This window comes from Mercurialis annua, linkage group LG6, assembly GCF_937616625.2.
Source record: "Mercurialis annua linkage group LG6, ddMerAnnu1.2, whole genome shotgun sequence".
Taxonomy (NCBI): Eukaryota; Viridiplantae; Streptophyta; class Magnoliopsida; order Malpighiales; family Euphorbiaceae; genus Mercurialis; species Mercurialis annua.
The window spans coordinates 34977788-35049876 of NC_065575.1; the positions used below are offsets into that span (position 1 = coordinate 34977788).

The 72089-nt window shown below is 31.6% G+C and overlaps 8 protein-coding genes across 10 annotated transcripts; 3 read left to right on the forward strand and 5 right to left on the reverse strand.

The window, feature by feature from the left end:
* The first annotated feature begins 2418 nt into the window (after nt 1-2418).
* Nucleotides 2419-7674, forward strand: LOC126687409 (uncharacterized). Of its 2 annotated transcripts, none has more exons than XM_050381968.2 (9): nt 2419-2762; nt 3590-3754; nt 4446-4601; nt 4745-4850; nt 5271-5453; nt 5950-6115; nt 6533-6846; nt 7172-7261; nt 7362-7674. In XM_050381968.2, the coding sequence occupies exons 2-9, from the start codon at nt 3740-3742 to the stop codon at nt 7430-7432; spliced, it is 1101 nt and encodes a 366-aa protein (XP_050237925.1). In that variant the 5' UTR covers nt 2419-2762; nt 3590-3739; the 3' UTR covers nt 7433-7674. The 2 variants fall into 2 exon arrangements, with proteins under 2 accessions (XP_050237925.1, XP_050237926.1); XM_050381969.2 differs by having other exon boundaries at nt 2420-2762; nt 7365-7674.
* Nucleotides 7675-20430: 12756 nt separating this feature from the next.
* LOC126688119 (cyclic nucleotide-gated ion channel 1-like) lies at nt 20431-24016 on the forward strand. The gene is made up of 7 exons (XM_050382711.1): nt 20431-20723; nt 20868-20960; nt 21062-21662; nt 21850-22062; nt 22153-22569; nt 22730-23361; nt 23464-24016. The coding sequence occupies exons 2-7, from the start codon at nt 20938-20940 to the stop codon at nt 23762-23764; spliced, it is 2187 nt and encodes a 728-aa protein (XP_050238668.1). The 5' UTR covers nt 20431-20723; nt 20868-20937; the 3' UTR covers nt 23765-24016.
* A 204-nt stretch (nt 24017-24220) lies between these two features.
* On the reverse strand, nt 24221-24921 carry LOC126688120 (non-specific lipid-transfer protein 3-like). The gene is made up of 2 exons (XM_050382713.2): nt 24509-24921; nt 24221-24414 (listed from the first exon to the last, which is right to left on the reverse strand). Exons 1-2 carry the CDS (start codon nt 24883-24885, stop codon nt 24405-24407), a joined length of 387 nt encoding a protein of 128 aa, XP_050238670.1. The 5' UTR covers nt 24886-24921; the 3' UTR covers nt 24221-24404.
* Nucleotides 24922-29915: 4994 nt separating this feature from the next.
* On the reverse strand, nt 29916-30635 carry LOC126686270 (non-specific lipid-transfer protein A-like). Its single transcript, XM_050380311.2, has 2 exons — nt 30214-30635; nt 29916-30084 (listed from the first exon to the last, which is right to left on the reverse strand). Exons 1-2 carry the CDS (start codon nt 30573-30575, stop codon nt 30078-30080), a joined length of 369 nt encoding a protein of 122 aa, XP_050236268.1. The 5' UTR covers nt 30576-30635; the 3' UTR covers nt 29916-30077.
* A 1806-nt stretch (nt 30636-32441) lies between these two features.
* On the reverse strand, nt 32442-36543 carry LOC126653459 (beclin-1-like protein). 2 transcript variants are annotated; one of them, XM_050347356.2, is made up of 10 exons: nt 36327-36543; nt 35730-36076; nt 35460-35630; nt 34936-35060; nt 34693-34741; nt 34332-34490; nt 33861-33943; nt 33521-33592; nt 33093-33242; nt 32442-32888 (listed from the first exon to the last, which is right to left on the reverse strand). In XM_050347356.2, the coding sequence occupies exons 1-10, from the start codon at nt 36481-36483 to the stop codon at nt 32627-32629; spliced, it is 1575 nt and encodes a 524-aa protein (XP_050203313.1). In that variant the 5' UTR covers nt 36484-36543; the 3' UTR covers nt 32442-32626. The 2 variants fall into 2 exon arrangements, with proteins under 2 accessions (XP_050203313.1, XP_050203314.1); XM_050347357.2 differs by having other exon boundaries at nt 35730-36068; nt 36327-36417.
* Nucleotides 36544-47650: 11107 nt separating this feature from the next.
* LOC126687190 (uncharacterized) lies at nt 47651-50129 on the forward strand. Its single transcript, XM_050381627.2, has 3 exons — nt 47651-48361; nt 48938-49475; nt 49836-50129. Exons 1-3 carry the CDS (start codon nt 47739-47741, stop codon nt 49980-49982), a joined length of 1308 nt encoding a protein of 435 aa, XP_050237584.1. The 5' UTR covers nt 47651-47738; the 3' UTR covers nt 49983-50129.
* Nucleotides 50130-50427: 298 nt separating this feature from the next.
* Nucleotides 50428-52313, reverse strand: LOC126687191 (putative RING-H2 finger protein ATL21A). Its single transcript, XM_050381628.2, has 2 exons — nt 51559-52313; nt 50428-50992 (listed from the first exon to the last, which is right to left on the reverse strand). The coding sequence occupies exons 1-2, from the start codon at nt 52226-52228 to the stop codon at nt 50535-50537; spliced, it is 1128 nt and encodes a 375-aa protein (XP_050237585.1). The 5' UTR covers nt 52229-52313; the 3' UTR covers nt 50428-50534.
* A 96-nt stretch (nt 52314-52409) lies between these two features.
* On the reverse strand, nt 52410-55800 carry LOC126687192 (probable F-box protein At3g61730). Its single transcript, XM_050381630.2, has 8 exons — nt 55630-55800; nt 54700-54899; nt 54397-54441; nt 53806-53970; nt 53628-53675; nt 53240-53410; nt 52943-53050; nt 52410-52739 (listed from the first exon to the last, which is right to left on the reverse strand). The coding sequence occupies exons 1-8, from the start codon at nt 55719-55721 to the stop codon at nt 52657-52659; spliced, it is 912 nt and encodes a 303-aa protein (XP_050237587.1). The 5' UTR covers nt 55722-55800; the 3' UTR covers nt 52410-52656.
* Nucleotides 55801-72089: the final 16289 nt, after the last annotated feature.

Below are 72089 nucleotides of genomic sequence, written 5' to 3' on the forward strand. Positions count from 1 at the left end.
ATACATCAAAATACAATAATAGCCTAATATCTTAATTGAAAACAACAAGTTTAGCCATCAATTTGACTATTATTGTTACAAAAAATGCAATTTGAATATTATTGCAACAAAAAAAATACAATTTAGATATTATTGTAAAAATTAAAAAAATTGGCTATAATTTCAATAAATCGTAAAGGTTTGGATTTTTTTTACTATTACGCCATATTAAAAATAGTTTTAGCAATAAAATATTAGTATTAATAGGCAATCATGAAGGTGCTATGGAGAGCTAGAGTGTGGGAAGGAGAGGGAAACAACAATGAACAAGTTGATTCGTATTTGTTGTTATTTTTGTCATTTTTCTCTTGAAAATGAACAAGTGTTTGGAGCGTGAGAAAGCCGCACGTATTATTAGAAACTCTTTTTTGTAACAAGTGCATAATGCAATTGGTGCAGATGGCTCCTGTATTTTGGAGTCCAATGGATTTCTCCATCTCTAATTCCTTCAATATGAATGTCAAGACTTGTCAGCGGATTTCTCTATAACAAAAAAGCTTTCACAGCTTAATTTTCAGTTCCAAAAGCCAGTAGACTTTGAGTATTGTAGACTAAACTTTTTACCAGTAATGCCATATATAAAAATTACTACACATATTACTGTGCCATATCATTCGTACACCAAATTAATAATGCGTTATTTATATAGAAAAATTAATAACTAAATTTTTTCGTATATATCTCATTTTAATTGGTAATTTTTTTAAATGTTTCATATTAATTGTCAATTTTCACTTATATTATGCACCTTCTGTTTTTCTTTGTAAATGTCATTTCAAATAAACTATATTAAAAAAGTCATACAAATTCATTTAACTGACAAAAATAATCTTACATAACTGTTCTAAAAATTTATATGTTAATACTATCTTTAATCCACTAACTAAAATAAATTGCAGCAATTACTTTGAAAAAATATTATTATTATTAAAATTTAAAATGAATAATTATTTTACTATGCAATTTTATTTTGATCTCATTTTTCTTCTATATTTTATTTTATCATTTTTAGTAATTTTATTTATAATAAATACTACATTATTTTCATCTTTTTGAATATTTATGATGGTAGAAAGGATTTCAATTCTTAAAGATAAATTCATATATTTCAATAACCAAAGTAAAGATATATAGTCAAAGATATTTTTAATTTTTCAATATTATTTTATTAATTAATTGTTTAAATACCGTAAACTTTAATAATATTTTCTTTATGAGAATTTATTTGTCCTCTTATAAAAAGTAAATTGTTTTTCTTCATACAAATTAAGACATATTATAATTTAATCAAAATCAAATTTATTTTGAAGACGATTCAAATAATAGTGAAAGCGATATATAATGAGAGGTCAGGGGTTTGACCCTGTCTCTCCCCAGACTGTGCTTTGCCTGTTTAATCTTTAAAAAATGCATACTAATTTTTTCTAATCCCCGCTAACAATTAACTTAAAGTAGGTATATTTCAGATAAAAAAAAATATATAATTAGAGAAATATCTTTTTGTCCATCGATACTAATTTTAAATAGAAAAATTTATTTTTATAATATAATAATGTATCTTTTGAGAAGACAAATAGATTTACTCGATGCTATATAAACTGCATTCCTTAATGGGTTATTAATAGAAAGTTTTAATTTTATTAAAAAAAATAAAAGTACAAGGGCAAAAACTACAAAAAAAATTATTGCACACAACCATTGCGCCATGTCATTCGTGCAACAAACCAATTGTGCGTTAACCATGTGGAAAATTAAATGATAAAAAAATAAGTAATAATTAAAAGATTCTCTATCGCAATTGCTCATTGGCTTGATGTAAAAATGACGTGGCGCAATGGTTGCATGGGATAAACACTCAAACTACAAACCCGGAATATATTTTTGAACATTTTGATGGTGTGCTAGTGTGATTTAGTCCAAATTGTTAAGTCCGATTTCAACTACTAACCAGTTTGTCAATTTTTGTTATAATGATGTGGCAAGCTAGAGCAGCTGATTTAGTGGCTTGGCTGGCTGATGTGGCTGATCACTAGACTTAAGCTTAGCCGGTTAGCATGGCTGGTTTTGGCTAGTCGTGGTCCTGATAGCGATGCTGACTGAGCTGGTCTTGGTTGACGCCGGCAGTCCGCAGTTAACAAATATCATAAATTTTCAAATATACATTTTTCAAAATTTCTAATTTTTTTAACCATTAAAATCTGTAAAATTCATTTTCTCCGTTTAAAAAATCACAGAAGCCCCGTGAGCTCCGTCAACACCGCAGGAAAAACTTGCTTAACATTTAACCGCGCCGTCAAGACAGAAGCCGTCCGAGACGCTACAAAACTGTGTCGGAATAATTCTATTTAAATTTCCACTAGAAATTAAAAACTATAAATACCAAAAATACCAAAAATTAATTTCTTAAATTTTTTCTTTTCTTCCTTCTTCTTCATCTTCTTCTCTCTGCAATGTCACAGTAACCCTTATTTCTCGGAACATATTTCCGTTAACTCACGCCGTTAATATCACTCACCTCCGTTTCTGTACATTCAAAATCCTCCTTCTTCTGATGTAAATTTCTGTGCATTCGTACTGGACAAGATTTGAACTCCGTGTTATTAATTTAGTGATTTTTCGTAGCTGAATTGAGCTCAGTTTTTTAATTAATTATATTTTTATATATATAAATCTTGGATCCCTAAATTCGTCGAAATTTAATTTCAGATTTCAGCTATTGCAAGGTAATTTTGATTTCTGTAGTGTAGATCTTACGCTTATTTGGATAATTTTGTTAAAGTCAAAGCTATTTATTCTGCTAGTGTTCACTGCTTATTTTATTAATTTGTTAATTAAGTAATAGTTTATGTGTTGGATGAAGTTCAGTGGCGTGCGTTTAAGCTATTTGTTTAATCTAATTAAGCTATTTGTTTAATCTAATTAGGCCTACCAACTGTATCACTTTTGTAAAGTTGTTAATTATATTTTAATTTTTTTAGGTCAGTTTAGAATACTTAATTACACTACAGATAGTGATTGAGATCTGTTTTTGTTTTCTTTTTCTATTTTTGGTAGCTTTTAAGTTGTTATTATTTTTGTTTTTATAATCTGTCGATTTGCTAGTGTGAAGATTTATTATGAAACAAATGAATTAATGTAGTTTCCAAATTAGAAGGAAAAATTAGCTTGGAAAAATGCAACCGTTAATTGATGTGGAATGTTGGCGAAGTTCTTGAACTGCGTAATCGACTAGTGTACTTAATTCAGTTTAATGAAACATTAATTTTGTGATTGCAAAATGTCGTCAATGGTTGACTTGTGGTCAATGAGTTTTGCTTGTTTCCAGTGAAAGTATGAGCTGAAATTGGTTGAGTAACGTGAAGACACTATGATTTGCTTCTGCGTCATGTTTCGGTTTTCACATGTGAATTTATGATTGTAATCATGATTTTCATTGCATGATTGCGAACTTAATTGTTTTGTTTTAACGTAATGCTGTCGTTGGTTGTCTGGTTTCCACTGAAAATCTGATCAGTCGTATCTTAAAGATTCTTTCTTATGTTTCCTGCAGGTAGTTCTCTTTCAAATAAAATCTGCCTCATTCTATGACTGAAATAGATGGCTATGCGTTTTTGTTTTTTGCTTTTGTGAAATACGTAAACATAGTAAAAGCCAGGAGTATCTGAGCTGAAGAGATGCCATCAGCTTCTTGTCAGCTGGAATGAAGACCTTGCAGGTGTGCTGTTTTTATGCTTGTGGGAGCATTCATACAGTGTTCCTTTATAAGATCACGCGAATCATTTCTTTCATTAACATTTTGACTTACCTACGTGTCTTTCTACTTTTCGCCTATACTGCTGCTATTCCTTCCCACCACACACCTTATTCAGCAAAAAGCGTTTGCTGTATTTGTTTCTGTGACCATTTGAATCCAAAACTTAATCTACGCTCTTCCTTTTAGCTGCATATTCAATAGTTGACCGAAAGACACTTCATTCTTGCTTAACTTCAATGTTTTTCCACATCTGTAAGTGGTACTCTGATGGCCTTATCAAAACTTCAACAAATTGTTTCAATCATTAGAAATTTTCTTGTGTGTCGTGCTCCACCTTTTTTTGTTGTGTTTGAGCTGACTCAGCCTCAGAGGCATCCAAGAGAGTGCACTCATTATTAAATTTGGGGACTTGTAAGTTCCATTTAGCCCTTCAAATTTTATGTTACTCCATCCAAAATAAAATAGCCATGTCAGGTAGTGTAACTTTTTAGTTGAGACTTGGATTTTAAGAAGTAACATATATATTCACGTGACTGTCATAGCCACAGGCATAACGGTCTTCAGTATGTTGTTTCTTTAAAATTTCAAAAGCTACCGCTTCTATTTTTTACTGCTTCTAGTAACTTGATAAGAATACTGTATTGGATTACAGAGCACCCAGGAAATACAGTCCTCGACCCAAGTTTCACAGGATTCCCAAATTGACCAACAGAACAATCACACAGCAGAAGCTCCTGGAGCTGATTCTGGTTCCGTTTCTGCTTCTAGCAATGATAACCGGAAAGTTTCACGCCAAGATATTGAACTTGTAAGCATGCTTTCCTTTTGAGTTTGTAGTTCTTTTGTTTTTGACATTTATTAGTTTGACTTTCTTTCCCCTTTCTTTTGTTAATTGATTCTGCTTGACCATGTTGTTCTGTAATGTTTGATCCCCACTAATGGCTCTTGCAGGTTCAGAATCTAATCGAACGGTGCTTGCAGTTGTACATGAATAGAGATGAGGTGGTCAAAACCCTCTTGACACGTGCAAGGATAGACCCTGGATTCACAACATTGGGTAATCTTCTTGAATTTCTTATCCACTGATCGTCTTTTTGGTGCCTTTGACCTCTCCTTTCAACCTGCACTGATTTATGTTTGCCATCTTCTATTCTGGGTTGAATTTCTTATCTAAACATCATCTTTTCGGCGCCCTTGAAACCTTTTCTTTCAATCCGTACAGCTGTACCGATCTATGTATTTCTATCTCCTATTCTGAATTGAAATGCTGTATGATTAGGCAGCTACGAAGTTTGATGTCATACCAGATCTTGATATCTAGTAACCACTAACTCTTACTTATTCTTGTGCCAGTCACTAGTTGTCTTATTTATTCAGCATATTACAAGAATTAAGAACACATTCTCTTATTTATTTGTTCGAAGTTCATGAAATTTCCTACTCTGGCATAACTCATGATTATTTATTATCTTTTTAGTATGGCAGAAATTGGAAGAAGAAAATGCTGATTTCTTCAGGGCCTATTACATTAGGCTGAAATTGAAGAAGCAAATTCTCTTATTTAATCACTTGCTCGAGCATCAATATCATCTAATGAAGTTTCCTGCACCTCCCAAGGTTCCTTTGGCCCCTATACAAAATGGGATTCATCCCATGTCCGGTAAGTTCCAACTTTCTAGTGAAACAGTTATAGAAGGTATAAATGATTCTAATATAGTACAAAATGATAGAATGGGTTCTCAAACAACGTTTGTTTATATTCAACTTTGTTTGAAGGTCGCTAAATTGGTATTCTAGAAAATTTCACATAACCTGATGTTACGTCTTAGATCTTTTTAGAAAGTTAAGTACACATTGGTTTTAGTACTTGCTTATGTTCTTTCAGATTTGACGTATAGTAAAAGCAACTTGTATTAAGTTTGCTTTTGTGGCTGTTGTTTCTTCCGGCACAATCCATTTGATCCAAGCTATCCATTATTTTGGAGCAAAATTTTCCTAAATATTGGGAAAACTGTTAACCCATGATTTTGTTCTGGTAGAGCTATCAACGGAATTTTTGGTAGCTGAAGGTTCTATGAGTTGGATGCCAGTTCTATTTTAATGCTGCAATTTTTGTTTTTGATACTTTTATTCAACATCACTTCTTTGCAGTGCAGTTAACCATTTGCCTATGGGATATCCTGTCCTACAACAACCTCCAATGCCAGTTCCAGGTCAACCTCATCTTGATTCGATGGGCTGCGGAATATCAAGCTGCCATGTTGTTAATGGAGTCCCTGCACCAGGAAACTTTCATCCTATTCGTATGAATTCTGGAAATAAGTGAGAAAAATACCACCCTCATCCATTTTTCTTGCATTGTCTGCTTCAAAATTGACACTTTTCTTGGTTCCACACACTTGGAGAAGAAATAGAAAACGAATTATTAGTTCAGAGATGCACTTGTCTATGTGCAAGTGTTTTATAGCAGACAGTTGATTTTTTAGTTTATGGGAAATCTAGTTGCTATTTCTGTACATATGACTATGAGCTTGGATTTTGTTTTCACAAGTGATTAGCAATCTAGTTGACGATCAATTTTCTTTGTTCTTTTTTCACTCTCTCAACATTTATGTGATGTAATAGCATAATTTTGGCTTGCCGATGGCCAAAAATTTGATATCTATGAATTACATATGTAGTGGTTTTTGTGCTGTTTCGTCGAGTAACAACTAATGGCCTCTGAATATATGCTTGTAGTATGGTGATGGAGAACAACACAGCTGATATGGCTCCTGTGGTTCCACATAGCAGTGGCATGTCATCCATATCTGAGATGCCTCTGAGTCCTACTTCAGTAGCATCCAGTGGTCATTTTCCCTTCTCGACATCTGACATGTCAGGCATGGGAGTGGACACATCAGCACTTGATACAGCATTTACATCTGATGTGGCAAGTTCTGTAGGATTGCAGCTTGGACCAGATGGTGTGGTTGGAACCTCCAGATCTTTAGATCAGATTCAATGGAATTTCAGCCTCTCCGACTTAACTGCAGATTTATCAAACTTAGGAGGTAAGTTGCAGTTAATCCCTTTCAAGCATATTAAACAGATTTTTCATACAAAAACGTCAGCTGTATTGCTCCGTGTAGCTGTGCTAGTAGCTTTTTAGAATAATCTGGTATGCTAACTAAGAATTTAATTGCATCTTTGGAAATGAAAACTGAGGACTCTTTGTCAGAAGTTCATATTTTACATGCTATTTCAGCAGTCTTGTGTATGAAGAATGTTATCTTCTTGTCGATGAGTTTTACAACCTTTCTTTTCCTAGCAACTGTAATTCAACGCATGATGCGGGATTTTGATAATGCCGTTCCCTTTTTACTTTTCGGTTTGCAGATTTAGGAGCCTTAGGAAACTATCCGGGTTCTCCATTTCAGCCGTCTGATTCAGAAATTTTTCTTGATTCTCCGGAGCACGATGACATAGGTACATTAATCCTCTCTCGACTTGTATGTAGTGTTTCCGTTTACTTGTCAGAGGTCCATAAAGAAGTTGGTCTATACAACTGATTTTTTTATTCTTGTAGCAGTTGAAGAATTTTTTGTTGATTCAGTCCCGGGGCCTCCATGCTCCCAGTCAGATGAAGAGAAAGCCTAGGTCAAGGTGGCGGCCCGTCCTTCTTCTCTTTGAAATTGTTAGGATAGGCTGAGTTAGATGAATAAAATTAAACATTTGTCCATCCATTTGCTTAGGAACTTTTTGATATTTTATAGAATCAAATATCCGTGATGCTGTAACGTAATTTTGATTTTGTATTAGCATCGTAATAGGAAGCAGTCGTCGGTTGTAGTTGTAGTTTCATTCCAGCAATAAAAAAGGTAAAATGCAAGCTTAGATTCCTTTCTTTCCCGTTATGTCGGCAATATATGAACTCTAAGAGGGAAGTACTTTTGGCTATGTTTAGGACGAATTGACCAATTATTATTGTCCTTGATTGCAATTTGTTTATGATTGGTGGATAACTTGGAAAGAATTAAAAAAGTTGAGGCTGATTATGAAAATATTTGTATGACATTTTCTTTTTATCAAATGGGCAATCCATTGATGTTTTTATTTCTTATTGCTGATGTATTAGGTGTTTGTTTTGCAATATTTGATGAATGTCGCTGACTTGTTTATAAGAAAATTAGGTAATACGTACTTAGAAATTAGATGGGAGGCTTGCATTGTTTATTATAGGATATGTTTGGTCATTGTTTTAACTTTTTAAAGCTCATTTGGGTTTTAATTAGACTTTAGAATTTACATCATGATGGCTGGAATTTGAAATTTATTTTTACTACTATTATCACCGCTACGTTCTATGTTAATTTTATTAAATTATTCAAACATTATACAACTAATATAGTCTATTGATTCTGCAAGTTATATATAAACATTTTATTGGATGAGTATATATTTGTGATAACTAGAATAAATAGAAAACTCTAGGTCGAGTTTTCTCTTGTTTTTCGCTTCGACTGCCGTTAATGGTGTATTTTTGCTGTTGGCGGTAGTCATTTTTTTATTGCTTTATTTACTTAAAAATAAAATAAATCCAATTTTTTCTTTATCTTTTTATTTGTTTTTGGTGGTTAAATTTATTGATGAAATACATCAATTTTAATATATATATATATAAAAAAAATCAAGAATCAAGACAAAACCTTTTAGGACTGAAGATGAAACTGTTTTGATTTTATATTAGTTTTGTTTTGATTTTTTTTTATTATGGCGACTGTCTTTTTTAATTTTGTTTGTCCTTTCTCTATAAAAAATTTGTTTGTCTTTTTTTTTATGAAGGCCTGACGAGTTTTCTGTTAGACAGTGAAAAATCAAGTTTAGAGCATTTTTATAATTTTAATTTTGTATTGCGATCTACGAATTTTTTTTCATCTTGTCCTATGTCAAGGTATTAGAGACGGTTATATTTTTTCAAAATTCTTACATTTGTAACTGCTTGATATAATAGAAAATTATTTTTTGTCAAAAAAATAATTAGTGATAACTAATTGGTTTAATCATCTAAAAAAATCCCATCTTTTAATTTTTTTCATTATGCCCTCACTTTTCAAAAAATTTAATTTTCAGTTTCAATTATAGTCATTTGTGCGAATTGAATTAGAAAAGGGTTCAAATATGTCATTAATATTGATTCATATTGTCTCAATTTGTATTTTTATTATAAAAAGTTGAGAAAATAACAAGAAAACCACAATAATGACTCACTATTTCACATAATACAATATTAAATAATATGTTTACTTTATTACAATTTTTCTTTCATAAAATACCAACTTCCATTATTACTTTTCAATCAACACCACCTTTCTCTTAAGCCAACATGTGTCCACCCTTACTATGTCATGCATCTGTTGCAATATTCATTCTTAGCGAATTTAAGGTGCACCATTTGGTGCACATGCTATAATGAATGACTCGCGCGGGTCATTTTTAACAAATATCAGGTGTATCTTTTGGTACACTTGATACAATTCTTTTGTTTTTTAATATAAATTATATATTTATATATTCATATATTTATTTAAATTGGATATAAAATTTATTTATTATATTTAAATTTTAAAAATATTAATTTAAATTTAAATTTAAAAAATACAAATATATTATTCTTTTTTTGTTTATATCTCCGATATATATTTTATACGTCTCTCATATACTGTATAAAGCGAATAAGTACGACTAATTTAGAAAGTGATGACATACTACTTTCAAATTTTAAAGTTCGCGTCATAATTGCAAATTAGATAAAGTTCATGATTTAATTTACAATTAACCCTAATATAAAAATTACATCTACTTTTGGTTGTTGGGTATTTTTCTGGTGACTAAAAATTTAAACTATAAAATCATACTGACCGAGTCTCATTTCCTGCTGAAAGCTAAGTCTTAATTAAGTTCATGACTTTTTATGATAGCTTACTTTTATTGCTAAGATACTGTTTTATGATTGTCTAGTGGTCTCCATAATTGTTACTTTTTAAAGTGAGTTATGATTTAATAAAGAGTTGTTGTTATGAGTCCGGGACGTGAAAAACTCGAACCAGATCAACAAATCAAATAAAACTAAATTAAAGTAGTAAGAATAGTTTGATCATTGAGAAAATATAATTCGATTTGGTTCGTATCTTATAAATATTTAGTTTTTGATTTTTAGTTCAGTTATAATAATTCAATAATTATATTTTGTTCATAAAATAAAATACACATAAATTGAAATAGCTAAAATATTTATTTTTTATTTTCTGGGAGGAATATTTAATAAAATGATAAAATAGCGATTTCATAAAATTAACCTAGAATAACTATTGTATATGGAATATATATATTTCAAACTTATTTTATGAACCAAATCAAAATAACGAGTAGCTGGTCTATTCTAAATCTATATTTGGTATATGAAATTCGTGTGGAATAAGATAATTATTTTGTAAAATAGCTATTCTCTATTTTGTTTATATAATTATTGTTCCATGAAATTATTATTTCATGATTTTGTCAAATGATAAAATATTTAATTTTTTCAAAATAACCATTTCCTTTTATGTTCGTCTTATAAAAATGAAAGTTGGTGTATTTTTATGAATTTTTTTTTAAAACGTGATTAAACTAAAAAAAATATAAAAGTAGTGAATTTTTATGACATTATCCATAGTTTAAATTCTCTTTCCAATAGCTGGATTGAGGTTGATAGATTATATCTGATAGGTTTACGGACAGGAACTTCCTATTCGTGGCTATTAAGCCTTTTTAGCTTTACCTCGTCTTTAAGCTTCAAATCCCATTCTTTTTAAAAGTTTCAAATAGGTCCCTCAATTATGTTAAAAATTATAATACGTGATCATTGCACTAGTGGGGTCATTTGCAGTAAGCATGCAGTATTTTTTAATAGATACGAACAATTTATGAAGACAGTCCAAGGTAAAATCTTAAACATGTAGATTACCTAGTGCATCGGATTTATAATGATGAACTCTCTCACTGGAGTTTAAGTGAATATTATTATTGTTTTAATTTATTACCGTTTTAATTTTATTTTTACATATACTTCTTCTTTCTCATTTTGTATATACGATATATTACGAAATCTAAAGAAAAACAGTTACACTGTAAAAGTACATTTTATTCTATAAACATGTTTGTTGAGCAATTACAAAAAAGTGTGATATATCAATTAATACAGTGCGATGTTCATTAAAATATGGCTTATGGTGAAAAAAGATAAACCCTTATGACTTGTTATAATTTAAACTAAATTTTTTAATTTTTATAATAATAGGCAAATTGTATTTATTTTAGAGAAAATAACAAGAAAACAAGAAAAAAGGCTTCACTTTTCACACAATACAATTTTATTAAATTTATTTACTTTATTACCAAATAAGTATGTTTTATTTCATCCAACACCACCTTTTTCAATTACTCTACACGTGTCCATACTAAACACTTTTTTAATGTTTTTCTATTAAAAAAAAGTCCCCTTTTCAGCAGACCTGACGCGCGCCTGACGCACCAGGCCTGCTGCATGTGAAACAGGTGCACCATGCACCTGTTATCACATTTTGTTTTGGAAAACATGTGCATGGTGCACCTGTTTCCCATATAACTCATAAAATGGGGACCTTTTTTTTTCAAAGGTCCCCATATTTTTTTATATCATATATTATATATTTATATACATATATTATTTATTTATTTATTTATATGTTAAATATTAATATTAAATATTTAAAAAAATTCAAATCATTAATTTATTTATCTATTTTATAAACATAATGTATCAAAATTTTAAATCGAGACCGACGTTATGATTTTTTTTAATAAAGCGGATACATATATGATACATCTCTAGTACATCTGCGATACATTTTTGATACATCTCTAATTTTATTTTTAGTGCATTGAGTTTAAATTTTTATTTTTTGAGTGCTATGTATTGCATTTCGAATATGTTATTGCTGCTAATATTGCTTATTGAATTCTAATCGACTACATTTAATTGTAATTTGAATATATTTTTGATACATCTCAGATACATAATTTATACATGATAGATACATATTCGATACATTAATTGAATTAACTGACTCATTCGATTGATTTGTTTTTATATTTAGAAAAACTTATAAACATATATATAATTTATATGTATGTGATACATCTCGTATACATATGTGATAGATTACTGATACATAAATTATACACGATGGATATATTTTTAAATGTATTTAAATAGATACCTCGTCAATACATAATTATATATATAACTACCTTTCTAGTACAGTTTTTAAATGTATGTAAATAGATCATCGTTAATACATAATTTAAATATTTGATTGATTGTAATTGAATCAACCGACTAATTTGGTTGGCCCGGTTTTATATTTATACATCTTTGATACATGATAGATACATATTTGATACATTAATTGAATTAACTGACTAATTCGATTGATTCGTTTTTATATTTAGAAAAACTTATAAACATATATATAATTTATATGTATGTGATACATCTAATATACATATGTGATACATCTCTGATACATAATTTATACACGATAGATATATTTTTAAATGTATTTAAATAAATACCTTTATACATGATAGGTACATTTTTGATACATTTTTCATATATTTATTATCAATGCGCATTTTATGCTATAAATAAATTATAGATACATTTTTTAGATCTACTTAATAGATACGGTGATACATAATTTATACATGATAGATATACTTTTAAAATTTATTCAAATGGATACATCGTTAATTTATAATTTATATATAATGGTTACATATTTACCAGGTAATTTATATGGAGAACATTACAAGAAAATTATAAAATTATATCATCTCTCTATTTTCATATTTTTATATTTACTAATTTTTTAAATTAAAATAAATTATTTTAATTTTTAAAAATTAAAAAAAAAAGAAGAATTAAGGACTGATCCGCGCGTGCGGATCAGTCCTTAAATGAGCAGGTGCTCCAAAGTGCACCTGCTCACTTGCTTGCGTGAGTAAGGTGCACTTTGGTGCACCTGCCTGCTTGTTTGTAAGAGCAGGTGCACTATGGTGCACCTGTTCACTCCCGTGTCAACAGGTGCATTAAATGCACCTGCTGACGCGCTGATGTCACACATGGTATTTTATGAAAACGTTTTATAAAAAGTGGCACTGATGAAATTTTTTTACTTTTATTGTAAAATGTGAAAATGGTCATCAATTTTGTGGTATTTTTGTTATCTTCTCTTTATTTTAATTGCAATAATAGCGAAATTTGGATTTTTTGTTGTTGTAAGTTTGACCATCAATTTGATTATTATTACAAAAAAAAATACAATTTGGCTATTATTATAAAAATTAAAAGTTTTGTTTTAAATTGCAACAAATCGTAAAGATTTGGTTTTTTTACCACTAGGCCTTAAAATATGGTTGTTTTATTATGCAGATAGCATAGTTGATAATCTGTTTACACCAAAAGAGTAAAACCGCAAAACGTTTTAAATAAATCGACCTAATCCATAATTTAGCCAATAATTTTATCCGGCAAACTCATTCTTTTCATATACTGTTTCAGCAGATATTATAAATTAAAGTAAAAAAAGTGAACTTTTTATAAACATAGGATGTATGTGCAAATGAGAGTGTGATGTGTATATTGTTTTCTACACAAAAAATTACATACAATTCCTACAATATATAATTCATTCTATTTTTTTTCTTCAGAAATTAGCAAATAAATTAAAAGAAAACTAGAGTTTACAGAGAACAAATAAAAGAAATTCCAAACTATAAATTACCAATTTCCTACAATGTATAATTCATTCAAATTACAATGCAGACACCTAAACAACAATATTTTAAATTTTTGCCTCATAGAACACATGATAAAAATTGCATTTTTGAATAAACTTATAATAAAATTTAAATTTAATATGCAAATAACCCAAATTATAATAACTGTGTCTGATTTTTTTTATAGTTTTATAGTTTTAATGTTTGATTTTTTTTAAAATTAATATTTAAGTTTTTAAAACCAGACTAGTACTAATAAGGGTTAAAATAAAATTTAAATTTAGTAATATGGTTTATCATTTAAATTTTGTATAATAAATATATCATTTGCACATATTATTATTTTTTAGTTAATATAATAGTAAAATTCTAGTAAATATGAGATTTATTTTGTCTTTTTAGCAAATTGGTTACGAAAAAGATAAAAAAACACTCTTTTTATATATTTTTAAGAAATTAAAATATTAATTTTTTAAAAATAAAAATTAAATGCTGAAAAAGTAAATTTAAAAATATCAAACACTAAATCTAATTTCCTTCAATTTGAAATCATTAAAAGTTTCAAAATCAGTAAGTGTAAGGTTTTGAAAAGAAAAAAAAATTGAGATAGAAACACATCAGAACCTTCGATAAAATAAAAAATAGGACTGGCCACTTGTAAAAGATAATGTGTTATGTATACATTTCAAAGGCCAATAAGAATCAAAGCAAAGCGCAAGAGAGGAAAAAAAGAAGAATCAGTCAATTCTACAAAATTGACAAAATTTGCTCTTTCAATTTCTAAACAATAGGCCATTAACATATATATTAATTTTGTTGGCAAATCGGTACACGTACTTGGTGATTATATGCAATTAGGCTATTTTGCCAAATTAATTTATAAATTAAGGGGACAAATTGCTAATTTAGAAAACAATTAACTTACAAATTGAGGGGGCAAATTGCTAAAATGAGACAAATTGTCTATAATCACCAAGTTCGTGTATTGATTTGCTCATAAAGTTTATTTATGTGTTAATTGCCTATTACTTACAAGTTGAGGGGACATATTGCTACTTAAGTCAAATTGACAAAAATGGCATCAACTTTCACTTCTTTACATATGAAAACTCTAATAACTTGATATTAGATACGAGTAGGGGTGAGCATCGGTCGGTTCGGTTCGGTTCGGTTGGAAATTTTTCGGTTTTTTCGGTTTTCGGTTTGGAAAATTTCCAAACCGAACCGAACCGAACTTTTAGTTTGGAGGTGAAAAAACCGAACCAAACCAAACCGAAAATTTCGGTTCGGTACGGTTCGGTTCGGTTAAAACCGAATTTCACCACTTTTTATTTTTTTAAAATTTTTTATATTAAAATTAATTGAAATATGAAATAATTAGAGTATAATAAACTTCCATATATGTTTAAATAATAATTATTAACTTATATATCAACAATAATTAAGATATAAATACAAAAAACATATAAATATAAGTATATATGTATATTATTTTTAAAAAATATATAGTTTTTATATTAAAGTTCGGTTAATTCGGTTTTTCGGTCGGTTCGGTTTTCAAAACACCCAAACCAAACCGAACACCGAACACCAAACTTTACCAAGAGTAGAAACCGAACCAAACCGTTTTCACCGAAAAACCGAACCAAACATCAAAATTCGGTTCGGTTCGGTTCGGTTTTTCGGTTTGGTTCGGTTCTTGCTCACCCCTAGATACGAGTGCATGCACCCATATATATAGAGATAAAAAAGAACTAATTTTTTTTTTTTATATAATTGGGAAGGGGGAGCGCTTGTGGGAGGATTTGAACCCACGACCTTGGCATTTGCTGCCCAGCGCTTATACCATTTAAGTTACAGCTCGTTGGTTAAAAAAGAACTAACTTAGGAGTATATATAATATACTTTTCTTCTTCAACCGTGCTTCATGTAATGAGGTGTTCTTTTATATTATAGGCGAAGCTGGCCTTTTTTGTTATTTTGGCGTGCCGAGCATTGGTAGTATGGTATGTGCATGTTCTCATGTTAGAAAATTTCCAGTGGTCCTCTTTGGCTATCGTGGCCTTCATTTCTTACTTTACAAGCAGGGACGGAATTAAAAAATTTAAAATAAGGGGCATAAAAAAATTATTGTAGAAAATATAACTAATTATAATAAAAATAAAAATATATATAAAAAATAATATATGATATATATAAAAAATAATATATGATATGTATATATATATATATATATATATATATATATATATATATATATATATATATATACTCAACTAAGTAGTTAAAATGTTGGTAAAATTTATAATAATATATTTAAAAAAAATTGAAGTATTGAAACTGATATTTTTTGAAAGTTTGCGAGGGCAGACGCCACTTATCTTTTCCTTAATCTCGGCAGTTCCCTTATAGACATTAGTCCGGGATGAGATATGAGGCAATCTTGGGAGAAGACTCATTTGGCCCGGAATTGAAATTCTCGTGAATCTATAGACTTGATTCACTATATTTTGCTAAAGTTGATAATATGTGTATTCTCAGAAGTTACCCCCTCCCTCCCTCATGCAGATATTCATGTCTAGGGTAGAAGTCTCTTTTTTTTATCTTTTGATATTTGAAGGTAAGGGATTCACTGAATTCGGTGTTTGACTGTATATTCCTCTTATCGGTGATTGATATTCTAAAGTTTTGGTAGCTTGAGTTAGAATATAGAAAAATTATTTTCTCTGTTTCTTCTTTGGGCTGTAAAATTTTATTGGGCTTTTGCAAAGAGTTGAAATTTTTTTTTGGGCTTTTTTTGTGTCTCCCAATCGAGTTGACACGCTTTCACTTCCTTAATTACCACTTTATGCGGTTGAATTTCATTTTATTTCAAATTGCTCATATTGTTTTTCTTATCTGTAATTGTTCGCCATAATTATTGTTTCCTTCTTAATGCATCACTTTAATTTACTTTCGACTGTTTTATATGCCCTTCCATTTTCTATTTAAATAGTTATCGATGTCTTTTCTCTTATTGTTTAATTCGTACTTACTTATTTCTTTTTACATTTTTTTTCTGAAATAGTTTTGAGTTCTTTTTTTTTTAAGTTGTTGTTACAAATAACATCTTATTGTTGCATCGAAACATATAAATATTGACTAATCTGACTAACATTGAACTTGGTAAAATAATATGGTTGAATAATTAAAAAATGAGATTATTCAGGAAATATTTTTCTTCTTTACTCTTTATCAAGTATTGATAATTCTTTTAGTACGATGATTATATTTTTTTGGTAGCCTGATGGATTGGTTGTTCGAAGATCATAATTTTTTCTAGAAAACTAATTCTTGTTGCTGTATTTCCAACTTTCTCTCTCAAAGATTCTATTTTCCTTATCACTACTCGACATGAGATTCTATCTCCCTTAGCACAACCCATCAGTCTTATGTCCTAATTCCTCTATTCCCTGATAAAAAAGGATAGTGTCGGGAGTTAGCCACTTTTCTCACTTAATGTGGCCGATGCTCCTGAACTGGATATTCCTGTAAGTCGTAGTTGGCGATCAACCACCTTGATGCCAAGAGTGGGATGAGAGTTATGTACTCTATGGGGTCTCCTATCCGAGATAAATCTTGTTAGGGCAATATACAGTGGAACATATCTGATGAGAATAATGGATGACTCTTGATACCGATTTAGAGTGAATTCTTCCATATATTTCCTCATCATAATCCTTATCCAATTCCACCATATCACCGAGAGATTTGTTCTCAATGGCAGAATTAAAATTTTTGACCGACGACGATTCATGCTAAGGAAAATAAATTCTCCTATAGAGCAATGTTAAGAAAAATATAATCTTCAAGAGAAAACATCGAACACACAACAACAAATATATATAGCCTTCTTGAAAAAGTTGCGATCTTTGAATAACCGATCCATGAAGTTGCCGAATAATTATAACCACCAGAGCATGAAATAGGAAAATATCCAATTAATACTCCCACAAAGAACTAGAAAATAGGGAGTAATATGTAACAACTGAGATTTGAATGAGTTAACTTACGATTACAAAGTCGAAACAATAATATGGAATAGAGGAACCCACCACTAATTTAAAAAGATATGCAGAAGATTGAGAAAAAAATTACTCATAAGAAATATACCAAGAAAAGATAAAACTAAAATAACAAATTTATATTGAAGATAATTGGAGGATGAAGGAGTCAAAAGAAAATTAAAGAGGTGCATTGAGAAGGAAATGTTAATTATGATGGACAATTATAGATAAGAACGTAATAAAGATGAATTTGAAATGAAAATTCAACTGCCGAACGCGAGAATTAAGGATAAATTAAGCATTTTAATCCTAGGTAAAGGCCTAGAAAGAAAGATGCGGCTGAAAAAGGAAGTTGGGTAAATCACTTTCCATTATTTAAGGTAGATGGTCAAAACGCAGCCTAGCACAACTCCAGTTGAGAGGATATACATTCCAACACCGGATTCAATGAATCCATACTTTAAAGAGAAAAAGAGAACCACAGCCCCAGACATGAATATCTTAAATAATAAAGGGGAGACTAGTGATAATCAAGTAGGGACGAGGTAATCTCTAAAAATATAGATATGACCAACTCTAGAAAAATATAATCATCAAGCCAATAGGCCCACAAAGATATCTATCTCGGCTGAAGACATTTTTAGTCGGGGATTGCCTCATGTTTCACCTCGTACAAAAGTCATCAATAGAACTGTTGGGATTGATGTATAAAGCATATTACTTGCAAAAAGGAGGTTAGGAAGGCCACATTATCAAGGAGACCATAGAAGATTCTCTGGCAAAAGAACATACACAAACGACACTCAACACACACACATCGTCTACAAAAATAACTGAAAAGGCCAGCTCAACCTATAAAATAAGGGGGCACCTCACAGGAAGGACGAGTGAATAAGAAGAAGTACACTTTTTGTCTTCTTACTTTACTCTTATTCTTCATCAAATACTTACATGAGTGTCAGAGTGAGCGTCCGAAAACCCCTTCCGACGTTCTTTCTAACCATGCACTCTATTTTCAAGTCCTGAAGCTTTCCTAGATCATTCCCCTGCTTTTAGTGATTTATCAGATACTACCTAAGATAGAACATAATTCTACCTTATTATTAGCAATATAAGACTCATATAGAATTGTTACGACTCAAAGTCACCAATTATGCAATTATAACATCATCACATTTCCATTTTTATCACTTTTACGATACATTTAGTTCTTATATCTCATTCATTTAAAATCAGTATACCATCTGCCTCATTATCACTTCGCGTTTAAGCATATGCACTTAATATCATACACACGTCTCAAGTCATAATACTACTGCAAAATCTAGAAATAAAACATCATTTACATATTTTACACAACATACTTATGAGAAATAAAACGTTTGGAAGTTTACTTCAAAATCAACTTCGCTCCCTAAAAAATAGAAAACATCTGAGGGTTAGTTAAAACTAAGTGAGTATGTATTAATTCTAATAAACATTAAGTAAAAACCAATTAATATGCATTCACATATGCAACCGAACACGAAACTAAATGAAACTATAATCCTCACTCTTATATGAAACTAGTATTATTAACGACCATTACTTTATCGACAATTGAAGAATTTAGATAGCTATGTCAACTAAACCGGTTCATTTGATATGATCCACGGTAGCCACGCTAACCAAGATTTTCCATATCAAACAAACGGACTCCACTCATTTGACACATACCTTATATCACATACCTTAGCCAATTATTATCGCTGCGTACAAAGTTCTATTTTCGTCCAATAGGTAGCTCTTTCCATCATATCCATATTAGTATTTAAAACAATTCAACTGTAGTGCACTTTTATAAAATCTTTTGTAATATTAAACAATGCAAGTTCTCAATATTTAAAAGTAATAATACAAACTCATAATCTTTTACGCTATTTCCAAAATTCTAATCATTGATGTTGTGATTCCGTATCTCTAAAACTTGTTCGACTAACTATTAAACACACATCAATATATTGACATATTTGAATAACGACCATCAACTATAGAACCAAACCAACATCAACATGCAATCACCAATGAACATGTCACTTATATTTCTCTCATAAACTTATACAGTTAGCCGATAATTGATTCTAGCTCTATTTTAAAAAAAAATATTCAAAATTACTTTAAAATTCAATATATATATCATTATAAAAACTCTTTTTTCATATTCAATTTCAGCCTGCTACTATTACTTATACAATTATCTATGAATAGATCCTTGAGATTTTTTTTCCATTATGATCAACCGGCTTCCTATCTTGATTTTTCACCTCAACTTCAACAAAATTCAGATCATTAATCAGAATATTAAATTTCTCGCAATCAATCATCTAAATAAGAACACTAAACGCCGCCTAACAAGTCCTGAGAGAGAAGATAGAGACAAAAATGTGATATCTCTCACTATATTTTTTTGAACATAAGAGAATGTTAACCTAGCTGAGATGCTCATATGCGTTTCATGATGTCTCGACTCAAAAATTTACTCAATTAAAGTTGACGATAGCATCTAACCTACATACTAATTGGATGGAGAATAAAAGAAAATGAGAAAAGGAAAGGAAAGACACAAAAATAGCTTTTCATAATGGACCCACAAATTTTAGAAATTAAAAATAAAAGCCCAAACATCACTATTGGTGGGCTTGACTTGACTAAAATATTTAAATAATAGTAATAATTTTATAAAGTCATTTACATTTTTTTTCCCTCTTCATTCTTCGGAAACGCAGACCAAACAAGAAATAACTGCCATTCTAGACTCTGTCTCCGAACTTTCTTCATATTTTCATCGCACCTCTCTTTTCTCCTTCTGAGTTAACCAACTTTCCTCTTCAAAATCACTAAACTTTTCGCTCCGTTCACCGTCTTCTTCATCATCATCACCATCTCTAACCACCCTTTTAAATAAAACACAGTGTCTTAAACATAAACAACAAATGATAAACTTCCTGTCGGAGATTTTGCTCGTTAATTAGTAATTAATAACACCCCCGTTTATGTTTCCGGTGAGAGTTTTTCCCTTACTTTGTTTTAAGAAAATTCATTATTAATTATTCTTGTCTCATTAGTAACGTACCGTTTACTTTTGTTTTGGTCAAATATGATATCTAAACTTATACTAAATTTTTTTATCACTAATTTATTTGCAGGTTTTTGTTCGTTTTTGTTGGATTCGTTAAGTACTAAGTAAAGAGTTCGAACTTGAAAATTTGTCTGAGTATGAAGGGAAATAAATTTGTCAGGTTTGTTTCCTTCTTTTACAATTCATGACTCTGTTTTTTTTTTATTTTTTGCTTTGTTTACTTAGTTTGACTCGTTCTTGTATATTTTTTGTATAATTAAGGTTTCAAGATTGGAGTTCGGACAAATCGTTTACTTCGGACAAGGGGTCGGTATATTCAAGTGATGATGGATTTTATGCAAGAAAAGTCAAGCCAACAATAAGCGCTGTTCGTGACAGTATTCACCGATCATGGGAGACAGGTTACGAGAGGATTAAAAGTATGAGAAGACCGTCGTCACTGATAAGAATCAGTAGTAATTTGCAGCAGCAGCAGCAACCGGAGAATCAAGAACCATGCAGTAAAAAGAAGATTCTTGATCCGCAGGGTCAATTTCTTCAGAAATGGAACAAAATCTTTGTTATTGCTTGTTTCATTGCGGTTTCATTAGACCCTTTGTTCTTTTATATTCCGGTCATTGATGGCGAAAAGAAATGCCTTGATTTGGATAAGAAACTGGAAATAATTGCCTGTGTTCTTCGGACTTTTATCGATTTGTTCTATTTGCTGCACATTATTTTTCAGTTCCGAACTGGGTTTATCGCCCCTTCGTCTCGTGTGTTTGGAAGGGGTGAGCTTGTTGAGGTTCCTTTTTTGGTGGCTAAAAGATATCTGACTTCCAACTTTTTCATTGATGTTCTTTCAATTCTGCCACTTCCTCAGGTATTTTTCTGTTCTTACTTTGTTGTTTATACGACTAATTGTGAGTAAAATACCTTTTTATTTTATAATTTGAAACGCAAACTTTCAATTGAAATTGCAAAACACGCTACATTTCATAATTTTATTTGCATTTAGCCGTGTTTATAGTATGAACTCATGTTGATCGAATGTATTTGGTATCAATCAGATAGTGGTTTTATTCATCATTCCAAGCTTGGACGGTCCAGTTTCGTTGGTGGCGAAAGACTTGTTGAAGATCATTATCTTATGCCAGTATGTGCCGAGAATTATCAGAATATTTCCTCTGCTCGGAGTAGTAACTAGAACTTCTGGTATTCTTGCTGAAACTACATGGGCTGGAGCTGTTTCCAATCTCTGCCTTTATATGCTTGCCAGTCATGTATGTTTGATTTGACATATGCTTGAACAGTAATTTTTCTTTGTTCATCTTCTTTCATTTTTCTGATCAACAATTCTGATGATTTGGCAGATAATTGGAGCATTTTGGTACCTGTTGTCGATAGAACGAAAACATACATGCTGGCGTAAATACTGTAAGGCTCCGATGTGTATCTCTGACGATTTGTACTGCGGAGCTCATAGAGATGTAGCTAATTCGACTTTGATCAATTTTTTGAATGAGTCATGCCCTATTATCTCACCGGATGATATTAAAAATTCAACTGTGTTTAACTTTGGGATATTCTACGATGCGTTAGAATCCGAAATTGTCGAATCGTGGAGTTTTCCAAATAAATTCATGTACTGCTTTTGGTGGGGTTTGCGTAATCTGAGTGCTCTTGGCCAGAACCTGAAAACAAGCACTTCTGGAGTGGAGATACTCTTCGCTATTGCTATTTGCATTGCTGGATTGGTTTTATTTTCACTTCTTATCGGCAATATGCAGGTAATTACATCATTCTTATTTCATTGATTGTAACCTACTGAAACGTAAGACTCGACAAGTTTAAGAAGTATTTTCAGAAATAGATACAAAATATTGAAACATAGGACTCGACAAGTTTTTGTGCAACTTGGGGCTAATGTTTTGTTTGACTCGTGTACAGAAATATTTGCAATCAACAACAGTTAGAGTAGAGGAAATGAGAGTGAAAAGACGCGATGCAGATCAATGGATGGCTCACCGAATGCTTCCTGAAAACCTGAGGGAGCGAATCAGGAAGTATGAGCAATACAAATGGCAAGAAACAAGAGGCGTGGAGGAGCAGACTCTGATCCGATCTCTTCCTAAAGATCTCAGGAGGGACATAAATCGACATCTTTGCTTCAATTTAATTCTGAGAGTACCAATGCTTGCGAAAATGGATGAACAAATTCTGGATGCAATTTGTGATCGTCTCAGGCCAACGCTTTACACGAAAAACAGTTACATTGTTCGCGAAGGTGATCCGGTGGATGAGATGCTATTTATAATGCGAGGTGATCTAATGAGTGTGACTACGAATGGCGGAAGAACTGGTTTTTTCAATGCTGTTTATCTGAAGGCCGGCGATTTCTGTGGGGAAGGGCTTCTGACATGGGCGTTGGATCCGCAATCAACTTCCAATCTTCCCATCTCAAGTAGAACTGTACAAGCTTTAACGGAAGTCGAAGCTTTTGCTTTAGTTGCTGAAGACTTAAAATCCGTTGCCTCTCAGTTCCGTCGTCTACACCACAAGGATATCCAGCATACTTTTAGGTAAGTGAACTATATCAACATGCTTAATGTTTTTATAAAAAAAAAAACTACATTTCGATACGATGATAATAGTCTTAATTTATGTTTCCATCTTTTTTTCAGGTTTTTCTCAGTGCAATGGAGGACGTGGGCGACGTGCTTTATACAAGCAGCTTGGCGGCGATACTGCAGGAGGAGGCAAGCGAAAAGCCTACGCGAAGTAGAAGAAAGGTTGCAAGATGCTTTGGCAAAAGATGCTGCAGCCTCGCCAAGCCTTGGTGCTACCATTTATGCATCACAATTTGCTGCCAATCTATTGAAAAATATGAGGCAAAACGCCGGACGACCGCCAAGAGTGCCGCAGAGACTAGCCCTGGTGCCTCAGAAACCTACGGATCCTGATTTTTCTGCTCACAATCACTAGTGTGCGAGTACATCACAACTTAAATTGTTTTGTATATAGTACGGTCATAATTATATCTTAAATTTATATGAATGTATTTTTTAATTGGTGATTTAATTTTAAGGAGGTGAATTTTGTGAATCTGAAGGTTATATAGTACTGGAGTTAAAAGGCTGGGTGGCACTAAAGTTTTGTCGTACATTTCAATTTTGTATATATAAATGTAAACTAGTAGCAAAATGATATTAAAAATTTAATTGTTATTTCAAGCAATTGGTAGTAGTTATTTGAGATAGCGCCGTAGTAGCAGCATATTCTTAAAATATATTGTCATCTACTGTTAAATTATTTTGATTCGAAAAACTTAAAATATTACAACTTGATATATAAATTAAACTTTTGATATCACTTAGAAACGAATTTTTTAGTTTGGGTACCGAATTAAAATATAAGATAAACATTTGATAACACTGGGGATTATTAACATTTTATTTTATTTGTTAATCAAGATAGAATTACAAGGAGGTAATTAATTATGCTAAATCGATACATGGATGGATACAATACGAGCATGAACTTGATGATATTTGCTTCATGTTCTGCAATTTATTATAAGCTAGTATTACGCGTTGCAGCAGAATTCTTCGTGCAACCCCGAGCCTTACGGAACCCTGCATTATGAAATTAAAAAAATTTAGTAATGTTTAATGAAATTAACTTGAAACAATAAACATAATTAAAGAAATGAAATTGAATAGAGATTACATCTTGCAGTCAATGTTAATGTTAACTCCATAACCAAAAGTATTGGTCATTCCACATTTCTTAGGAAGGTGAAGAAGGCGACTGACATCGATTTTCATATGTTCGACTTTTTTCTTGAGACATTCACAGGCAGCTTGACGATCAGCTTGATTTTTGCAATATGAAGCCAATTCTTTAATTCCGTCGCAGCATTTCTGCGAAGGTTTATTTTCTTTGTCGCGCACATAATCCAGGCATGGAATACCGTACTTCACCACTTTCGAACATTCAATTCCGCTTATAGGCTCGGTTATAGGCTCGGACTCAGCTGGAGTTGAAAATAGTAGGACTAGATTGAGCAACACGATTACTAGAGTCGCGATCATTGCCTTCGCCATGGCTTTAATTCGTATGCTGTATTTAATGATTATATTTGAATTATGTATATGGGGAATTTATAATATGTTGGTACCGTATGATTGTGAATTTGTTCTGCATTAATTTTGAGTTAATCAGTTGCTCTCTTCTTGTCATGAGGAGCTTGTGACTATACATGTTTTTTTTACTTCCATAATCCATTAAAACAAGAAACCTTGGTGATCACTTACAACAATTTTTGCCTACTGCTTGTGTACCGCGTTACTTTTTTTTTGGGTAGCCTATCCGGTTTCTAAGGCTTCACTTTGACTAATCCGGATTCGACACGCATTTTCATTGACAAGACTCGAACCCAAAACCTTATTTAAAGGATATCAAGCCGCTTATCACTTGGATCAAACCCCGTTGGTCGCATTATGTATTTAGTTGTTTTAAGATCATTTATTCTTGCACTCTCGTATTGCATTTAATATTTTAAATTAAAAAATAGTTATATTAATTAATTATTTGATTTGGTAGAGTTTTTATTTTAATAAATTTATATTTGTTCACGCTTTAAATTTAAACATTATTCGGGATTGGTTGCGTTAGATATAGATAAGTACTTATCTAAATTTTGGAATTGATTATTCACTCTTCTAAATCTGAATGTTATACTTTACAGAATATTAGGCATAATAAAACTATAATTAAATATTTACTACATTGCAAATTAAACTCTTCAGTTACTGCATTTCATAAGTTAGATTAATTAATAAAAGACTAAAGAGGGATGTAGGATTCCGTGTCATAATTTGTTGCAAAAAATAAATGAAAAAATATAAAAAAACTGGCAATTTAGAGATGTAAACCGGTCAGACTTATACCTAGCTCCAATTTGATTTCAAGTGTGTTATATAAGATCGAGTTCAAACTCGATTTCGAATAGTTTAATATTCTCAAATCGGCTTCAAATAATATCCGAGTACTACTCAAGTTCAAGCTCAACTCGAGTTATAAAAAAATAAAAACAATAATATTTGATGCATTTAAAAATAAATTAAGATCCATCAAAAATTCACATCAAATCCATCTCAACTTTAAATTGTTAATCTAATATGAATACAATATTATAAAATCTAGATCCACCTTAAAATTTTAGAAAATTTACTCTCTGTGTTTGTACTATAAAAAGATAAAATATTTACAAAAATCTACTCCCTCCGTCCTAACAGAGTACTTAATTTTTCTCTTTACAAATAATACAATTTTTTTATAAATAATTTTAAAAATATTATCTCTTCATTTTATTTTCCTACAAACCCTAATTTCTTTCTCTTCCTCCATTAATGTCCACCACCACCATCAACCTTCACATTATAAATTTTGTCGCCTCCCTTTGTCATTTATTCGCCGCCCTGCTGTTCCTCAGCTCCTCCAAGCTGCTCGTTGCTCCTCTACATTGTCGCCGCCCGCTACTCCTCCACGCCGCCGCCGCCGCCTGATCCTTCACGCCGTAGTCACCGCTCGCCATCTCTTTGCATTGCCGCCACTTGCCGGCCTCCACAGCGCCTCCGTGTGTCCGATTTGATATTCTTAGATCTAAATGTCCTTAAAAAAAGTATATAATTCGTATTATATATGGATTATATACAATAAAATTGTATATGTAAATTATCTGATATATATATACGAAATTTGTATTGAATGTATACGAAATTTGTACTGAATGTATACAACTTGAGTTAAAAGTTTTGAGTGAATCCCCCGAAACTCGTCCTTTTAATACCCACAGATGCGCCTTCTCGAGCCCTTTATTTTTGGGCAAATCGTACTTTTGAATACAAAAAGATAGAGTTTTTGTAAATATTTTTTAAAATATAGTATTGTTTGTAAAGAGAATTTTAAGATCATATTTTTGGAAATATTTTCTATATTTCCGGTATTTGTATAAAAACCCCTAAGTTTATATCGGTTCCACTACTTTTTAAATTGTTGATCTCATATAAATATGTGATATATCTACTTAAGTTCACCTATAATACACATTATATCCACTTCAACTTTGAAATATACCACAATATAAGATCGATCTATGTCCACCTAAAATTCACGCTAGGTCTACCTAAATTGTGAATTGTTGATCTAATATGAATATAATAAGCTCTACCTAAAATTCATGTCAGATTCATCTACATTTTGAATTATTTATCAACATGAAAACAAACAATATAAAATGTGGCATCCTTTAAAATGTACCACAATATACTTACATAGTAGTAATAACCACAATCATTCATCTCATATACAATTATGAAATAAACAAGGCTTAATTATTTAAAAACCACTCACCTTAAACTTTTTTTTCGTTTATACCCTGATCTAGGAAAAAATTCATTTATACCCTGACGTATGTATTTATGTTTCACCTCTACCCCGAGGCACTAAATTAACCTCTTTTTATTAAGAAAAAAGTTTAAAATAGTTCTTCATTTTTAACCTAAACTAATTAGAGTTTAATTAGAAATGAATTTTTCTCTAAATGAAGGACCATTTTAAACGTTTTTTTAAATGAAAAGAGGTTAATTTAGTGCCTCGGGGTAGAGGTGAAACATAAACATATACGTCAGGGTATAAATGAATTTTTTCCTAGATCATGGTATAAACAAAAAAAAAATTAAGGTGGGTGGTTTTTAAGTAATTAAGCCATTAAACAATAGTTTTTAACTTATAGCATATATACATTAAAATTGCCTTACATTTAAATCTTGTATAAAATTGTATGGTACTTATAATATAAACATTTATCCATCTTATAAACATAACGATACTATAAAATCATATCATTACAAGTGATACACGTGCAATCAACTTGCCATTAGGCCACTTAATATGTACTATATTGGATGCAAATATTTACTCAATACAACAGTTTGTATTTTGAAAAATAATTACAGAGAGGTGAGCCTGCAATTAAATAAGCAAATAGATAAAATTATAGTAAACATATACATTTACAAGCATTTTAAATAATAAAAATACAACTCAAGCAATTGCCTATGCAATATAAGCAATTAACCATCACACCATCCAATGGTCATTTCAAGATAAACATATACACATCAACAACAATCAAAATCAAAATTACAAATCGACATTTTATTATGCATGCAATTCACATGTTAGCTCATATCACCTTATAGGCAACCCTTATAGGCAACCAACATATTACTATTGGCCCAAATCACCTTTTACATAACCAATAACTCAATTCTCACATCGGTAGCCCAATTTGCTTAATAGTTAGCCAACGACTATTCTCTATTCTCATTGAATATCTAAATATAACCATATGATATGACTATCACAACCAATACGCAACTCACATCAACAATTCAGCGATAATTTACAAGTTACATCACAAACCAACATACATTTGGAGTTGTCAACAATCGCATATACAAAGTATAATAATGTCTTTTTACTTACTTAATTCATCGAGTCTTAAACCCGTGAAAGCCTTGGTTTATCTGTCGTATTTTTCTGGTCTAAAAGTACCTATTTTCATATTTAAAATTACAAATCATTTGCAAGATAAAACTATATTGTGATTTATATAGAGAAACAAACTAGTAACAACAATCCTTTGATTAGGCAAATTGCATGTGCTGACTTTAAATTGTCACTAATTGTACTAAAAACATTATATATGCTTAATGTTATTTTGAGATTGAGCAATAATAAATTTATTCACTTTTGTTAATCTAACGAGAACAATTTGCCTCAGTATAAAACTAGCAAATTTTAGATGACATCCTAATGATTTCAGACAATCAAATTTCATATCATTTAGACATGTATAACTCAATCATCAATTATATTAGACCTATACCAACGTAACGCCGAGCTACGAGCTTAAGACCTAAATATCAACGTAACACCGAGCTACGAGCTTAAAACCTAGATACCAACGTAACTCCGTGCTACGAGCTTCAGACCTAGATACCAACGTAACGCCAAGTTACGAGTTCAACGCCTAAATACAAGCTAACACCGAGCTACCGGCTTAACGCCTAGGTACTGGCTCAATACTTGAATATTGGCCTAACCTCAATAAATGCAACACGTAGATAAATATCTAATACACATATGGGGGACTACTGATAACGTATGGATAATCTACCATCATAGGGGTGAAGCAACCTCGACAAGGTGAGAGGACACTATGTTCAGCAAACAGAACTCCTGACTATGCTAGATCGACAACCGAGATACTATTGGATGAGATACAAACACATCTATTTTACAAAGATTCATGATATGCGAGACTTATGAATTACATGTGCCGAGCATCACTGCTACTATTCGGCGTTCACACTCAGGTTCCGAGATACAAATATCGGGATATAATCACACATGACCTACTTGAACAGAGGAAATGGGCCTACCAAACATGGTATGTAAAAATCACATTAGGAGGACACTCTGAGGTACTTCTTTCAATTCACTCTATCTTTTCTCTCTTTTTTTCTCCTACTAAAAAGTCTGACTTGAGCGTCGTAGCGAACGTCTGAAGACCCTCCTCCGGCGTTTTTCTTACCATTGTTTGTGGATTTTAGGTGATGCTTCATCTACCAAAGATTTTGGTGATTTATCACGGATTTTAGTGATTTATCAATACTTCATCTTCATTAATGAGAAAATATAGACTATGCTTTCAGCATCAACCTGTTATCCTCGGCAATTGCCATATACTCCTAGAACACTCTTCAACTCTAGAGCACGTGAAAAGGATAATTTAATCCTTGAATGAGAAGGAAAAATTTATAGTAGAAAATATTGAAACATGAGCTCATGTGCAGCAAGAATGTATGCGGATATGGGATAACTTACAGAATGTATTATGTAACCTTCGTACTTAGACCATTTTTTAATATACTCTTCAAATTGTTAATATACTCTTCAAATTAATTGATTTTAGTTTAAAATTTTGTGAATATAAAACTAGACACTAGTAATACAAACAGTATTTATATTATTAAATGTAATTAAGTTTACAATTTATTCGATCATTTCATGAACCACGGATTTATAAGAAAATTATTACAATATGAGGAACACATACATGCCTCGATATATTAATTACGCGATTTTACGGTTTACTGCTTCAGGCCTTCGATCAGCAGAGAAACTTTAATGGCTCATTCGTCAAGGAAGATAACCCGAGGTTTTATTAGACACTGCATCAAAGAAATTATTTAGTAATTTAATTGTTCAATGCAACTCATAAAAAAAATTAACGTAGTACCAGAAGGCGACGACATTAATTATTTTAAAATATAAATAAAATAGAGAGAGAAAAAAAATACTTGGCGCAATTAAATTTAGAAGAAACAGGAGGAATAGTAAAGCTGTAGTGACACTTCTTGGGAAGTGCAGAGATGCGATTGGGATCGTATGTGAGCTTTGATAAAGAAGCCTTAAGGCAATTGCAAGCTGCTTGCTTGTCGGCCTTGCTTTTGATACCTTCGTACGCTTTCTTTACTCCAGCACAACAATTCGCCGACGGTTCGTTTGACTTGCCGAGCACGTAATTCAGGCATGGAGCTACTGCCTTGACAATTTCAGAGCACGGCACGCCGGTAACTGTATCGGTTAGTGCGGGTTTCGAAAGTAGTAAGCATAGGCTTAGCAATGCAAGTAGGCGACTCACTGCTCCGGTATGCGACATGGCTTGAATTCAAAGGTTATGTTTTGGTTGAAATAATGAAATGGTTGGAAATTTAAGTGTTTATATAGACATAGTTTGTAGTTGTTGAGAAGTATGTTTGAGTCAGTTTTTTTTATTGTCACAAGATGCTTGTGAGCAGCTATTTTTGTTGATTCTCTTGCAGCTTACATGCCCTACTAACGCAAGTAACTTAATGCTGAACAAACTGTAGTTAGTTTGTTTGAATGAATTGCTGCATTTTGCATATGTTAATGCTACATAAAGTTGACTCAATTCGCGAGCTATTCGGAATTTACTCCAAAAAGAATCGAGTTAAGTTCGAATTCAAATACCAATATGCTCAACTCATGAACCTAACTGAGATTCAATTGATTTACTCTTTCTAATTTTATATACTTACAATAATATAGTAATAATTTTTAAACTAAAATTTAATTTTTAAATAAACATACAGATAATCAAGTCGAATGCCTAAAATAAGATTTCATCGAATTCCGAAGTTTGTATTACAATGAGGCTAATCTGAATCCTATAATACCAAAGTTGCCAGCTCATGAAATCTGTTATAACTAGAGTCTGTCTGCAAGCTGCAGCAGACCTCCACCGGCTCTTGGCAGCTCCAGAAATCACACCGAGCATTGGCAGCTCCGGAAATCATATCGAGCATTGACCCATACAACCGATATCTAACTGCCAAATTTCAACTCAAATGTTTCCTCAATATTGTTATTTTTTTCCTTCAAAGGAAATGAAGGAAAAGAAATAGGGAGAGGACAAAAAAGACCGATGAATGTATTTTTGATATATCCATGGTGTTGGTATTCTTATGCATTCATACATGCACATGTTTCTAATAAAATCAATCATACTCTTAGCTTGTTTTTTATACGTTGTCATGCAATCTAATTAATATATATATGACCAAAAAATTCACTTAGTTCATGTAATTAAGCTCTCTTTCAAACTATGTCTTGTTATGAATTTGGAATACTATAGAAACCGTGACATGATTAAAGTATGTTATAAACACTCTTAAATGTACTCTACACATTACACCTAGATTTCTTACACTCCTATGGTATGCATTTAGGCATTCTATTTACAACATTTCTAAGCAATCAGCATTGGCCAAGGCAGGTAGGAATATTTAGATTCATTCATAAAATTGCAGATGAGAACACAGTTCTAGCATTCAATCTACAGAACCAAACCGAGCATGCTTTCGAGTGAAGATGGAGAAAGTAAAAAAGCACGACGAGAAATGAAGCGGTTCACATGACGCCCACGTAGAGCATCATGTTCAATTAAATAATAGTTAAAAGAAATCGCTCAATATGCATAGGATGATCAATTACTTATTCAAGCAAACTATTGAAGTAGGAAATAGATGATAAAATGCTGAAAGAGGAACGCAAAACAATAACTATTATTTTCATTTGACAAATTAAGCATTCAAAACATTAAATGTTCAAAGTTAGAAGCACTTTAGATCATACCTTCGATGGATCAAAGCCAAAACCACTCAATTGCATCATGCATTGCAAAGTTAGCATGAACATAAGCACCGCTATGCAGTTCAAAAAGAAAACTCAAAACTGACCAATTTTTTTTTATCAATTAGTATAAATTTTTATTTAATAATTATTCTTAAAAATTAACTATTTAGGCAAATTGATAAGTTTAAGATACTAATTGATAAAAAATACTGATTAATTAATAATGAGTCAAATAAATGATACATAAAATTATAATAATAACTAAAAAAAATAGTATAATTATAAAATTAAATTTTAATTTTAATTTTAATGGGACTAAAAATTAGCTACACATAAACAAATTTATGGGGAATTTTAACGGGACTAAAAATTTAAGAAAATATAGTGTTCCTGAATAAAATAGATACTATTATGTAAGAAAGAAATGTAAAAAATATTATGATGTTCAATATTCCAAGCAACTGCTATCCCACAACTTTTCAGATAAAGATGTGATTTGGACGACCTGCTAAACCTATTTCTATTCACAGCTTTGTTATGTACATAATCCAAAGGTTAAGCACGGTTTGAAGGTCTGGATAGGTGTCGAGTTTCAGATTTGGAATCAGCAGCACGCTTTATATACAATGAACTTGCAGCTGGAACTTCAACCCGTGAAGCCGCGACAGCATTGAGAGGCTGAAAGTTTGTATTTCCAACAAACCAATAGAGAGCCCATTTCAAATTGCAGAGAGTATACTTTAGAGCTTTAGTCCAATTCTCCGGCTTATTGAAACTCTGGGTGATTGTGTGGTTTTCTACTTTGTCATTCTCAATCCTGCAACATTTACTTGCAATTGTTACATAAATATCAACTACAGTATTTGTATTGTTAGTTACGACACATTTATCATAAACTTGAATATTTTATACTCCGTTGAAACATATGCAACGCTCTGATATCACTTGAATGTTAATACATATTCAACACTCCAATCTCACTTTCTACAGAACTGCGTATATTTTAAGGAAAAAGGCTTACTTATATGGAAGTTTGAATCGCTTCTCAGGTGGAATATTATTTTCTTGATCCTTCAAATATGCAAACTCAGCAAAGTCCTTGAGGCATGTTAAGAACAATGTCATTGCCTTATCGTAGCGAGTGCTCCAGAACAAGTTCACTGGACCATATCTAAATAATAAATATATATAGGTTAGCTTCAAAAATCAAATAGGCAACTGAAACTTAGCTTAATGTGATGCAATTGACCTAGATAGCTGATGCAAGGTCCACTATGTCAATCTAACTTTTCTCACCGAAAAAAATACAAATAGTAACAATAAAAAAGGAAAACCAGATAACTTTAAACTGCCAGATACACTGATATCTATTGCACATATTAAATTTACTTTACCCTTAAAATCAACCAAGACAGGAAACAAACAATCAAGGGGGCAACTGATACTTACAGTTGATAAAGAACATTGTTTGCATCCTTTATTCGTGGATAGCTCCCCATAGGAACCATTTTTATTCGGTATCTGAAAATGTACAAATCAAGGACACAGCAAATTGGAAGTTTGACCTTGCATTATTTAACAATATAAAATTCCTGGCTGCTGAGAACCGCTTTCCTCACACGAAAGCTTATCTAAGGAAATAACTTCAATTTTACTGGGACAAAAGAATCTCAAGACTCAAAATTTTACCCTTGTGTTTGGAATGAACAATTACATGAAGTTTCAAGAAACCCAGTAAGATATACTTATTACAGAATATAATATAAGATGCCTTATCAGGAAAGGATACGGAAATTGGTTGAAATATTGACACATTGTGTGAAGGAGAAGACAAGCTTGGCCCCAGGCAGCATTTATCTCATCCCATTCAACCTGAAGTTCCACACCACATTAATATTTACTTTATTATGAAACATTACAAGAAAGAAAAATTTGAAATGAGGAAAGTGCAAGTCTACAACTGAAAGAACTAGGATGCTGCCATGTGACAGTCTACTTCAATCTAATAGCCTAAGTTCATCAGTCCGGAAGAAGAAATTTATGATGTAACTTTGTTAGGAACATAAACAAAAGTATATCATTATTTTGTGAAATTTACTTCAGTAAATTTGGAGCCTAGTTATGAGGCATATAATGCATCAATTGCACCAAACTTTCAGCTGTGTTTTTCACATAGGGAAGATGGAGAAAGGGTATTAATCATTACTACAAAACCATGAACAATTCATCAAATGCAGAGTATAAGCACTTGTTTCTTTACCGGAATTTTAGGGAGTCTTCCAAGACGGAAAGTATTTATTGTTCCGAATTCTCCATCATGATGAATGGGGAAGGCATCATTCAGTACATTAGTTTGCTTTAACAGCTCCAAATGTGCTTGTGAAACTTCAATCTTTGCGAGAATTGCATCTCTCTCTTCCTGTTGACCATGAGGTGTTTGCCAGTTGTGATAAAAATAGAGTAGAAGGGGGAGTAAGAGCACATATATATAACTGACAAAAATGCCACCATAAACTGTTCTAAATTTGTTCCTAAAAATGATGGATGATTCCTGCTCAAGAAAGACAATGTATTTTCATATGTACGGTTTAGGCAGTTAGTTTACAGTTGCAGAAACACACCTGATGTGATGTCATCTGAAACTGAAAGTTATTGAACTCCTGCCAATACCTGTGATGTATTGGTTCAGAAAAATATGAATAACTAACATCCAGCACCTGAAGGCTTATGAAAAAGTGCATAATCTACTGAAACGCATTAAACTGAATATGTGAATTTGCCAATGGCAAGTTCGGAAAAGAAAAATCTAGTCACAAACATGCAAGTTTGTGAATTGCAGAATAATGTGAAGAAAGAGAACTTACCGCTCCTCCAATTCCTCAAAGCGGATAGATTTCAGCTCCAGTTCTTTCAGTTCAGAGTTTACTTCTGCATTTTCTTTCTCTATTTCTTCAATTGCTGCTCCTAGTTTTCTTTCTTCTTCCTCGATCTTAAACAATTGAAGGAAGTTTCAAAAAAAAAAACAGTAGAAGGAAACATACACATAAAAAAATTTGACTCAAGATTGAAGAAAGTTGATTAATTTAGATACACGATGCATAGTTAGCATTAAGATGAATGTGTACGGTGTACCACTACTACCACCCAGTAATTCAATAAAGTTGCAAACTTTTACAGGATAGTTTCCTTGATATACTCATATTCCTATGGTGTATTTTACATATATTCTTCTTAACTTGCAACATCTTATGTCATAGATTCGTCAATCCTTGACTAGACCTCCCTCTAATTACTTGTGTGGGTGCAAGATAACTGCACTTGCGAAGCATATTCCAAGTTATTTTAATATTTCCATTGCATGTTTAAAGACAATAATCAAGTTATGCACCTTTAGCTTCTCCTTAAGAAAATCAGCCTCGCTAAGAACATCTCGGACCTCCCCCTCTAACCGCTGAAGGCAACCTTCATATGCTTCAATATCTCTGTTTACATCTTCAACCTCCTTCTCAAGTTTATCAGACAACACCCTCATGCACTCAAGGCATAAAGGCTGCTCAACCTGCACGTGCCAAAAACAAGCACAGGGATTATAATCTGAATATATCATAACAACCTTCAATCTCATTACGGTCCAATTAGGATAATAGCTCAATTATACCTGTGTCTGGGTTGTAGCAATCTCAAATACACGTTTGAGAACAGTTACAGTAGAGTGAAACCCAGTATTATTGGATTGCAAATGGCCATTATGTCCTCCGTCTAATGATGGTAAGTGTGTCACACCTCCATCAGAAGCAGACTCAGAATTATACACAACCACAAAAGATTCTTCCATGGCCTTTCCACCAGATTGTCCTGATTCAGATTGAACAGGAGCACCATGAGGGTGCGCAGCAACTCCTTGTGCCTGGGGCGGTCTTTGTTTGGGCAATACAACGAAAGAATTGTCCATCCGCATTGATCCTACAACACTATTAGCACCATGCACTGAAAACCCCTGCATAGCTACAAGTATTACAACATTACACGAATTATTCAGCCAGAGAACATATCGAAATCACGAGATACAAAACCCTACACCACACATATTAAATTGACTTAAATTTGGAAATCACACTTAAATTATAGCAACCAATATTCAATTTTAGGTAGTTCAATAACCACTTAAGTTACTATGACTAACTAAACCTCTATAATCAACAACTGATGATTAATTGCCCTAATTAGAAACAATTATTGAAAGGAAAAAACTAACCGGAGCGAGAAGAGGAATCGTTCAAGAACTTGTCGGCGTAGGAATCGACGCCGACGATACAAAGAGTATGTCGGCAGTTTTGGCAGAACCATCGGGGAAGATTCGGGACCACCGGAAAGGTCCGAGACCTATCGGCGATCATGTCCTCCTTGTTCATTGTGAATTCTGTATGTTTATTGTGTGCGTGTGATTTTGTTTCTATGATTCGATATATCTACATTGAATTATGTTTTTTCTTTATTTACGGAATCGCCCTTTAATTTTGAACATGAAATTGCTAATAAAAAAGTTCAGTTTGCCCCCTTAATTTAGTACAAAATATCAAGGCAAAACTTAAGAAGCACGGAAACTTCGACGAAGTTGCATGTCCCGTTTCGGAAACGTTTTAGAAACTGAAAACTTTCAGAAACTCCCGAAAACTCATAAGAAAATATTCTGGGCCGTTTCGTAAATAAAAAAAATTACATAGCTATATAAAAAACCTAAAACATTCTCAACTAATAATTTTTTTTAATCAATTACCTACAATTTTTATTATTTATTTTATATACAATAAAACTTATCTTCTTATTTTTATTGGAGTTTAATTATATTTGATTTATTTTATAAATTGACATAAATGTATAAATAAAATTTAATATATATAATATTTTATAATTTCTAATATTATTAATATATCCCTATATTTTTTATTATTTACACGTTTCTCCCACGTTTCGTGTCCTTCATTTTAAAAATTTGTCGTTTTCCCGTGTCTGTTTCATGTCGTTTCCGTGCTACCAAGCAAAACTCATCATGAGACTCATATATATTATACTATTTTTATTTAAAAAGTTCTTAAAGTATTGTTTTGTTCTTTCAGTCTTTCTATTTACCTAACTCTTAAATTTTATATCCTTTTGTGTTATTGGAGGAAAAAAATTGTAAATAGAAGGACCATAAAAAACTAAGAAAAATCATAAAAATAAAAAATTAGATATATAGGAAAAATTGAAAGAAAAAAAATATAAAAGCATTTTTAACGAAAAATATTATAGTGCATGAGCCTTCAAATAAGTTTAGCTAAATATCAATTAAAATCACTTCATAATTTTAGATAAAGATATTCATATTTTGACTAACTAGTGTTGTTTTATGTGTTACACACGTAGCTGGTAGTGTGAATCATCAAATATTATATTTATGTTTAATTTAATAATTATTTCTATACTTATAAATTGTATTAAACATAAAATATCAAATAATTATTAAATTAATAGTTAAATAGAAATAGTTTATTTTATTTATATAAAATATAAAACAAATATCAAATAATAATCAAATTGGTAATTTAGTAGAAATAATTTAATTTAATTAGAATTATAAATACTTAAATAATAATTAAAATAACAGTTATGAAATATTTAAAATAGTCTAAGTACTCTATATAATTATTTTGATATATTATTACAAATAGTTTATTTTAGTTAGTATTTTAACTCTAATAATTATTTAAATAATAAAAAAACATTAACGTAAATTTACTTGTTCCCTCCCTTTCCTCATCCGTGCTTTTATATATAACTAGTTTCGCATTACGTGCTATGCACGTGGCTCGTAATGTAACTCGTCAATGAACATATTAGTAAATTTATTATAATTATATCAATTTTTTATTTATAATTAATATTAAATTAGTTATGAATTTTTGTAAAAGTAAATATAATATATTCGGTTATTAAATTTATTTTTCATACTAAATTTATTCTTCTTTTGGTTTTATAATAACCATAATTAAATAACTAACTTAATTTTATTAATAATAGCTTTAAAAATAATAAGATAGAAATTTAAATGATACTATATTGACCAAATATAGTAATTTAATTTTGTAGTTCAATCAAAGTAAAAGATAGGTATTCCTACTAATTTGGAGACAATTTAGTTATCTTTTACATACTAAAAACTAAATTGGAGATAATTTAGCTACCTATTCTAATTAGAACTTTAATTACAATAGTGATTAATTAAATAACTATTAGTAAATGACTATAAAACCTTTATTTAGTAGTAAACTGAAAAGGATTATTCAGTAAATTTGCATGTTCCCCCCCATCCGTACTTTTATATATAGTACTAGCGTTTCGCCACGTACTACGCACGCGAGCGATATTTATATGACCCGTTATATATTTAATAATAAATATTGTATAAAATAGTTTAGTTGTTAATTTATTGTTATGAATAATTTTCTATATGTAGGTGTTACGCATGTAAATGATCATTATATGACCCGTTCTATTATACTATATTAATTTATAATAAATAACCATTGACTAATTTTTATTTAAATTGAAAATGTAGATTGTGATTTTTTTTAATGTTTGATACAACTTATAGACTATTTTTTATAAATTAATTATTATATTGGAGTAGTAATGTTAATATTTTTTTTTATCAAATAAAATAATAATTAATGTTAGATAAATTTATAAGAAAATACTTGCAATTTGCCATATATTCAAATACTTGTAAATTGCTATAGACTAAAATTATTAAGTTTATTCTCTTCCTTAGAAAATAATATTCGTAGGATTATTTTTATAGTTGACAAATGTATAGTAAACCACTTAACATTATTAAATTTCAGATGCTTTGTTTTGTATAATTATAAACTTTTTCATACAGTTAGTTATTATATTGACTACGATTACTGTTATATCTGAAGTTCCGAGACATTCTTATAAGCCAAAAAATAGGAAGGAAAATCCTTACTTATTTCCTTAACTTTATCCATTAAATTTTTTAATTTGATATTATTTAAAGGTAAGTGACCAACTTGTGCTACTCTCTCTTAACCTTCTCTAACAAAGTTTCCCAGTTTATATTATCTCCACTTGCCCTGAACTTCCCGTTAAGAAATAATTCTCTTTTAGACTCTTCATATAAAGGCCGAACTATTTTGTAAATATTTTATATGAAAGGGACTAATCTTAACATAGGCCTTAATTTGTTTCTTTTATCTGTGAAACCTGTGAATATTTATTTTAACTAGTTTCGCATTACGTGCTATGCACGTGGCTCGTAACGTAACTCGTCAATGAACATATTAGTAAATTTATTATAATTATATCAATTTTTTATTTATAATTAATATTAAATTAGTTAAAAAAATTTGTAAAAGTAATATATTCGGTTATTAAATTGTTTTCCATACTGAATTTATTGTTCTTTTGATTTTATAATAACCATAATTAAATAATTAACTTAATTTTATTAATAATATCTTTAAAAATAATAAGAAAGAAATTTAAATAATAATATATTGACCCTTCTTTTGATTTTATAATAATCATAATTAAATAATTAACTTAATTTTATTAATAATATCTTTAAAAATAATAAGATAGAAATTTAAATAATAATATATTGACCAAATACAATATTTTAATTTTTTAGTTCAATCAAACTAAAAGATAGGGTATTCCTACTAATTTGGAGACAATTTAGTTATTTTTTACATACTAAAAATTAAATTGGAGATAATTTAGCTACCTATTCTAATTAGGACTTTAATTATAATAGTGATTAATTAAATAACTAATTAGTTAATGACTATAAAACTTTTATTTAGTAGTAAACTGAAAAGGATTATTCAGTAAATTTGCATGCCCCCCCCCAATCCGTACTTTTATATATAGTACTAGCGTTTCGCCACGTGCTACACACGTGAGCGGCATTTACATGACCCGTTATATTTATTAAATATTAAATAAATTATAAAATTTATTTTTTTATTTTTTATAAACTATTATAAATTATTATTATTTTTAATTAAAATCGTAGTGTATGAGTAATTTTATATGACACGTTATATAAATACAAAATATAATACTTTAGTTGACAATAAATTATCATAAATATTTGTATATAATAAATTTACACAAATTAATTGATATTAATTCTCTGTATAAGGACCAACATTCAATTTAATTAAAATTGCTCTTTTCTATTTCTAATTATAATAATTTTTTATGTCACGAATTTTGAAGACTTACTATAACTTTTAAATATAGCATTGTAGAGTTATTTAATATTTATTAAACATATTTTTATAAACATATGTGAGCAATCTGTTATCCGAATGCATTGCTTAACAAATGCTAATATTATCTTCACTGTTAAGATAATTCCTCCTTAATTTTATATTTGATAACTAATAGAAAAAGTTAAAAAATTATTCAAAATACAATACATTTGAAAGTGGAATGTAAGTAGAATTGTAAAGTAATTCAAAAACAATTCCACTTACAAACGTATATGTGTTGTATTTACATAATCCTATTAATATTCAACTCCTACTAACTATAGTACTATACATATGCGAGAATAGTGGTTCATATTAAATTGAATGCTAATTCTTTTTTGTGTTATATTATTTAAATTAATTTTTTATTATTTTTATTTATTTCAATTATAAATTATACTTTTAATGAAGTCTACTATCGTAATTTTGCCTGTCCCCCCTCCTTCCCACATATAAAATAGTTATAGACTAGCGTTTCGCCACATGCTACACACGTGAGCGGCATTTACATGACCCGTTATATTTATTAAATATTAAATAAATTATAAAATTTATTTTTTTATTTTTTATAAACTATTATAAATTATTATTATTTTTAATTAAAATCGTAGTGTATGAGTGATTTTATATGACACGTTATATAAATATAAAATATAATACTTTAGTTGACAATAAATTATCATAAATATTTGTATATAATAAATTCACACAAATTAATTGATATTAATTCTCTGTATAAGGACCAACATTCAATTTAATTAAAATTGCTCTTTTCTATTTCTAATTATAATAATTTTTTATGTCACGAATTTTGAAGACTTACTATAACTTTTAAATATAGCATTGTAGAGTTATTTAATATTTGTTAAACATATTTTTATAAACATATGTGAGCAATCTGTTATCCGAATGCATTGCTTAACAAATGCTAATATTATCTTCACTGTTAAGATAATTCCTTAACAAATGCTAATATTATCTTCACTGTTAAGATAATTCCTCCTTAATTTTATATTTGATAACTAATAGAAAAAGTTAGAAAATTATTCAAAATACAATACATTTGAAAGTGGAATGTAAGTAGAATTGTAAAGTAATTCAAAAACAATTCCACTTACAAACGTATATGTGTTGTATTTACATAATTCTATTAATATTCAACTCCTACTAACTATAGTACTATACATATGCGAGAATAGTGTTTCATATTAAACTGAATGCTAATTCTTTTTTGTGTTATATTATTTAAATTAATTTTTTATTATTTTTATTTATTTCAATTATAAATTATACTTTTAATGAAGTCTACTATCGTAATTTTGTCTATCCCCCCTCCTTCCCACATATAAGATATTTATAGATAGATAGATTTAGACTCCTGTTATATGTTAGACTCTTGTTTAATTTAAAATTATATATTTACATTATTCCATTAACATTATATCCTTAATGAAATCTACTATCGTAATTTTGCCTGTTCCCTCCCCCCTCCCATATATAAGATAGTTACTAGTTTTTCACAACGTGCTACGCACGTGAGCGATATTCATATGACCCGTTACTATATTAAATATTAATTAAATTATTTTATGTAATACTTCATTTTTTTAATAACTATTCTAAAGTGTTTTTAATTTAATTTAAAATATTTAATAATTTAATTAATAATCGTCATGTGTTGTCTAACATTGTTAGATAACTTATAATTGCAATATATTTTCGCTAGGACCAAAAAAGTATAATATTAAGTATATTGATCTCAAAAAATCTATAAATAATATACGAATATATAATCAAGTTTGATAGTTAGATGTTTTTCTTTTAAATTTATAAACACTTAAATTAGAATCCTACTTGATTAAAACCTCCTTTCCACGTATAGCTTATAAAAATTTAAATTGAGGCTACTGTATTCGTAATTAATTAACCAATTTATATTTATTTAAGTTTTAATAGCTCATATCATATAGTAATTGTATACAATTTTTTAAATAATCATAAACTTAATTATATAAAACAGTTATATTAATACATATAATAATATAACAACAATATGAGTCATTTTGTTTACTAAATTTTAATTAATGGTAATATTAAAATTGTTTAACATTATAAAAAAATAAATATAAAAAAATCCCTTGAACAAACACTTGTTTTAACTTCTACCGTACTTAAATTTCTTTCCTTTCTTATTGTAATCATGAATTTAAATTAATTATTCTATTCTTAGACAAACCTTGATCACTACAACTTTAAAATTATACTCTAGTTCAACTTTTGACTTCCTTATTAAATACTTCTACTATAATTAAACTTTTAGTTTTAATTAATTATTCTATTTTTTAGAGTTAGATTTTTATTTAACTTTCAACTTTTATTTTTTTAGGGTTAATATACGAAACTAAACTCCTACTAATATGTTATTTTTTAATATGAGTTGGAGTTAAACTCTTCATTTTTTATTTATATCATATTATTTAAATATATATAAATTATACCCTTAATGAACACTAATATCGTAATTTTTCTTGTCCCTATCCCTTTCACATTTATCACGTGAGTGATATTGTATGACCCTATAAATATAATAATAATTATTAGTGTTATATATTGGTCTAATTCTATTTTAGTAATATATTTTTACTTATACTTCATTAGCTTTTATAAATTAATTTTATAAAAATCTTATTATCTATGCTATTATTCAAACTCTATAAACATATCTATATTCGATCCCCTTTATAACTACTGAATACTAAATGAAAGAAACATATATTAAATATAATCAAATGATAAATATATACTCAAACTTAATAATATATATATCAATTATAAAACAATAAAGAGTTTTTTTATTAGAGTTAAATATGTATTTAATTTTTTTTTAATTTTAGCTTTTAATAAATTAATATAAATTGATATAGTTTAATAATCATGATAATTTACATGTAATTATGGATATACAAGCCAATAAAAGAGTCCAACTTACTATATCCATATGAGCCATGACAATTTTTTAAAATAGCACGGTAATTACTTTTCATTTAAAAAAATATAATTTAACAAAATAAATAACATTCATGGATAAATCAAACTACACTTTATACTGCTCTTATTTGATTCCCATTATTAATTCCAAGAAAAAAGAAAAACAATTAACTTAAAATTATAAACATCGAGAAGCTTTTACTAATTACAAACAAAACAATAATTTAAGAATGAGGAAAGACAATGTTTCATTGGGTTGAACTATACTGAGCATATTAATAAGCAAACATATAAAATCTTAACTAAATTTAAAATTGTTTTCATAGGAAACTGATTAAAAATCATCGTTTTTAATTTCACTTTTAATCAGAACTTCACTTATAATTTTTATTGATTTGTAGAGACTTTTTTTTTTGGATAAATAACTTGACTCTTATTTCTTGTATATAAAATTGATTGTGTTAATAAATAAACTGAGAACATATTTATAGGAGCCAATGTTAATGTTAATCAGGGTATAACAGTCCTTGTCAAAGTAGCATACTGCATTGAAGAGGTGCATGTTGCTTTAATTAGTTAATTTTAAATAGAAAGTTACTTTGATTAGTGTTCCAATGATAATAAGAGTCCTTTATAAAGTAGCAAACTACACCACCGACTAAATTCAACTTTAACCAATTATTATTAACTTTATTTTTCAGCAGTTTTAAACTCTTAATTAACCAATTGTAATATTTTTAACTTTTTTTAATATTAATTATACCCTTAATGAGACCTATTATCGTAATTTTGCATGTCCCCCCCCTCCCCCCCCTTCGCTATTTTAGTATAGTTACTAGCATTTCACCACGTGCTACGCACGTGAGCGACATTTACATGACCCGTTGTGTATATTAAATATTAATTAAATTATTAAATATACTTAAGTTCTAAATACATTATTCTTGTTTATATTATAATTATAGCACGTGACTGATATTTATATGACCCGTTGTATATTATAATTAATTAAATTAATAAATTAAATATTTTAATTTACAAAAAAAATATTATCATCCACACCTCTTTAGTAAAGATCTAATATTTTACTTTATCATTTGTTTATTAAAAACCTTTTCTCAAATTGTGTATATGTCCATTCTAATAAAGTAAAATCCGCATCCAAGCAATTTAGTAGAGTTTACTTACTTAACAATCACTGTAAATTTCTGAGTATTATGATATCTTGTATTGTGGTGGGTTGTACTGTTTGCTCCGTAGAAAATTTTTGTTTTTCAAAATTTCAATATGATAAGTAATAAGAGTTTTTACTATATAGCTTTTCTTTAATGATATTGTTGTGTTTTTGAACAACTTATTAGACTTATATAGTATATACACTCTAATCTCATAATAATGTTTATAGTTTAATACATATGGTTAAGTTAAATTCTTTATAAATAATTGCAAATTTTTTATAAATCTTTTAGCTGATGACTTATTGAAATTTCTTGTTGTTGTAAAAGGAGGAAAATAATTTGATTTTATGGTTAAATTAAATCTGAATTTTAAAATAAAATAAATTATAATATATGAGGAAACATGAATTATTTCCTGTTAAAAGGAGGAAAATAATTTGATTTTATGATAAAATTGAATTTGAATTTGAATTTTAAAATAAAATATATTATAATATATGAAGAAACATGAATTATTTTCCCGTAAGCCAATAGTTGTGTAGCGTAATACTTTCATGTAAGCTATCAGCTTTTATGATAAATATTAAATAGGTTGACATTAATAAAATTATAAAATATGAAATCAAAATATCAGAACATATATTTATTTTATGAAAACAAAGAAGAACATAAAATGCACCTTGATTAAAATTTGCATCTGCACAATCTCCGTCGACTTGATCACATTAACTATTAGCTTAGCCATGCATGAATTCTTTCCATCATAGACTTTATAATGAAAAATTTGTCACGATGCATTGCGATTAATCGTATTTATATTCTTTTATATGAGGTATTTGTATATTAAACAATAACTTAAACATGTATTTGAATTAGAATTTTATTTAGTTATTTTTTTTGTTAGAGTTAAATTTAAACTTAACTTCGTAATTTTATTAGCTTCTCGTATTGTTACAATTTGCTTTACATACAAACACTAATTATTCTTTATATTATATTATTTAAATTGACATTTTATTAGCTTTATATTTTAAATTATATATTATAACCTTAATGAAACCTATTACCGTAATTTTGCCTGTCCCCCCCCCCCCCTTCCCACATATAAGATAGTTACTAGCGTTTCGCCACGTGCTACGCACGTGAGCGGCATTTACATGACCCGTTATTTAAATTTAATAAAAATATTATAATAACACTTTATTTTTAATAAATTATTTTCATTTAAATTAAAACTATATCACGTTTGTTATATTAATATGACCCGTTATATATAATATTTATTTATTATTATTAGTAATATTTTAGTTTTTAATAATTTTTTTATATAAGTTAAAACACGTGATATCTCTTTTCATATGTATTGAATTAAGTTTTTATATTTATTTTTAACATGTTTTTGAACTCTAGTTAATGTGTTGATTTTTTACCTATTATATATATTAAATTAATAACAATTATTTTTTAGCCTCAAATTCAATTAATGCTTATAAATATGATATTGTATCCGTTATATATATGTAATATGTATATATATATATATATATATATATATATATATATATATATATATATATATATATATATATATATATATATATTAAAGTATTATGTTGAAATAGAGCACTGATATGAGAATTTGTAAAATTATGGATTTATCCTCCAGTTGCTACAACAATACATCGAACATAGTTAAATATAATTCATAAGAATTCAAGTTTAAGATAACCACCATAGTTTGCTAATTTCCATTAAAATAATTTATGTGATAGGAGTTTAGTTTAACTAAACAACATATGTTTAAGTGATTATGCTGCCCGTTGAATTTGCAGCAATTAAATTCATATTTAACCATTAATAAAGAGTTTATTTTTTATTAGAATTTGATTTGGTATTTGACTCTTAATTCATTTAGTTTTGTAATAAGAATGAATATGATAAACTCATGCTAAAGCATTGTGTGTAATTGTATAATAATATATTTTTGTTTAATTTTTTAACTAATTGTATTGTAATTAAACTTCCTTGTTAAAATTAAATTCTTAATTAATTACTTTTATCAAAAGTAACTTTTTATTTGCTGTGTCATTACTTAATTCATTCTTATTGAAATTAATAACATATATTGACTCTAATATCGTAATTTTGCATGTCCCCCCCCCCCCTTCCCACATATAAGATAGTTATAGATAGATAGATAGATAGATAGATAGATAGATTAGTGTTGTTTTACGTGTTTTATACGTGTCTCATAGTGTGACTCATCAAATAATGATAATTATATTTATTATGGTCATGATAATTATATTTATATTTAATTAATAATTATTTTTATAATTAATATTTTTTTTAGTATAAAATATTGAATAAAAAAGATGAAATAGTAATTAAAATAATAAGTTAAAATAAATAGTTTAGTTTAATTAAAATTTTATATGATTAAACAATAATTGCATATTAAAAATAGTCTATTTTATATTGCTATTTACTATAATAACATATACTGCATTAATTGTGGATTTGATATCCGAGAATATACCATCAAAATATTACAATTTTTATGATATATTTACTTTGTATTAAGAAAAAAAATTGTTAATTTTAGATTTTATTAGAAATATGGCTACATATCTCTCGTAGTTGGAATGTCCCAATGTGCGACATTCTTCGCAAACAGTAATAAATAAATCGGCTACCTTTATAATTAAAAAAATTATTGTTGATTGTTATAATTTTATTTTAATTAGCACTCTAATTATATTATATCTCATTAGGATTTTAAATCTGTCTCTTCTTCATCTGTGCTTTTATATACAGTATATAGATATAGATAGAAATATATATAGATTTGGTTTATTTTATCCCTTTAGCAGAGGTGGTGCAAAATAATTGAAACAATTAAAACTATGGCATAATAAATTGGAGTATTGTAATATTCGAAGTTGAAGAAGTAAAACAGACAAAACGTTTATTTAAGGGTATTTTTATTCTTAAAATATACATTTTAATATTTTAAAACGATATTTGATCTTTACTATTAAACGGCATCGTTTTCATCCAGATGTATTTAAAAGTAAAAAAATACCCAAATTAACGACCCAAGAACCGACATTGAGTTAGGGATCCTATTTCATCCTCAAATAGCCCTAATTTCTGCAATTCGATTCAATCCAACCAATAATGGAGGAAACCAGTGCTCCGCTCATACAAATCTTCGTAAAACTTCTCGACGGAAAAACATCAACGTTAACATTCCCATCCCCATCTGCCACCGTTCAATCGATCAAAAACCGAATCTCCGAAATCACAAAAATCCCAACCCAATCCCAACGCCTAATCTCTAACGGCAAACAGCTCAGCGACACCGCCGTTATCTCCACGTCAGAATGCACCGTTCATCTCTTACTCCGTCTAATCGGAGGCAAGGGCGGGTTCGGTTCTCTACTAAGAGGAGCGGCGACCAAAGCGGGTCAAAAGAAGACGAACAACTTCGACGCGTGTCGAGATATGAGTGGACGGAGGCTGCGACACGTGAATGCGGAGAAGCGGCTGGAGGAGTGGAAGGCGGGGGAGGAGGAGAGGAGATTGGAGAAACTGGCGGAGGAGTTTTTAAAGAAGAATGCGAAGAAGGGGAAGAAGGGAGTGGGAGACGGCGCGGCGGAGAAGTATGTGGCGAAGTATAGAGAGGAGTCGGCGAGATGTGCTAAGCAAGTTGAGGAGGCTGTGAGGGAAGCTTGTGGGAGTGGGAAAAGGAAAGGGAAGGGTGTGAATGATGGGGTGGATTCGAAGAAATTGAAGATTTGGTAAGGTTTTTTTATTGAATGTTTGATTAGGGTTTGGATTTATTTTGGAATCATATATGATCGTGGATGTGTTTTTTATTGAATGTTTGATTAGGGTTATGGTTATATATGATTGTGGATGTGTTTTCAAGTTTGAATATTTAGGTTTACGGTTTAGTTAGTTAGGTATTCATGTCCACTTATCTGATTTAACATTGATGTCTTTTTAGAGAATTAAAATGATAGACTGATTTGAATTTAATTGATTTCCATTTAGCCAATTGTTTGTTTGGAAAGATTGTTGCTGCTAATTCTGTTAAATTGAATTACGGCACATTCCAAACACGGCTTCAGTGTATCTGGCTCAATGCAGCTTTATTTCATGGTGTTAAGAAAGGGTTTAAAGTTTTGGTTCACATATGAGCTGTGCTCTGGGTTTAATTTGCACAGGATGGTATTTATTTCTGGAAAGATTAAGAGAGGGGGTAGCTCTAGGTAACTAACAAAAAGTTCATGCTTGTCGATGCTGTATTTGTTACTTTAAACATATCTCCTGCTAGCGATATGATTTTGACTGATTGAGTTTACTTTTGCTAGGATGGGAAAGAGAAAAATGGCTGAAAGTGACAGCGAAGGTAGCAGCGACGATGAGGAATATGAGAAATCTGTTGTTCTAAACAATAGTAACAGTTCAAGTATTAGTAAAGAAGCAAACGGGAGTTCAGATTCAGTTACTGGTGGGGAAGTAGATGGAAACTGCTCCGGTGGTGTGTCATGTGAGAGTGGTTCTGAGGAAGAAAAAGGTGCTGCTGCTGTCGAGGAAAAACTGAAATATAATCCTTCTCGTGAAACAGTATCTCCTGAAGGGGACGATGTAGTTGAACCAGAAAATCATGGGGGTGCAACGTGCTCAGACACTGCTGAGATTTCTAGAATTGATGCTGTTAATTCTGAAAAGCATAAGGATGCTGAGCCTGATTTTCAACCCATGCTAGTTTCAGAATCAGTTAGTGTCGAAGTTACTCAAAGCAAGCCAATATCTGCAGACCCTGAAATAGTTGTTGCAAATGTTAAAGAAACCGAGTCGGAGAAACCAATAAATTTTGATGATTTCAGTTCTGCAGTTGAGATGGAGGTATGCTTGCTAACTCTAGATTCTCATGTTTTATATATTATTCAGTATTCACAATTTCCGTTTTGATAATTTACACTAGGTTGTTTGAATTGAGCCTGGGTTGTCAGTAAAATGTACAGTTATCAGCTGTGATGTTGCACATTTGTGTTACCATTTTGCGCTGTTTGTCTGCCATGAAAGCCAGCCGAAATGCTGTTAAAGTATTAAAATAATTAGAATGCATATGAAATTTATCCATAACCAATCCGATGAAAAGCAGACAGTCTTGCTGAATGTATATCTTGCTATGCGTTAGACTAGTAGGGATTTGAATTTGAAATTGTATTTCTTGTTGTTTAATGTGTTGTTGTGTTTTGGTAGGCTGTTGGCATGGAAAGGTTGAAGAATGAACTGCAAGCTCATGGGCTGAAATGCGGAGGTACTTTGCAAGAGCGTGCTGCCCGTCTTTTCCTGCTAAAAACTACTCCTTTGGATAAGCTGCCAAAAAAGCTACTTGCCAAGAAATGAACTCTAGTATCCAGTCCCTATCTGACTGCTACTATTGAGAATGTATTCCTCAGAATGTATAGTTTGAAACGCCCTATAGTTTGTCGTAATAGCCCTCCCTTGTATACTCCTTAAAGAACAGGCTCAATGGTTACTTATTTTCTCTAATTTCTCACTCTTCATTATGCATATGCATTTACTGCATAGTTGCTGCTGCCATAAATTCCATGATTTTACATAAATTTAGTTACTTATATGGAGGAAATAAGGAGAATAATAAATTTTGGAAGTGTGTGCTAGAAAAATACTCTTAAAAATGGTTTTTAATTTTATACAAATTGTTACTAATATTCTAGTCAACTTGTGTAACATATTTTTGATATAATTAAATAAAAAAATATTAATTAGGTATCTAATATATTATGCTAATAAATTAAGTGGTATTTTTTTTTATAAATCAAAATCATTCATATCTAAAAAAAATTGTACATTCATAAAAAATCAATAGAACTCGTTGCAAGCTTGTAATATGTATGTGTTTAAGCAATCAACGAATACAAAAGATATTCTTTATCAAACATTTGATGATCCGTCACGAACAGGGGACGGGGATGGTGATTTTCGACAAACTGGGCAAGAATTGTTCATCTTTAGCCACTCATCAATGCACTCAGCATGGAAGCAATGGTTGCATTCCGGTATGCATCTAAGCGTCTCTTTGCTTCGATACTCTCCTAAGCATATGGCGCATGTGTTATGATTCGGTCCAGCCGGTATACGCAAGCTATCCCCTAGCACCACCTTTTCGAACGTTTCAATGGTGCTCTCGTCCAGACCCACCATTTCAATGTTAGGTTCATCAGGTGCCACAGTTGCTGTTGCTGAGTTCTGATTGGCCCCACGCCTATTGCGTCTAGGATTCCTGTCTATTAGAAATGCTACAGCAACAATCCCGGCGGAAAGTATAAGAGAGGGTACGGCAATGGACAAGCATATCACTTTCAGTATTTGGAGGGCATTGCTCGATTTGCCTGCAACTTCAAATGTGTCAACAAAAGTTTGATACATACAAACTATTTAATGTTCAGTCTTAGTCTATGTTGCAATATAAGTTGGACAATTTCAGCTATAATCTAGAATTTGTTGGGAAAAAAATTGGAATGGAAGTGAGAATTTTGGCCCTTCACAACCCTTGTGGTGGAATTGGATTTTGAATGATACAAAGGGTAATATGACATTGCTCAGTTCTGTTACTATTAACTCATGTATTATCTAAATCCACTTGTTTAATATGTGCATCTATATAATCTATATGTCAACTAGAGTAGCCCTCTAGAACAAGATTCACATGTCATCATTTATTTAATTCATATGTTTAATCATTATTATAACAAAATAAATCCCACGTCTGTTCAAAAACAAGAATATCCTACACATTCTATTTTTTGTCAACTATAATATATATATCTTGGCTCCGTTAAGAATATGTTGACCTAGTCATATAGCTGATATTGCAGTTTCTGCTAAAGTTGTGGTTGAGCACATAGAAACATGGATCAGGCTTAAGCAAAAATGAACATCAAAGAAATATTGTTACCTTTTCTGGAAGAAAAACAACCAATATGAAGAGTGTTGCTTGAATCGAGCCCACAGATACCGCCTCGTTCTTCGCATTCTGCGCAAGCGGGAGAATCCCAAGTTAATTGAATATCATCCCTCAGTTCACTAGAGAACCCTGCATCATGCTGAACTGGCCATGAAACAGGAATTGGCAGTGTGTTGATAATCTCACATGATGTTGACAGTGAATCAGCAACACTTCTGGTAGCTATAGCTAGAACCGAGGTGGTGGAATTGCTGAGGCAATCAATGGTTGCAAGGCGAGACTCTACAAGCTGAGTTGGGCATCTTAGAAAGGTGTAGTTATGAGGAACAGAAGCAACAAAAGGAGAATCTGAGAGATTAAAGCTCAAAAGCTGCTTAGGAATGCAATTGAGCGAATCGTAAAGCTGTATCTGTTGCGTGAGATAATTGATGTTGCGGACAAGAAACTCTCCGGAATTTGGAAGCTTCAAAACTGTTTTGCCTTGATTACTGCAACTGAGATCAAAACCAGGATATCCGCAGTATTTCGATTGCAGGCCTTGTAGTCGGAAGGGGAATCGGACAAGAACCTTGTCGTTGCTGCACTTGGAGATTGGACAATAATCTGATGCGGAGACAAAAGGCAGAAGAAAGAGAAGAAAAAAGGTTTCCAAGCTGCCCATTATGTTAAAAGGCAACAGAAAGTGTTGGATATCTTAAAAAAGAAGATATCTTCATTTATATTTTGTTTGGTCAACCAAAGGAATGAAGTTGTATCAGATTGAGATATTCTCAGAAAATATTAAATAATTAATAAAGTCAACCTGTAAGCTATTGCTTCTAATCAAAAGCTGCTTAGTAAAAGCCTAAGGTCACAACACCAGATTATTCTTATATCATATGTATCATATTAATTTTATATCCCAATCTACGGTAAAGAAAAAAATTCAAGTTCAATCATTCTGAAACTAAATGAATACACTGTGTACCTAGTTAATACCGAGTCGATAAGAGTAGGAATGGCGCATTTGAACTACAACAGTAAAGGAATATAATTTTTCTACTAGGAAAAGTAAACAACATTGTGGAAAAATGGAAGATTCTAGCTAAATTACAGAAGCTGCTGGCTGATCCTAATTGAAACTACTTCCCCGCCGGATCCGGCTCTCATTACGAAGTACTTTGTAAGGAGTCCTGCTTCCCGAAGAAAAGACGAGACAGACAAAGAAGCAAATGACTAACAGTGATAGCATAGTAAGTTCTTTGAAGTTGGAGACTATAATCAAATTAGAAAATAGTGCAGGACCAAATTAAAGTAGGGACTTTTGGTGATAACAATCTTTGACAAGCACAGAAGCTCATGTGTACACATTTTAGTGCAGATTTGAGAGTGTTACCTTCATTGTTCTGTAAATTGGTATTGATTGCAACTGAATGGAAAGTGATCATAGCCTTTGGTTGGAAATCATTGGGTTCTCCTGTCCACAGCTTGAGATTGAAGATACCTGCCAATTATTTAGATTTACAAGACCTGATCATCTATTTGTCCAAATACAAAAAATGAAGTTTCAAAACAAATCACTTAGCCTATACCCCTAATCATATAAAAGCCTCATGCTACACTGTAGTTGAACTGCTTAATGCTGACAAGAAAATGTCACAATGCGAGATTTTTATGGAGTATCAAGCATTACCAGAGGTTTCACGGTCATTGAGGTGTTTAAGATCAAAGATGCCTCCACACGCGGCATCCATAGGCTTGGCCATTTTATGAGACCCAATCAACTCGTACTCCCAGTTCCCGTTCTTAAAATCCGGATACTGAAACAGCTCGATGTGCCTTGCATCTAATGTCTGCATTGTTCCTGCACAGCAAAGCTATATTTCTTCAGTTCAAAATATCCACCTTGAGAAGAAGCAAACAATTACAGCAGGCAGCTCTCTGTTGTTCAGTTGAAAATCAAGATGCTTTCAGTAGGCTACTAATGTAGTTCATACATCATAACAAATAAACAAAAAATATCTGCACAAATTCACAATTCCAACTTCTGTGGCCAGCAATTAAACTAGTACTTTGCTTACCATCACATTGGTCTAGTTCACAAACAGGACACCGAACAAGTTGCAGATCTGAAAGCACAGATAATTTTGTGTCACAGGTAATCATAGTACTATAGCAATATTTACATCTTTCTCAAGAAAATTGCAAAGATATAACCTACTAGTGCAGTTGCATCCAATGCAATGCAAGTGAAATTACCTGATATCCAAATTCCCTTTTTAATATTTTTCAGAACAGTAGCCCCACCGGATTCCAATAGCTTCTCTATACTATCTCGTTGTCTGATTTTCACTAGCAAGCTGAGTCTCCCAGTGAGAAGTGCTACTTTTGAGTCGAAAAAGAATGCACCAATTCTCATCCAATCTGATTGTTTCGTAAATAAAAAAAGAACAGCATTAGTTGAAGGATCTCTAAGGCCAAGCTATTAAAATTGGAGACTCCAACACAATTGTGCACCATAAGTCTACATAGACGCAACACAATGCTCAATTAAGTGAGAAGACAGAGAACTGCAAGTCCTTTTTAAACATGATTCAATAGATTGGAGTAAGATTAATGCGGTTGAAATATACTTGCTCTCTAATTTGGTGCCAATTAAGAAATACGCCTATATAAGGATGTGCGAGTAATAGTATTATGTTCTCAGCTTTATAGTTGTGAATTATCCTAATGGTATTAAATGCAACATAGTCATTGAACAGATAATAAACAATAATCAATGCACAAAGTAGCCTTCAGAAATGGAAACATCTCACATCCAAAGATCCACAAACAACAAGAGAAACTGACCTAGATGCTTCTCTTTCTCGCGAGTCCTGTAAGAGTGGCTGCCATCTGAGAAAACAAACCGAAAAGTCATTGATGAGGATCATCATAATCAAAGTTCTAGTGATTCTAAACTAAACAAATATTGCAGTTACATGTAACCAAACTGACCAAGAAACAGTAACCAACCTCAAAATAATTAATTCAATTTGATAATTGGACTATCTAAATTAAATAGCATTAGCTCTTACATTCTTAAGTTGTTAATTGACTAGTTTTATTTTTACATTTTGAACTTTTCTTTAGTAAAATCAGAAAGATAATTACCGACGAGCGAAGAGTAGAGCTTGATCCACTTGAATGCCGCGTGGCCTGGATCGGGGACCTGAAGATCACGCAGGCAGGCGAACTTCCAAATACTGTCGTGCATAATAACGTCGTGGAACCATCGGCATGTTGCCGCAAGCTTCACTAGCGATTTTCCGTCCAAATACTTGGATATCTCCGTCCACACATCATCCTCATAGCTGTTTACATTAAAAAAATCAAAATTAATTCAAACAAATAAACTACATAATACATGATTATTTTTAAGAAATTATATATTGACGATATCAAATATGTTATCAATATAAGCTGCTTTAACATTCAGTAAACAATTATGCTGTTTAATGAACCTGTTTGGCAGCTGAGAAAGTGCGGTAAAGTGATAGCAAGTTTAATTTTCAATCAAATTTTTATTCCATGTCTAATAAACGAGCTACTAACAAAATGTTAGTTCAAATCAGAAAATATAAACGTGCATTCAAAAAAACTAAAATCAGTCTTTTCTCAGTAGCCAAACACTAGCTAATTAACTAAAAATTATTTCGGTAATGCAACTCTATCAAACAAACCGATCTCAAACGACACAGCGTACGTTTTCTCCAGATAAATAGTATACACTGAAGCCAAAATTCCGAGAATCACAAGTTTTGGAAAATCTAAATCTCAGATTTCAAAACAGCTTAAATACATTTCACCCAAGCTATACGCTGATCATCGCCAAGCTTCTGATCCAAATCTACGACTAATTAAGCAAAAAATCATCGGAAAAATTAACCGTCAAACCTTCAGATACTCATAAAATGAAACAAAACAGATTGAAATTTCAACTACAACATATATACATCACAAACAAGCCAAAACGAAAACAATTTCAATAGTTAGATTGAAGCTATAGAGTTTGTAAAATGAGCGCGAGGAAGAGAAACAAACCAGTTGAAGGCGGAGCGCGGAGTGGCGCGGTAGCTCAGGCGAGGAGATTTGCAACTGCAAATCGACCTGATTTTTCTTAGTCTCTTTCCCATTATTTCTCTCTGAAAATTTTGTTTAATTTGAATGTATTTTGAAAATGGAGCAAGTTTGGTGCTGCCTTTGCTTATTTATAAACGCGCCAAGTTTCGTTGATTCAAAAACTGATAAACAAACAGCTTTCATTTGAAAATTATTTGAAAAGTTTGTAGAGTTGGATAAGGCCTCTATATAGGCCTTGTTAGGAGGCCCATTGATAGTGGCCCTCTGTCCATTTATGCGAAGATGGGCCACCAATTCTCGTGCTGTAGGGCCTGAGGGTAAATAATTGTAAAATTTGCAAAATTCCGAAAATAAAACAATATAATTATGGGCCATCTACACAAATCACTCAAAAGTGCCTCCTTCTTATGTTTTTACCTTAGACTTTTTTTATTGGCAGAAATCTCTCAATTAAATAGAAAAACTTTCACAATTCCCTCATACCCTAAAATAAGTTGGTTTTTAACTTCAAATAGGACATTTGTGCCCCTTCTTCTTAACTGAAACAAAGAAGAAACTGAAGACAATTTGGGTGATGTTATCTTAGTCGGACAGCGGTGGCCGGACTGGAAGCGCGGTGGTCTCTCACCGTCAGAGAAATAAAAATCCATTGTCGGCAAGAGCTGAAGAAAATCGGCGATGCAATAGTCTTTATCATGGCGACAACTTTTAGATGCCGAGGATCATTGCTAGAACTAAGAAAAGAGTCTGAACAGATCTGGTTATGGTTTTCCTAACTAAAATGGCAGCAATTTATATTTTTTACTTTATAACAAATCAGATGGTTTAATCTTCAACGAATGTGTTATTACTCAAAAAATTGATGTTTACACTGTCATGGCTTTCTAATTAGTTTTTGTTTTTGTTTTGAAGTTAATATGACGTTTTTGGAGAAATTTGAACTGAAATAGTAAAGATGTTCAATGTTAATTTTGAAAAAAATTAAATTGAAGTAGTAATTATGTTATGTTTAAATATGGAGAAAATGAAACATAATGAGTTGATGTATATAGCAGGCCGTACAAAATTTGCTCTAAGTAGGGGTGTGCGTCGGTCGGTTCGGTTCGGTTCGGTAGTTAGAAATCAAAAACCGACGGTACCAATTTAATCATATGTTAAAACCAGATTGATAAATTTTTAAATGAAAACCGAATGATTTATAACCGATTTTTTTTGGTCGGTTCAATTTGATTTCGGTTCGGTAGTATGATTTGGGCTTACTTTTGGGCCTTGGGCTTTATTACAGGCCTTTTACAAATTAACTTGAAATAAGAATAGCATACAGATAAAACTAAGTTACTGAAAATAATACAGAAATTACATCATATTCTCTTCAAAATCTAATACTATTCTTGATTTCCCACCCTTAAATACAAAAATTTCCCCAATGTATGCATAAATATACAAATTAGAGGCCTTCACAAATATACAAATTATGAACTGTATCATTGTATCATTCATATATGAATTTAAAAAGCAAGTCCCAAATGAAAGTTGGGTAGCTGCCAAAAACACATCCAGCAAACCAGCAGCTGAATTGCAGAGGAAGCTGTGAAAGATTAAGTAGATACAATTACAGAACTTACAAGTTATAAAAATTAAGTTCTTTATACAAAAATTTAGTTAAAAAAAATAATAAAAACAGGGGCTCAGATTATGAGTTTATCTGGTCATTTGTAAGGCGAACAAAACATAAGATATGATGGCTTAAAAAAGTAGCCAGTACATCATATCAGTGTAATATAGGCCTTACAAAATCTGATAGTGGTGGAAGCATCATCACAGCCCATAAAACTAGTTAAAAAAGTTTAAAAATAGATATAAAAATTATAACAGCAGTTTGAATCTGAAATAGCAACTATTCAAAATAGTTTAAAACATATTTAAAAATGAGTTCAAAAATATAAGTTAAATAAATAAACTGAATTAGGAAGTTTCAGAACAGTTTGAAACATTTTCAATCTATAAATTTGAATAACAAAAAAAGTATTAAAAGTTAGAAACTCATACTTTCAGAAGATAAAGTCAGAATTTGCTTTGCTTCCACCACCATATATCAGTTCAGTTCAGAAGGGACATGGACAAAATTGGATCCTTAGATCCATTCAGCAGGCAGGGACCAAAAAGGATCCTTAGATCCATTCAGCAGGCAGGGACAGGGACAATCAGAAGTTTGGCTTCCACCAGAAGGTCCAAACAACACATGGTATCACATCACATGTGTTTCCAAAAAGCAAAAAGGCAACATTTGCTTGTTTCATGTTGCAGGTGGACCAACATTTGGCAACTCTGGATAAACAAACAAAAAAGAAGTTCAGAATACAGCAGCAAAAATGGCATAGTAAAATAACAAAATCAGAAAAGGAGAGAAGTGCATAACCTTGCTCAAATGTTTCCAGTTCATCAATGCATTCTTCAACCACCAGAGGTGCCCTTGAAGCTCTTAACCAATCTTGTGTGCAAATGAGGGCTTCCACCAATTTAGGAGTTAATGAACTCCTAAAGCAATCCAATACCCTTCCCCCAGCACTGAAGGCAGACTCAGAAGCCACAGTAGAAATGGGAACACCAAGAATATCTCGAGAAAGCTTAGACAAAATTGGAAACCTTTGGGCATTCTGCTTCCACCACTTTAAAACCTCAAGTTCCTCTCCATCCTCCATTAAATCCTCAGTAAGGTATACTTCCAGTTCACTCTTTCGAGTACTTGAAGTTCCCATTTCTATTCTATGCTGCTTAAATCTTTCTTTCATAACTGAAGGAGGCTTTCTTGAACTGGATGCATGCACAAGACTGGGGACTGAGCCTGAGGCATTGCCTCCTTGAGGTTAACCCAGTTGGGTTTGAGAACCCACAACAGCAGTATTGTTTCCACTTCCACCACAATCATACAAGCATTTGTACTCATTATACAAACTAGTTAGCTCATCAACAACAGACTTAAACAGAAGCAGACCCTTCTCATTACCAAACATAATTTTCAAAGAATATTCCATACCATCTAACTTAGAGGTAGGATCAAATATATAAGCAAAAAAAATCAGCTTGTTCATCTTTTCAGGATCGCCCCAATACTTATCAAACTTAAGTTTCATTTTTTGACCCACCAATTTGACATCAACATCACTGCTTTCTATCATATCAGACAGAACCACATTCAAATCATAAATCTCTTGAAAGTGCATATCTGCAGTCACATATAGAGAACCAGATATTCGCAAAGTGACATAGTAAAAATGAGATAGACAATCAGCAAACTTCCTTACCATTTCCCAGTCTAAAGCATCAAGAATGCCACCATTCAAATCACTTCTAAAAGAGGACTCATCCTCATCAAAATTTTCAAAGGCTTTTTCATACAAGCATGCAGTGGTAAGCATCAAGAAGGTTGAATTCCAACGAGTGGGAACATCAAGACATAAGCATTTTTTAGTTTGAATGCCTACAAACTCAGCAGCCTCTTTGAATTTTCTAAGCCTAGCAGGACTGTTTCTGATATATCTAACACACTCCCTAACTTTCTTAACAGAAGCATTCAAATCCTTAAGACCATCACTTACAACAAGATTCAAAATGTGAGCTATACATCTCATATGCAAAAACTGCCCCTTAGCAACCCCAGTTCCCCAAGCAAGCAATTTTTTCCTAAAGGTATTGACTGCAACATCATTACTAGAAGCATTGTCCATAGTAATGGTAAACACATTTTTTAGACCCCAGTCAAGCAAACAATTCTCTAAAGACTTGGATATATACTCACCCCTATGACCAGTTACAGGCATAAATGCAATAATACGTTTATGCAAAACCCAATCATCATCAACCCAGTGGCAAGTTACACACATATAATTAATCCTCTGAATACTTGTCCATGTATCTGTTGTTATACTGACCCTCTGACTATGACTCTTTAAGAAAGCTTTTAGTTTTAACCTTTCATCAGCATACAATTTAAAGCAATCTCTTGTAACAGTCCACCTAGAGGGTATGATAAATCTAGGACAAGCAGTATTCATCAATTTTTTAAACCCCAACCCTTCAACAAATCTAAATGGTAGCTCATCTGCAATTATCATATAAGCTAGAGCTTGCCTAACAGACTCTTGACAAAATTTCCAGGCTCCCACATTAACTCTATTATCATCAACAACATTACCAACAACAACAGGATGCAATGTCAACAAAGACTGCCTAGTCTGCTTACTATGTGGGTTTTTTAAGCAGGCCAGCATGTGTGCTCTTAAAGTAGAAGTCCCATTCATTTTACTATGACAATTATAAAGTCTAGCACAGTACAAACATTTTGCAGTAAGGACTCTACCATTATCATCACACACTCTGTCAAAATGATCCCAGACAGGAGATCTACTAACCGTTTGCCTCCTCTTTCTAGATTGAGGATTAGTATCAATTGCTTGCTGAGGCACAGGTTGAGGTCCAGTGGTTCCCTCAATCAATGACGCATCAACAGGAGCAGGACTGGGAGCAATATTGCTCTCAGTCCCAGCTTCTTGAACTGTAGGCATCTGTAAAATAAACAAGAGAAAGTCAGATACCTTTGAATTAACAGAATACAAAACATAGCAATTATTAACAAAATAGAAAAAATCATTTCTTACCATTGAATCTGTTGCCATCAGATTCTTAATCCCTCAATAAAAAAGAAAGAGATCAAACTTTTCTCCCACCAGAAAGTCTAAGATCAAACTTTTGATTTTGATTCCAACCAACAGAACAGAAAGAGATCAAACTGTGCTCCCACCACAAGTAAGGTTCAACCACCAACACTTTAATCCTCAAAAACCAGAGAAGAGATATGAATGAGTAATAGAAAATAATTACAATATCAAACACAGAAAGACACGAACAAGTTACAACAAAGTACTCACCTTTTTTCAATCTGATGTTCACAAATTAAATGAATCGGTGCTCAAAAGTCAGATCCAACAGATTAAGCACGAAATATGCAAGAATCAAACACAGAAAGAGAGACCGATTAGTTAAAATCGAACACAGATACTTCAAGCATGAAACTTGATTAAAAATGAAATCAAAAAACTAAAAAACCCTCACCGTGATGTTGTTCTTCACTAATTATTAACAGAGAGTTAATAAAATTGGAAGCATGTTCTTTTAAATGAGAAACAACATCATGAACTGAAAAGGTGTAGATGAAACTCAAAACGAGTTACAATCAGAGAGTACAAGAGAAAGAGCCATTGATTTAGTAGAAAATTAGGGTGGGATTGAGTGTCTGTGAAGAGAAAACGAGAGAGAAAAGGTTAGGTTTAGGGTTTCATTCAGTGAACTGAAGAGAGAAAACGAGAGAGAAAGAGGCTGTGTGCAAAATGAAATGAGCGATTTAGGTTTAGGGTTTTTTAACGAGAGAATATATACCCTGCACAAAACGCTGCGTTTTTGTGTAGGGTTACTCGCTGAGTTACACGCTCTCTGCTCTCCCCACGTGCGAGTCCCTTCAGTTTAAAACGACGTCGTTTTCTTAATCGGTTTTTCGGTTAAATCGGTTGACTCATAACCATAACCGAATCGTTTATCATTAACCGAAATTTTCCCTATACCTAGACCAAACGGTGCCGTTTTCTTCATTACTGCCGAATTGAATTTCCTTATTCGGTTTGATTCGGTCGATTTAATTCGGTCGATTTGATTTATGCACACCCCTAGCTCTAAGATGGCCATTGTTCTATAATTACTTAGCTATTGGCAGCCTCTAGATCTGAGATGGCCATTATTCTACTATTACTTTATATTCAATTTGTATACTTATTATATTAAATTTCAAATTTTTTTTATATAAAATGTCAGTTAAAATCGTAAAGAGTAACAAGACAAATTTTATTTAAAAATTAAATTAAGATAGTTCAGTTTATACAGGTTCACATCAGGCTGATTTTCGGTTTTATAGTCTGTCAAATACATTTCACTTAAAAGAGATATTCAGTTTGTATATTACACTAAATCTCAAAATTCTCTTTATATAAAATATCAGTTAAGATTGTAAAGTGCGTGAAGACAAATTTTATTAAAAACTGAATTAAGGTAATTCAGTTTATATAGGTTCACATCAGTTTCATATCTGGTTGATTTTCGATTTTATAATCTGTCAAATATATTTCACTTAAAAGAGATATTCAATTGGTATATTACACTAATTTTCAAAATTCTCTCTATTTAAAATGTCAGTTAAGATTATAAAGAGCAGCGAGACAAATTTTATTAAAAATTGAATTAAATTAGTTCAGTTGATATAGGTTAACATCAGGTTCATTTTTGGTTTCGTAATCTGTCAAATACATTTCACTTAAAATAGATATTCAATTAGTATATTACATTAAATCTCAACATTCTCTCTATAAAATGTCATTTAAGAGAGAAATTTTTAGGTAGACTCAATCCATCACGTCATCCATGTACTAAACCTATCACATTATGACACGTCATTAAAATAATAACACTATCGTAATATTACTATTTAAAAGTGTAAAAAAAAATAAACAAAATTACGATAGTGCCACTATTTTAATGACGTATCATAGTATGATAGGTTAGTCCACGGACGACGTGATAGACTGAGTCTACCTAAGAATCACTCCATTTAAGATTGTAATGAGTAGCAAGATAAATTTAATTAATAATTGAATAAAGGTAGTTCAGCTGATATTGGTTCACATACGGTTCACATAAGGTTGCTTTTCAGTTTTATAAACTATCAATACATTTCACTTAAAAAACAATTATTCAATTCTTATAATAGACTATATCGTAAAATTCTCTTTATATAAAATATCATATAAGATTAAGATTGTAAAGAGCAGTAAGACAAATTTTATAAATAAATAAATTAAGGTGCATAGTTCAGTTGATATAGGTTCATATCAGGTTCACATCAGGTTGATTGTCAGTTTTATATACTACAAATACATTTCACTTAAAAGAGATATTCAATTTGTAGACACCGCCTAATTTTTTTATACAAATAATTAAATAAAACTTGACAAATAATATTTTTATGTAAAATGATTATTGTTCAAGCACGAAAATCACGAACTTGTTTAGTCTCCTCAACATATATCATTTTATGCAACAACCTCTATCTAACTAAGTTAATCTAATTACAACAGCACATTGCATAGCCTTCTGAGGTCACATTGTCTCATCGAATATCCATTTGAGGTCACATTATCTCAAAAACCTTAACTTTAAAATTTATTAGTTTTGTAATATGTACTATTACATTAATTAATCATATAATGTTACAATTCAAACAATAAGAATTTCTATCAATATTTCAAAATTTTACAATGTAGTTCAATTATATCTTTAACTTTTGTTTCTGGGATAAGCAATTTTCCCCCTTTGTTTCATATGACATTCCCAGGTAGGACCCGCTCGCACATCGATATTCAACGGATAATTCCATTCTTTCTGCGACATCACCAACATTTCGCCAATCTGTCCTAATTATTTTAGCTCAACCCCTGCAATCAAACCCCAAATACAATTCAAATTAGGTTTCAGAAAATTTCCACTTAAAAAATGTAAATAAAAAAGGTACCTAACAAAGATAATACTCTAGCTTTCCCCTGCCATACAACTCACATATTGCTTCAACTATGTGAATCAAGCTAGTAAAGTAGAAGAATCATAAGCAGAAATAAAAGCAGTAGAATAAAATTTCTTTGCTTTTTAGCTTAAATAGGAAAACAAAGATGACAATTAGGAGAAATTTGTAATTAATTAAGTGGTGAGCTAGATTGTGGATCAGACAATGATGACGGCGGCGGCAAAGATAAAGGACGAGAGTTAGATAGAGAAGATGATTATTGTACTGTTGATTATGAGAAGTGAAGAAGATAATGGGGCAAATTATTCAATGTAATAGAAACACAATAAGAAGCAAATACCATAGGGATGGATAAAATAGGAATGACAAATATAAAAAGGTAGGCATGAAAAGAATGTTTTATAATTGAGAAATTTTTGCAAAAAATAAAATTTTGAGTCACTAACATAAACATTTGAGATTTTGGAAGATTCCATGTAATTTTGTCACGACCCAAATTATTGAGCCGCGACCGGCGCTAGGGAACGGGAGTGGTAGCTCCGGAACCCGTAGCAAGCCTAAAACCATTATAAATTTTTCGCAAATAAAACATCTTATTATGTACAATACGTTTTCAGAAATCTTTCTTAAGTAATATAATTCAAATATCAAAATATCGCCTTCCTTTCCTGAAAATGTTCGCAGCGCAATTCTTAGAAACCAGGGTCTTACCGAGCGATATCTCATATCCAGCACCGCCCTGTTTCTAGTCATAATCATAACCAATTCCTCTCAAGGCAATTGGTACAAAATTCAAACGGATAAAACGTCATCTTTATAAACAACTTATCTATAAAATTATATCAGAGTTTACTTTTCAAATACCGTTTGAAATTAAATCATAAATCTTATACTGACACCTACTCACTACTGCAGCTCAATAAAAACTCGCACTTTGTGTAAGCCAAAAGGTTGCCGACACAAAGGAGATGGTCTGTCTGATCCGACTCCGGTCACCTGAAAGGAAACACTGTGAGGGGGTCAGTATTTTGGGAAATACTGAGTGAGCTTGCAAGTTACTAACAGTATTAATATAAAAATATAACATCGCATCTTAAGAAAACAATAATATAAAACTTATAAACAGGTATTTGATCCGTACGAAACTAATATCCTAGCATGCGACACATCTCTCAAATAATCATATATCATTCAACCCAATCGTAAATATCAATTGCGAGTCCAACTCGCTGGTGGCCCAGCCACTAGATACGGGGACTTCCAGGCTACACCGTAGCCGAGTTCACTCTCGTATCGAAATCATATACCCAATCGTAAAATTCATATTCACCAACAGCTCCCAGCTGTGTCATGTCATTTCTCAATGCAAACATACTAGACTGACTCGATACTGGTGATCACACAGCCTATTGACACCCAATAGGTAGCTAGTTTCTTCGGATCGCATACTAGTTCTCGTATATAGAAATTAAGAAAGCATATAACCTTTCAGTCATTTATATAACATGCGATGCGTATAAACAGTATATGTATATCTATGCAAAATAACTTTATATATATAATACACGAATGTAAATTTGCCACTCACAGTGACCGCTATCCAAATATGCAATATTATAATCCCGCAAGCGTAAGCTCCATGCGTTGTCCAATCACGTGCCCACTCCAGCTAAATGGCTTGGTAGCTTGTCGGTACGTCAGCTACTTAATCGAGTTACCTATACGTTTAATCCATAAACGTGGGCTTAGTATTCAAACTCCTAAGTTATAAACTTAGGTTAACACAATCGCATTTCAAATACGACTCTTAACTTTGATAATCTCTTAATTACACTTTTCTTTTAAACGTCCTAGTTTACGTTTTGATACTCAATCGAATCACGATTGATTACGCGATTTGAAACCGTCTGAAATCAAGTTTCCGCGTCGCGTCAGGGTTCTGGAAGCCAAAACTAACAATATCCGCTAACGAAGGACTGCACGTTCGTGCAGCAGGGTACTGCACGTTCGTGCAATACGCTGCACGTTCGTGTGCTCCACGTTCGTGTAGTGTACTACACGAACGTGTGCTACACGTTCGTGCAGTCTGCTACACGAACGTGTACTGCACGTTCGTGCAGCAAACGACTGCCGATGTGCAGCCCCGGGGTTCATTCCCCGGGCCAATTCCGACGTTCTTAAACGTCCAAAGTCGATTCTAGCACGATTTCCATTAATAACCATCTCAAATATCATCAAAAACGCCAATAGAAACGCGATTACGATTCGTTTAATTCGTTAAAACGAAATAATCCTTATTTATCAATTCTCATAATAAAAACGTCAAGCTTACCTCGATTTGAAGCTTAGCGATGATAGAGAATCGAATTCTGAACGAATCGATATAAAGAACTTGCGATTTGAGCGAGAAACGGCGAAACGGCGGCGAAACGAATCGATCGCCAAAACCTTTCTTCTTCTCTCTGTTTCATTCTTCTGATTCTCTTCTTCTTTCCTTACTCTTAAGGAAAGGTTATATATGTATGGCTAATTAACATTTTGATCCTTCATTTCTTTAACTTAAACCATTTCTCTTTTAAACTTTCTAATTTAACCAAATGGTTAAATTATCCTTTTAACTCGAGTCGATACGTATTATTTATATTCATATAAATAATATTAACTCAATATTATTATTTTCCGTCAAAATCTTTTGATTACTAATCTCGAAGCTTAATTGGCTAATTTACACTTTCGCCCTTAAACTTCTCAAAAGTGATAATTTAGCCCAAAACGCATCCGCGTCCAAATTTTAAAAGGTCTCCGATTGACCCGAAACTTTTACCACATATACTATAAAATATTTCGCGGGCTTTGGCGAAATAATATCCCTTCGGGTCTTATATGGTTAAATTACCATTTTAGTCCATGTACTTTATTTTGCGACTTTCTTAACATTTTTCTTTTCTAATTCCAATTCCAACTTTAGAATTGAAATATAATATTAAATTCCTCGCAATAATCTTTTTTCAAAACTGTCCTGCTAAAGTTTTATACTTATCTTAATTTCTCGGAAATCCTTCCGATATCGCTACTCCGGCAATGCAACACTGGACACGTGGTCCAATTAAATACTTAAATATTTTGGGGTATTACATTCTTCCCCCCTTATAAAAATTCGTCCTCGAATTTTCATACACTCTATTTACTTACTTTAATCCCTTTTTACATCTAGAATTGTATTCATAGTAGAAATACCGTGTTCGTCTTTTAATGCTGGTCAGCGCAAGGAATCATCATTCCAATTTCTGTACTTCTTGCACTTTGATGTCAGTTATCACTGACAACCTCACTTTTTGATTTCATCTCGTCACTTTACTTCTCATATGAAGATTCTTTCGTTATCGTCGTTAATCATGGTTATCCATGAGGTGAATTCTTTAGTAATAAGACGTATCCTTATAAGGTCTTTGTTTACTTTTCTTGTAAAGCTTACTTAACCTTCTTCTTGTATCTTGATATTTCATATTTTTCTCTATTCGTTTGCATATCCACTGATCTATTTTCTTTTTCTTAAGTATGACATACTATTCTTTGAAACTCCTTGTATCTTCTTACATTACATCAATCTGTTTCATCAATCTGGTTTTCAGCTAGATAGGATCGTCATATTGTCGCTGAATTCTTATCTTAATAAGACAACGTGTGACCAATGTTCTAATAAGCTTTCTTTGCTTATAATCTTTAACTGAGGATCTTAATCTTCTTCTATTTATATGCTTACATATGATTGTCCTCTGATGACATCGTTACTTGCTCCATATTTGATCTTTTTATTCATCATAATTTAACTCTTTCTTATCTGTTCCTTCCTTCCAATTATTAATCTTAATTGGCTCTTAGCTTCCAAATCATTTCCTTTTACTATCATGTAGCGTTAAGCTTACTTCTCATTACTATCCATGATCTTGTTACTTCACTCGTTATTCCTACTTTTGTTCATACTGCAGACGTACTTCTCCGTAATTTTCTTTGACCTCTTGTCCTTTGTTAACCAATAAGATTGATAGTCTAGATGCTATGATCCTATAGTATTCTTCTTGCATTCTCTATTCACGCTCTTATCGTGTTTCTTGATTATCTTTTATTACATTCTTTGTTTTCCTTCTCAACGCCTTTTGTACATCGTGTACTACTTGTTTTTAATATCCACAACATCGATCATTAATAGAGAGTCGTGGCCTTCTTCGTCTGAATTTCTCGATGTCGTGTGTTCTCAATGGTATATATATATCATCTTATCGTATTTGTACTATCATCATGGCCGTCTGTAAAGCCGATCATATGCGGGTATTACTTCTATCGCATCTCGTATTCCTGATATTTCTTGTTTCGGCACTCTGAACGTCAGTTATCAATTAAATAACGGGTTGCAATTCTTTTACCTGAATTATCGACGTAGTACATTCTCCATTACTTACTTATCGTCCTATTGTACCCTTACTGACATCTTAACTGTCAGTGATTTCGATCATATGTCTCTATCTTCTTTATCCTTCTTTGTTTCTATTTATACGCGACTACATAGAGTTCCGTTTCTTTAAGCTTCTTGTCAATTTTTCCACATGACTTTTCTCTTTCCTTTTTCCTCGATTATTCTTATCGAGTTCCTTGCGTTATACGCAGGTTATCCATACTTGTCTTAATTCTAATTACCTTAATTGATTTCTTATTATCCATAATCTACTTTTGTATCCTTATACTTTATCATACACGTTCTGTACCTTTGACATTCCCTCGACCATACGCAGAAAGTCAGTGGAATACAGTTCCACTGGTAGCATTCCTTGTGACAAGGATCACATTTGCCTCTTAACCTGATTCAGAGCCACTTGTGCATGACCACGAGCTATCTCTACATCTTTCTTCAGATTGCGATAATCCCGTACACTGAACTAGCAATGGTCACTTCGATATTCCTCGACATCGGACTCATCTAATAATTCTTTTTCCCTGAAGTCCTCTTTCCTAAGATCTTCCTCTGAAAATATATCAAATAAGTTTGATCGTATCTAACACATCTCAATCCTTTAAGGATCATAATCAATCTCCTATATTGATCATATTACTCTTTATTTGATCTAACTTGAAGTCTAAGGCCTAGCACTTCACAAGCATCCATTACATTTATACCTTTCATTGTTTTAATTGTTCGTCATAACTATTCATGGGTTCAACTTTCCATTGACATCTTGATCGACAATACTTTTTGTCCTTTATCCGCTCGATGTGTACGAGTATCTTACTTTACCTTCCTAGTGGATTTAGCATTACCGCTTAATCCATCAAATTCCTTAGCCTTAACTTATGTATACTATTATCAGCCTCTATAGGTGTTCCTTTCTTTATGTCAATACTGTCTTTATATTCATCGTCCTATCATTGGTATACAATTCCTTACATCAGTTGCTTTTACAGCTAACTGATTTATAATGACGTTGGGTTACTGCGGCACTTCTGATACCTGTATATTTCCACTTTATCTTGTTAGATTTCCGCTGACCTTCATCGCATTTCTGGCCTTTGCAGGCCAATTGGACTAGGTTGCATTCGCTTCATAATCGTAAACTAGCAATAGAAGTTCTAACTTCTAACTCACTTATTGCAACTCTTGTCGTTTACCTCTTGATCTTTCTTATCATGCTTCTCAAATCACTACATTCTATGCGGACTTGATGTTAGCTATACTTAATTGATCCAATTCCATGTTCCGTACTTCATATTCTTATCACTCGTCTACTTGGCCCGTCACTTTATCGACATATATCCATTATCGATACTCTTATGAAATCTACTTCATGTTCTCGGTTTGCCGATCGCAATGGCTAACACTTAGGTCACCATCTTAGGAACATCGTGTTCCAGTGACAACTTGATCCAACGGTTCACTAAAGAGTTGTCACGATCTTATTAAACCTAACGACTTTCTAATATTACGCAATATTCACATTATCCTTTCATAAGGGTAATCTTCTATCTTCAAGGTGCAAACTGTGAGTCTATTTCTATGCTCGATTATCCTCTTTCTTACTTCTATGGTATGGTAGCATGATGCTCTAGTCACTTCGTTTAAAGATAGGAACATTCCAATTCATCGTTCGATTAGTTACATTTTGCTACTCGCATACATTTTACCATTCGCTTCTCGTACATAGACTTCATCCTTCTTATATACTCCTTCCCTTATATCGTAGTTTAATATCTTTGACGACCTGTCAAAGAGATACTTACTTTCTAGCTTACCACTAATCTGGTACGCATCACTTTCCAATACATCTGCGATTTTTAGCTATATTCTAGCTCGTTAACTCGAAACTAAGTTCGTATCCTAGAAGCATAACTCCTATGTTCTCGCAACTATACGTATTCATTCGTTTCGTGGCCTCGATTGTAGCTTTCTCGCGAGCACTTCACTTCCGTCACAGAGTTCTGGTCTAGGTATACTTACATAAAACAAAACTCTTTTAAAAACTCTTTCACATAAAACATCTCGTTTCGAAATTTAAATCAAAATTTCATTCAAATCTTAGCAAAATTGTGCACTAGGGTGATGACGTCTCTCATCCCCAAAGAGTTGCTACAGCTCACCTTTTCGTCTGAGCATAATGCATATGATGCATGTACTATTAATGCATGTATTCATTTATTGTTCTTTTCATTAGCTATGTATGTAGTGATGCACTTCTATCAATGTCGTGGCATTTATATACAATTACTATCACGGGTCTAGGCACAATTATGCTTTCAAAATCGTTTAAACAAAACAACTTTAGAAAGTTATAAAGTTTAAGTTTTGTAAGCTCTCTAGACCTTAAAACTTTGTATCTGGAAAGTTCTTCAACTTTTGTAACTTTGCATTTCTTCTTCATTCTCCTTTTTGACACTTCGATCGATCGAATTCGACAGCATATTGGCGTTATTCAATGCCAACCACATACGTGTTACTATCGAGTCATAGTAACATCGACTATATTCTAGTCATAGGGGGCATTGCATCTCCCCGAGATTCCATCTGGATATGCATGTCGCATATGCATATCCTATCGAAAACAAAATATACACGTGTATCTCATATACGTATGTCACAACAAACAAACAAGCACTTTACATACCAATAAATCATACTTATCACACAACGACAATGCAAACCACTTGGATCAGACAGAACTCCACTCTATAGTTGCAGTAGTTCCTAGGTCACTTAACTGACAAAACTCATATTAGCAGAGGTAACTGGACCAACTGCTCTGATACCACAATTTTCACGACCCAAATTATTGAGCCGCGACCGGCGCTAGGGAACGGGAGTGGTAGCTCCGGAACCCGTAGCAAGCCTAAAACCATTATAAATTTTTCGCAAATAAAACATCTTATTATGTACAATACGTTTTCAGAAATCTTTCTTAAGTAATATAATTCAAATATCAAAATATCGCCTTCCTTTCCTGAAAATGTTCGCAGCGCAATTCTTAGAAACCAGGGTCTTACCGAGCGATATCTCATATCCAGCACCGCCCTGTTTCTAGTCATAATCATAACCAATTCCTCTCAAGGCAATTGGTACAAAATTCAAACGGATAAAACGTCATCTTTATAAACAACTTATCTATAAAATTATATCAGAGTTTACTTTTCAAATACCGTTTGAAATTAAATCATAAATCTTATACTGACACCTACTCACTACTGCAGCTCAATAAAAACTCGCACTTTGTGTAAGCCAAAAGGTTGCCGACACAAAGGAGATGGTCTGTCTGATCCGACTCCGGTCACCTGAAAGGAAACACTGTGAGGGGGTCAGTATTTTGGGAAATACTGAGTGAGCTTGCAAGTTACTAACAGTATTAATATAAAAATATAACATCGCATCTTAAGAAAACAATAATATAAAACTTATAAACAGGTATTTGATCCGTACGAAACTAATATCCTAGCATGCGACACATCTCTCAAATAATCATATATCATTCAACCCAATCGTAAATATCAATTGCGAGTCCAACTCGCTGGTGGCCCAGCCACTAGATACGGGGACTTCCAGGCTACACCGTAGCCGAGATCACTCTCGTATTGAAATCATATACCCAATCGTAAAATTCATATTCATCAACAGCTCCCAGCTGTGTCAAGTCATTTCTCAATGCAAACATACTAGACTGACTCGATACTGGTGATCACACAGCCTATTGACACCCAATAGGTAGCTAGTTTCTTCGGATCGCATACTAGTTCTCGTATATAGAAATTAAGAAAGCATATAACCTTTCAGTCATTTATATAACATGCGATGCGTATAAACAGTATATGTATATCTATGCAAAATAACGTTATATATATAATACACGAAAGTAAATTTGCCACTCGCAGTGACCTCTATCCAAATATGCAATATTATAATCCCGCAAGCGTAAGCTCCATGCGTTGTCCAATCACGTGCCCACTCCAGCTAAATGGCTTGGTAGCTTGTCGGTACGTCAGCTACTTAATCGAGTTACCTATACGTTTAATCCATAAACGTGGGCTTAGTATTCAAACTCCTAAGTTATAAACTTAGGTTAACACAATCGCATTTCAAATACGACTCTTAACTTTGATAATCTCTTAATTACACTTTTCTTTTAAACGTCCTAGTTTACGTTTTGATACTCAATCGAATCACGATTGATTACGCGATTTGAAACCGTCTGAAATCAAGTTTCCGCGTCGCGTCAGGGTTCTGGAAGCCAAAACTAACAATATCCGCTAACGAAGGACTGCA

Coding starts and splice junctions, on each gene's coding strand:
- LOC126687409 (XM_050381968.2), top strand. Junction 4,602..4,744: donor CACGCCAAGATATTGAACTT/GTAAGCATGCTT, acceptor TGGCTCTTGCAG/GTTCAGAATCTAATCGAACG. Junction 6,116..6,532: donor CGTATGAATTCTGGAAATAA/GTGAGAAAAATA, acceptor ATATGCTTGTAG/TATGGTGATGGAGAACAACA.
- LOC126688119 (XM_050382711.1), top strand. CDS start 20,938: ATGAAGGGAAATAAATTTGTCAG. Junction 22,570..22,729: donor TTCTTATCGGCAATATGCAG/GTAATTACATCA, acceptor ACTCGTGTACAG/AAATATTTGCAATCAACAAC. Junction 23,362..23,463: donor GATATCCAGCATACTTTTAG/GTAAGTGAACTA, acceptor TCTTTTTTTCAG/GTTTTTCTCAGTGCAATGGA.
- LOC126688120 (XM_050382713.2), bottom strand. CDS start 24,885: ATGGCGAAGGCAATGATCGCGACTCTAGTAATCGTGTTGCTCAATCTA.
- LOC126686270 (XM_050380311.2), bottom strand. CDS start 30,575: ATGTCGCATACCGGAGCAGTGAGTCGCCTACTTGCATTGCTAAGCCTA.
- LOC126653459 (XM_050347356.2), bottom strand. CDS start 36,483: ATGAACAAGGAGGACATGATCGCCGATAGGTCTCGGACCTTTCCGGTG. Junction 36,077..36,326: donor CGATTCCTCTTCTCGCTCCG/GTTAGTTTTTTC, acceptor TAATACTTGTAG/CTATGCAGGGGTTTTCAGTG. Junction 34,742..34,935: donor TTTGAGGAATTGGAGGAGCG/GTAAGTTCTCTT, acceptor AATACATCACAG/GTATTGGCAGGAGTTCAATA.
- LOC126687190 (XM_050381627.2), top strand. CDS start 47,739: ATGGAGGAAACCAGTGCTCCGCTCATACAAATCTTCGTAAAACTTCTC. Junction 48,362..48,937: donor TCGAAGAAATTGAAGATTTG/GTAAGGTTTTTT, acceptor TACTTTTGCTAG/GATGGGAAAGAGAAAAATGG. Junction 49,476..49,835: donor GTTCTGCAGTTGAGATGGAG/GTATGCTTGCTA, acceptor GTGTTTTGGTAG/GCTGTTGGCATGGAAAGGTT.
- LOC126687191 (XM_050381628.2), bottom strand. CDS start 52,228: ATGGGCAGCTTGGAAACCTTTTTTCTTCTCTTTCTTCTGCCTTTTGTC. Junction 50,993..51,558: donor TTGTTTTTCTTCCAGAAAAG/GTAACAATATTT, acceptor TTGAAGTTGCAG/GCAAATCGAGCAATGCCCTC.
- LOC126687192 (XM_050381630.2), bottom strand. CDS start 55,721: ATGGGAAAGAGACTAAGAAAAATCAGGTCGATTTGCAGTTGCAAATCT. Junction 53,676..53,805: donor AAAGGGAATTTGGATATCAG/GTAATTTCACTT, acceptor CTGTGCTTTCAG/ATCTGCAACTTGTTCGGTGT. Junction 53,411..53,627: donor TGAACTAGACCAATGTGATG/GTAAGCAAAGTA, acceptor TTTGCTGTGCAG/GAACAATGCAGACATTAGAT.